This window comes from Diadema antillarum, unplaced genomic scaffold (genome assembly GCF_040938485.1).
Source record: "Diadema antillarum isolate AM-2024a unplaced genomic scaffold, OU_Dant_1.0 seq00000798_RagTag, whole genome shotgun sequence".
Lineage (NCBI taxonomy): Eukaryota > Metazoa > Echinodermata > Echinoidea > Diadematoida > Diadematidae > Diadema > Diadema antillarum.
The window spans coordinates 2,039,632-2,093,041 of NW_027271682.1; the positions used below are offsets into that span (position 1 = coordinate 2,039,632).

Here is a 53,410-nt window from a genome sequence, read left to right on the forward strand (position 1 = left end):
GGTAAAATGTTGAACTAACCCTTTTCACCTCTACCGTAAGATTCATAGTGTAGTTCCGAAACAACACCCTCACTGAGATCTGATCTCACCAAAAGTTGTCTATGCCCCCTTCTTACAATCTGCTTCTCTGCTATCATGGCTATAGCTTCTCTTTTTCCCCCTATCCTAACATTTTGTCGTGATATGAAGTTTTCTAGGTATGAATGGCATGAGCTTTGCGGACTTATTTCTTCAATGACAACTGCGCAGTAATACCGATAGTTCGCGGGGTTCCATAGCTCTTTCCTCTGGTAATCTTCGGTTGCCGAGCGCAGTAAGTACACCAGGGACCAATCGGTGACCAATCGCTATCGGTCTTGCTGACCCTTTGCCAAACCTGCTGCGAGCAGTCGCAGATAAGGGCCTATCATAAGATTTTTGCTGATCGCAAAACATTTGCATGGCTCTTGATAGCCGATGGGCAAATGTTTTTGTAGTTTTCGACAACCGGTCGATAAGTGATCGGAAATTATTGTCGCCGATCAAAATTCTGAAGATGGGGGGGGGGGGGGACTTTGGTGGCCGATTGGTTGTTGATGGTTCCTATCGATTTTTTGTTGCAAGAGATCGGCAACCAGTCTTTGCGCAGGATATTAGACCCTATACTAAACTCTTCTTCGTTTTTAAGATAGGACATGTATGTGCAGTTTCGTTGAAATAGGACGAGGGCAAACTTATAGTGATATTTCCCCCACGTTACCAAACGTGCATGTCATGCTTGATATCAAACATTGAGGAAATGATTACGCCCTATTAGTCAACCTGTCTGTTTATGGCTCACGACTTCTAGCTATACCTTCCAAAAACTTCCATCGCATGCATGTGACTTTGTCCATTGATCTTTGTTGATTACAGGTCGCTATCCAGTAGCCGTGGTCACCCACGTCGACGTCTGCGAAAAGTCTCACGTCGAAAAATTGAAAATGGTCCTCCGGATATCTGGAGTGAGCGACGTCTTCGAGGTGGCCAATGTTACCCATGATAAACCAGAACTAGAAGCAGAATATCAGCTGAATCTCCTGTCATTGCTCGAAAGATGCATGACCGACGCGGATGAGACTCTCATCTTTAAACATTACCAGAAGAAGGACGAAGAAAGAAAAGAGAAGATTCGAGAGATGCGTTTAGCAGAGGAGAAGCGTTTGCAGGAGGAGAAGGAGAGGGAAGAAGAAAGGAAGAGAGAGGCTGAACGTGAGAGGCAGGAAAGAGAGAGGAAGATAGAAGAAGAGAGAGAACGACGCTACCAAGAAGCCATAGAGAAGGTCGAGCGAGATAAGCAGGAAGAGATTCGGCGAATCATGGAAGCCAACAAGGGGGAGCCGAAAAAAAGGATTTGTTTGATAATGTAGACGTGACGTCAATCTGCACCCGAAAAAAAAAAAATGTATAGGCATTTATATATACACGTGTATATATATATATACAGTGAAGGATCCGGAGAACACAATTTATTAGGTTATCTTTCTATTCATCTTTATTTGTTTGTTTTCTGTCTTGTTTTGTTTTTGGGGGTGGTTTTTTTTTTAGGGGGGGGGAGCTTGTCAGCTGATTAAACTCGAAAATAGCACCAGAAATATTTGTTTAGTCCCCCCCCCCCTTTTTTTTTTTAACGGAATTCCTGGATCCACCACTGTATATATTTTGGTAACGCCTTTCGTAAGTGTGAGAGCAAATTTTAACCAATTTCTGATTGTCATTACCATTGTAATATTAACAATTTCTGGCTAACGTCCATTCAGTGATTTACCCCTTTCATACCTTCCTTGGCGGTGTTCACGGAATATCAACCAAAGTACATTGTAGTGCTCATGTACTGTTATCTTGGATAACGTTACAAATAACTTACCCTCTTGCTAGGCTTTCGTTCGTTCTGACTGCCAACGTTCTCAATCTAATTCATTCGTTTCGGTGGTGAGGAAAAGTGAAAAGAATATAAGTTGTTTTTTTTTAACTTTCCCTAATGCTATGTATTGTATATTTATGATGATTGTAGAGCCAGATTGGATATCACAAGTCGGGTGTTTCCAATTCAAATGAACTTGGTTTTAACTTGGTTGACTTGGAACTAAAAGGATAATGAATATACTTATTTTGAATAGTCTAACTGTGTATAAATTTTTATCTTGACAAGAAGGAGACCATGGCAAGTGTGCTCAGCTGGAATCCCGTATGATCAGGAGCGGGGAAAAAAATATCGATCTCTAGGTAGAGGCACAACTAGGTCATAATGCACCTTTTCATGGCAGTTTAAGCGGTAAATCCAGCCAGCTTAAAATCCTTGTTTTTTAGGGGGGGCACGCTTTTGATAATTATTATTTAATACAAATATTTTACAATTAATGTACTATGATACATGTCTTGACTCTTTGAGACGTTACTTTTCTCTTTTTTCTTTTTTTTTTCTTTTTTTTTTTGCTGAAAGTACGTCACTTCGAGTTTTTTTTTTTTGTGATGTTAAACTTTCCTTATATACTTACTGTTTCTTCAGCGTAATAAGTGAATGAAAGTAATGTTTCTTTTACCGGAATAACTTTGCAGATATACAATGTCCAGTTGCAAATCAAAGGCATATTGATACGCCTGGAATTGATTTGAATTGGGTTGACAGAGCATTGTGGCGTTGATAAGAAAGAAAACGTTGATAAATAACAAAGGACGCCCTGAAAAGGACTTCGTACGTCTTCGTAGAGATACATGAACGTCATACTGTGCTAGATTTAAGATCTAATTCAACAAACAGCGACAAATACAGCTGAGAAAACTACAAAATCTCCTCTCAAAAATGCATTTGTAAAGAAAAGCATCACGATACGTTCTGAATAGTGAAAGAAAAAACCAATAATTTTGCCGATCTAAGAAGGGGTCACATTGTTTTCGACCAATACTCAATGAAGATAGATTACCGTTGCCATCAGGGCTCTGTTCAAATTGTTAAGTTAATAGTGCCCAAAACAGCTATTGAAGGACCATGGATTTTTAATTGGTTGATATTCTGAAGAGAGAGACAGAAGCTTTATGAAATTACGGAAAAGAACATCAAGATATGGCATACAAAACGTCCCATTAAAAAATACGAAAATAAGGTAATGTTTTGTTTCTATACCTATTTCTCGTAGTTCTGAGTAGTATTTTCTGAAAATGTCATAGTTTGTAGAACAAGCAATCAATTTCTTGATGTTTAACAAAATAAAGGGAAAAACATATACAATTGTATACGACCGCACTTTAGCCCCATTTTTCTCCTTACGCTTATAATGGGGGAGGGGGAATAGGGGACTTAGAGGTGGTAGCACTTCTGTATTGTTCATTGCATCCAGGGGCGTCTATCTGTTTTCAAGATGGGGGAGGGGGAATAGGGGACTTAGAGGTTATGTTTGACGGAGTGAACGGGCTGGGGATGTGGAAGGAGATATCCCCTGCCCTTCCCCTTACGCAGGAGCTTTTGCATTTGCATAATTGAAATTTAACGATTATCCCCCTCCCCTCCCATATGCGAGTGAGCTTTTGCACATTTGTGAATGAAATTGAATTAGTTTGTGCACGCTTATTGGTGGAATATCTGGAAATTTGTTGATCCCCAAAGTGTGATAATTCTATATTGATGGAGGTGAACTGAGCGGGGAGAGGATGAGGGTATTCCCCTTCCACATCAGGGAGCTCTTACATTTTTTTTTATAGATTCAACGATCAGGGTCCTGTTTCATAAACCTTATTATCAGTAACAACTGCCACATATCTGTAACAAAATTTTGCTCTCGTCCAATCAGATGCAAGGATTTCAGTAACTTTTTCCAACAATTGTAACTTGTTACTGATAACAAGTTTCATGAAACGGGACCCAGGTGTTCACGTTTTATGACATGTGAATTAAGCTGCTTTTATTCTGGATCAAGTGCTACTTATGTGAGTGTGAACAAGCCATAGGCTGTGCTTTCCAACGTAGAAGGCAGAGTAGAACGGTCAGTGTAAACACTCTCCAAGGCGGTCCATTGACCTCACGGCTCTCTTGGGATTGATTGCAAAGTAGCTGATATTATGCTTTTCTGAATGAAAACCCAAACACCTGAAAAAGTATGCAGGTTGTGAATGCATGGATACTTTGTATAATGTTAACAGAATGGCATTGTAGCATTGTACAAGATAGAAACAGTGAGACAGTGAGAAGTAATATAGTGTACATATTAGAGTATAGATATAGAGACGGAGGGCCAATGTGAACACAGTTTGGATGACTTACAGCAACCTCCGCACCTTATCGGCCAGAGCCCTGACCACTAGCTCTCTGGACGGTGTGTTTATAGTTGTGGTAAGTACCTCTCTTTCCCAGCTCCTCAGTTCTTCACATTTGGCCATTTCCTCATTTTTTGGTAAAGAAACTAAAAGGGAATCATTCAGGAATCGTCCGCAAAGTTTGGTCTTCAGAGCGACTGTCATGGCATTCTCGAAATACATATACTGTACTTTCATTTTTGCCTCACTGCAGGGATCGTCTCCAATGTTGTAAAAGTTTGTATTGCAAAAGATTGGACAGAAGTGTTTTGTTTTAGAAGAGAGGAACAAAATACAGAAACGAGCACTAAAGAGAGAGAAAAGCTGACACTTTGAGAAATAAAGGAAAACTAAAGAAGTAGAGTCGTTTTGCAGCATACTAAGAACTACAGTTTTTATGTTGTTTTAAAGTACTTACCACAGAAGTGAATGTTTGTCATATTCATGTTTGATATTAAATCAAAGCCTATTTAATTATGTTTCAGCTTATATAGATACACTCACATATTAATCAAGCCATATGTAGCTGTGTTTTAATTGGCTAGATCATTTCTATTTTCATGAGTGATCGAAGTTAAGTTATCATGATTTCATTAAAAGAGAAACTAATGGTTAATTATGGCAATTATGAGAAATTATTGCAAGTAATACTTAGACTGATTTTGATTAGCAAGTGCTATAATTAACCTTCGACGCTATAGATTTTTTTGAGGTATAAATCAAGTACTTACTTTATACTGAACAAGGTAGATTATTAAGAACACTGATTAAGAATGAGGTGTCATATCAGCAATTAATTTGTGTCATTTACATTGTGTTGATTAATTACTCAATAAGACATGTGTTCAGTAAATGTGACTGTGATTGATCTGATCACTGGAAATCAGTATGATTTATACTCAGAATAAAGACACACTTTCATCCCTGCATCCATCTTGACTGGACGTTTTATCTTTCCCTGTCTACAGATTGAGCAATATACAACCCCATCCCCCTTGTTACTGCGGGATGGGTGTTATATATAAACATTTGTAAAAAAGAAAAAATATGAACAACACGATCTGGTGCACTTTTTCGGTGGTTGTATTTTGAAAACTAAAAATCATTTGATAAGTATTGATAGCTAAATGTAGCGTTTACCTCCAATTTGCCATTTATTTTTAGCAGTCTATCGTATACCTGCATTACAATATTCTTTTTCTGTCGGGGTAGGGCAAAATTATATGTCCACCCCACCCCCCCCCCCCCCCGATATACACCCTGTATATACATATGTGTGTGTGATTTTTATCATATATATATATATATATATATATATATATATATATACAGGGTGGCCCAGAAAGAAAGGAACACCTAAAATCTTTAATTTCAGCAATATTGTTGCAAATATGTCATCAATTTGCTTACTGTTGGAAAGGTCATTCTTTTTCCAATAGAATGACATCAAGTTCCTTAATTATGGTTAATGTGTTATGATTTTAGGATCATATTTTGTCAACCCTTGCAATTTTCAAAATATTTTGCACTCTCAGAGATTCCGAAACCAGCGAGAATTTGGCTTGCCATAGAACCAGTAGCATTCACAACCAATAAATCCAAACAACAAATGGTATGTAGGGTTGGGGGTACCACGTATCGTCACCCTAAGGATCTGTAGCTTGTTTATTCTAAAAATATAACACAAATCCGCCTAATTCTTACCTCAAATATGCCATAAATACTGCAGTTTTGAATGTCGTGACCGTCTCGTTGATTATGAATCTCCGTTTTAAAATAGCGCAATTTTAGTGCGTGCGTTCCGTTTTCTTCGCGCAGCTAAAAAGGGAACCTTGCGATCGGCACCCCCTCTCCTCCATAGGTATACACGTGAATTTCACAGCATAGGTAATACACGTGAATTTCACAGGCCATAGGTAATACACGTGAATTTCACAGCCATGCGTTGTTACAGAGCGAATGTGTAATTTTTAGCTTGGTTTGTTTGAGTTTGATTTTCGTTTCTTCGTTTTTATTGTCTTTATAGCTAATGACACTTAATCCCGCGCGTACCTTTTCGTTCTATACGCAAACAGCCATGATACGCAGGGTGCCGATGGGAAGGTGCCCTGCCGATAGGTGGTGCCCTAACCATACATGTACGCCTATAATGGTAATGCAGGAACCAATACGGTCAAATCTAATCTAATCAAATGGTGCCAAACACTTAAAACCCAGAAGAATTTTCCTTGGTTATTGAATGAAGTAATATGAAACTTACCTTGACTCAAGTCAAGTAATAAAAGTCCTAACATTATTAATTAATAGTGATTAAGATGTCATTTATTGCCTTCATTTATGAAATGAATAGAACATTTGAAAAAATATGTATATATATTTCGAGTATTTTGCATTTCAAATGGGGACAAGAAGGGTACACGGATGTGTCGGATGCGTGAACATTTTACTGATAAATAGAGGAAATGTGTAGGAGAGAATTTCACATTCCAACTGGGGCGAAAAAAAAAATATACACAGATGTGTCGGATGTGTGAATGTTTCACTAATAAATTGAAGAAATGTGTATACAAGGACTAGGGGAGAATTCCACATTCAAACTTGGGACAAAAAGGATACACATGTGTGACGGTCTTGTGAACGTTTTACTAGTAAATTGAGGAAAAGTGTATAAAAAGACTAGGAGAAAATTCTACATTCCAAATGGGGACACAAAGAATACACAGGTATGTCTTTTGTGTGAACGTTTTAGTAACAAATTGAGGAAAGGTGTATACAAGGACTATGGGAGAATTCCACATTCAAAATTGGGACAAGAAAATACAGAGTGAAGAGTATATGTGTATAAGAATGGACCAGGTGAGAATTCCACATTTCAACTCAGGAACAGTAATATCGTATACACATGAGTGCAGTTGGCGTGCTTTTCTAACAAACAGGGAAGATGTGTATAAATGGACTATTCTCTTAGATCGGAAAGGCCGGAATTCGTCCAATACATTATCGAACATCTCACAGACGTATTCCACAGAGGAATTTTAGCTACGAGGATAAACATACACTGTTTCAAATATATAAACTCGAGGAAATGGTAGAAAACTAGAACCAGATGCTAAGTGGATGTCCCTTTCAGAATTAAGGATGGTTTTGGTCTTTGAAGATATATTTTTTATCTAGTGAAATGAGATTTGATCAAATAAACTTTGTTTACTTAAGACTGTACTGATACCGTGCGTTCCATTTTTTTCTCTTATTCAATTCAATTCAATAGTTTTTTTTTATCTCCGTATAAAACATGATTCAAAGCAGTATATGTGTCAATTTGACTTTCATTCAACTGGTAAGGATAGTGCATTGAACCCAATAGAAAATATTATGCACGAATGATATTATAACACCAAAAAAAAGACAACGTATAGTTTGTCATGGTAACAAAAAAGAAGAAGTAATCATAACGATGGAAAAGAGTGTTCCACTAAAAAGTCAAGCCTGTAGGACATGGAACTCTGGAATGAAAACAACCACAGCACCATTATACCAATAGAATATATGCAGGGTTTGTTTGCAAAAACCGATAAGTCCATTTTTAAAGATTTTGAGTTATGGTCTCTGTTATAAAGTAAAAAATAATACCTTTTAAATGATATATTGGTCACTACATATAAATGTATATTTTTGAAGTTATGGTCAAAAGAAGCACACATTTTCTTATTAATCTCCTTATTTTTCTTGACCTTTAATCGCAAATATCTCCATTTGGCAAATATGGACTTATCGGTTTTTGTAAACAAACTCTTCATATTCATATTAAATTCATCTATATACCATTGTGTTTTTAATCACTGATATACAAGCATAGTACCAACAATACTTACAATGATTTTAGAACGCATATGAAATAATATGATATATATCATAACATACAGCAATATTATGGCACAGACACTATTTGGCCATGCATACCAGGAAAGTGTGACTAATAGAGAAGATATTCACGCGGTCACGCAATACAACAACAACAAAACACCAAAATTATAGAAATGAAGAAAAAATGCACATTTACGCAGTCACTGGACAACGAAGAACGAGGAGAGAGGAGCAGCGAAGAATAGAGATAGAAAAAAAGAGGAAAGGAATAGAAGAGGTCTGTGGGAAAAACTGGGGAAGGGGTGAATATTGGCGTGGATTGGGAAGTGTTTGGGAAAGAAGGTATAAAGTCTAGAGGGCGAGGAGGCAGTGGATGGCTTTAGGAGGGGACGGATGGGATGTTGAGGGAGAAGAAACAGTAAATTGGCTGGGGAGGGAGGGAGGGAGGGAAGTAGACTGGCCGGTGGAAATGGGAAGAGAAGGAAGGAGTTTAGGGAGGGGTAAGGAAGGTTTGAAAGGGATAGAAGATGGGAAGGGATAGGAGTTTAGGGGGACGAAGGGGATTAGCAAAGGAAGGGAAGATGAAGAAAAGATAGTACAGGGAGGGACATGGCGATATTCTCTTTTATCGATGCTTCATTGCTGATGTTGATAGCGTAAATATTGAGGCTTCTGGTTTTAAAAAAAAAAGTAATCGGAATAATTTCTAATAATATGGCTTTCAAAACTAAAATTGACCCTCGTTTAATGCCTATGAAAAGCTAGATACGACAAGACACAAACTGTCATGCACATCCACATGTTCAAATCATGTCAAATACTAAGGTAAACACCTTCAGACGAAACACATGTTGTGCTTCTTTTTGCCAATCAGACTTTATTGATTAACCACAGATAATTCTGCTCAAGTTTTGAATTCGGGGACCTCTTCGATGGTTTACCCATTGTTAATGTGTATTCGTTCGAACGGACTTGCTAACTTGTGGTTAATGTAGAGTGTAAAAGGGCTGTCGACGTAACAGACCTAATAAAAACGTTTTGTGGACGTTTATAAAGGACGAAGGCGTAGCAGACATAATAAAAACGTTTTGTAACGTGCGTTGACGTCCGTTCTTCTTCTTCTTCTTCTGATTGACGTTTTTAAAACGTTTTCCAAAAAACCTGTGCTTTGCGGTAAATGCTAAGTCCCAACTTTGACGTTGTAGGCCTATACGTTTAAAAAACGTCCATTTAATACGAAGACGTACGTAACCTAAAAAAGCAAAAAAAAAAACAAAACAAAAAACCGTTTAGGAAACGTTCTGAAAACGTTATGTATTTGCAGGGAAGCTGCTAAATATGAAAGATTTGTTTTTATTCAATTTGGGGCAATTTATGTACATGTACAGCAACAACTCACTACCGTCAATTCTCGATTTTGTATTTCAAGGAAATCAATCATTCCATGAGTATCCCACTCGACGTTCCAACGAGTTTATTTTAAAAACTCGTATTGCCCCCCCCCCCCCCACCCATAAAGATTATATATATAATTATATATGTATATGTATATATATATATATATATATATATATATATATATGTATATATATATACATACCATTTTCAAAAGTGTCGCTTGGAGCAGCTTCCTACATTCCTTCATAATGATGTAATAGGTCGAAATATCATGAAAACCACATAGTTAATGATTTTACAAAATTATGCGACCTTTACTATTATAGCGATCTTTAAAAATACGCCCTCTATCGATCATCCACGGTTCCTGATTTCTGCACTTGCCGTAGCTACGGGAGGTAGGTCCTAAAGTGATATTATTACATTTAAATTTTATTATACATTTCGTGCTGTCGGCCTCCTTGGTATTTCTTCTTTGACAGTGGCAAACACACATTGTCAAAGATTCACATTTGCTGGGTTGTCTCAGTTGTGCGGATAATAAAGAATTTAGTGTAGTTTTGTCATACCACTCTGCGCACCCTACACTACAGTATATACAGTCTAACTAGCTAGTGAGATCTACTCTACGTGTATGGTTGGGGCACCACCTATCGACAGGGCACCTTCCCATAAACTCGACACCCTGCGTATCATGGCTGTTTGCGTATAGAACAAAAAAGTACGCGCGGGATTAAGTGTCATTAGCTATAAAAACAATAAAAACGAAGAAACGAAAATCAAACTCAAACAAACCAAGCTAAAAATTACACATCCGCTCAGTAACGACGCATGGCTGTGAAATTCACGTGTATTACCTATGGCCTGTGAAATTCACGTGTATACCTATGCTGTGAAATTCACGTGTATACCTATGGAGGAGAGGGGGTGTCGATCGCAAGGTTCCCTTTTTAGCTGCGCGAAGAAAACGGAACGCACGCACTAAAATTGCGCTATTTTAAAACGGAGATTCATAATCAACGAGACGGTCACGACATTCAAAACTGCAGTATTTATGGCATATTTGAGGTAAGAATTAGGCGGATTTGTATTATATTTTTAGAATAAACAAGCTACAGATCCTTAGGGTGTCGATACGTGGTACCCCCAACCCTACTGCATTAAAGGGTGTGTACAGTTCTGGTCGAGGTGAAGATTTAGCTTTTAACGTTTTGAGAGATATTCAGAAACCACTCTTTGAGATGTCATATATACAATGTATATATATATTTTTTTTTTTTTGATGGGGGAAGATTCTGAAAGAGCAGACTTAATTCAAATTGACTCTCCACTCCTAATTTAAAGGCATATTAATTTAATGCCATGCCCATGGATCTAGAAAAACCCAGCATTAATTTTGTTAGGGTCTAGATCTAGATCTAACTCGTTAGTGTACTTCAAAATAAAGGGAAAGAGTTCCTTATGTCCCCCCCCCCCCCCCCCACCAGCTTGCTCAAAATAAACAAACCACCATTCCCCCATATACTAATTATAAACTAAATAAAGGTTATGGGAAGTCTTCCAATAAATGGCATAACCTTTATTTAGTCCATTATTAGTAAAAAAAAATAGCAATCTATCCATTTTGCGCGAACTAGTTGTCTAGTGGGGGGACATAAGGAACTCTTTCCAAATAAAGTTACTAGATTTTAGTTTTAAAATGTTTAAGTTAGGAATAGATTCTAGTTAGGATAACAACCAATGTAAAATTTTGAACAAGTATCATCGATATTAAGTATTGTTAAATATAAAATTTAAATACAAAATGTGAACAATAGTAATAATATTTAATAAAAATTTTCCCAGACTGAACCATAAACAGCCTACAATTCATGAGTTATATGGTTTAACTAACCGCACCAGCGACCCTAACCTGTAGCGCCCCTCACCGGGGTTATGGTTTAACATGTTTAATGAGAAAAAATAGCGATACCGGTATCTCCTTAGATCTATATATCACATTCACAAGGCTTTATTTCAATTTTTTATATGTGAGCATGCATCACAAAACGAACAAAAAGTCGCACATACTGATTTTGCGTGAGGACTGAAAATATTGAAATGGGTCAACCGAGCCGATCTTGACTTTTTCATATTTTCTGAAAGAGCAAGTCTTCTTTTTATGCTAAAATTTGGGATCATAAAACGGGCGGGGAAAGTGTGTTTTTTTAGCAGTTTATCTCGAACATTTTTGGTAGAATAGTGTGATTAGCTGTGTCATTAGAGTCCCTTTTTCATTTCTGAAAAACCTTGTACACACTCTTCACTTTCAACTCGAACAACTTTTGAAAGGATAGTGCTACTGCTTTGAAAGTTGGCATTAATTATGGACAGAATGTGTTAATGAGTCATGCTTAATTTCACTCTAATCTGATAATCCCTTCATTGTTGATACTCGGGTGGTTTACTTCCTGGGTTTTTTTGTTTGTTTGTTTTTTTTTTTGTCCCATTCATCGCACAGCCAGCACTGTTTGGTAAAGATTAAGCACTTGAATAGACACTGTACTTCAGAGCCTCTTTTCTCAGTTCACACTTTTCCTGAGTGTGTGCTTTCTTTCCAATATTTAGATAGGTTAGGAGAGTCCATTTGATTTGAGTTATACATCATTTTAAAGCTTAAAGGGGATGACTAGTAACTGATCAGTGGGAATCAGTGGGAATGCTGGGGGATGATTGTTCCAATCTCTTTGGGATTCATTTAAGAGTACATTATATATCTATTGTTGTGTGAAAATTATTTGCTTCAGAATGGTCTCATATTCAAGTAATGTGCAGTTCAATGTTTAACGATGGCCCTGTCACTGTACAGGCATGCTAACCTGGAAACATTAAATGTGCACATTACTTGAATATGAGACCATTCTGAAGCAAATAATTTTCACACAACAATAGATATATAATGTACTCTTAAATGAATCCCACAAGGATTGGAACAATCATCCCCAGCATTCCCACTGATTCCCACTGATCAGTTACTAGCCATCCCCTTTAATGTCTGCTCTTTCAGAATATGGTCTTAACTAAAAATGTATGTCTTGCGACTTTTTGTTTGTTTTGTGGTGCAGGGTCACATATGGTAGGATGTTTTGTAATACAACTAATCTAACGTTACACATATGCATCAAAAGTAATATCTTGAACTTTTTTTAATCACTGCTCCCAAAGCTATAAGGTAAGACCTTTAACCTACAATGTATCTAAATATTGGTAAGAAAGCACACGCTCGGGGAAAAGTGTGAAATGAGTAACGAGGCTGTGAAGTACAGGGTCTATTCAAGTGCTTAATCTTCAATACCAAGCCACGCTAGCTGTGTCGTGAGTGGGACAAAAAACAGGATGTAAACCACTGGAGCAGCAACAATGAAGGGTTTATCAGATTAAGCTGAAATTGAACATGCTGTATCAACACATTCTGTCCATGATTAATGTCAACTTTCATAGCAGTAGCATTATCCTTTCAAATGCTAGATTTGAAAGTGGACAGTGTGCAAAGGATTTTTGAGAAATGAAAAAAGGACATTTATACATACCTGATAACACTACACTACAAAAGAGGGGGTTGTGGAAAAACTGTGGAAAACACACTTTCCCATACATTTTATGATCCCAAACTCAGAAATATTAAAATGTAGAAGAATGATTTTGAAAGTGCTTTCAGAAAGCATAAAAATCCCAAGATTTACTTCGTTGATCCTTTCACCTTTTTTGAATCCTCACATAAAATCAAGGGGTGCAACTTTTTGTTGGTTTTGTGATGCACGGTCACATATAGTGCGACCCGACCAGACGGCAGACACGGTAGGGCCTCCAAAGCATGCACGGCCTGTCGCGACACTACCTGTGTACAGCGACTGGACTGTGTATGACTGAGTTACTACATTGTGGGCCTATACATGTAGTTACTAAACCATAGGTTGCTGTCCTCATCTTGTCATTGGGGATGTGTTCAGCTGAGACTACATCTGGCTGCACCAAATCCTATCCAAAATTTAAAAAAAAAAAAGATTTTTGAAAAGAAAAAAAAAGCTCCTTTGGACAGAGGGACTTTCTTTTGCGACAGCCATCCCATCTGTAGAAAACAAAAGGAATAGGCCTGTCGATGGCCTACTACGGGTGTAAGTACGGTCTAGTATCTAGTAGACCCTCTTTCTCTCTCTCTCTCTCTCTCATCCTATAGGCTGTATGGATTCCATTATGGCAAGAGCTCCATACATATGTGACCGTGCATCTCAAAATGAACTAAAAGTTGCACCCCTTGAGTTCACATGAGAACTCAAAATAGGTGAATTGGGTCAACTGAGTCAGTCTTAAGTTTATCATATTTTCTGAAAGAGCTATCTTTCTTCTACATTATTCCTTAGTTAGGGATCATAAGTAAATGGGAATGTGTTTTTTCAGCAGTTTTTCTACAACTTTTTTTGGCAGGAGAGTAGAATGATCATTGGTAAGTTAACTCCTCCCCACTAAAAAAATAAATAAATAAAAAAAATTGTGATACGTATGGTTGGAACTAGATCTACTAGTACTACTCACTAACTGCTTCTTGATTATGTGTTGAATACCTTGTATCTTAGTTTTTGAGAAAAAAATATTCCTCAGTTTTGCCTTATTTCATTTCATCATCGATTCATAGCAGAAAGTATTGCAGTTGCACAGATTCATATCCCAGACTCAGACCGCGACCGTTGACTAGACCTAGTAGAATCGTTCATGCGGAATTCTCTCTGACAAATGCAAGTGGTATTTTTTTACTGTGTGCCGGTGCAAACTCATCATTTATTAACACATTTGTTGATGCGCCAAATTTTCAAACATGTCATTTATTTTATTTTTTTTTCAAATCACAACTTGTAAAGATTAACTATAGGTTTAGAACGGTAGGATGAACTATGTGATCTGACAGATTCCTACCAATTGCCAAAGAAACATTTCTAGTTTACTTTTTTTTATGCCTCCGCCACGAAGTGGTGCCGGAGGCATTATGTTTTCGGGTTGTCCGTCCGTCCGTCCTTCCGTCCGTCCGTCTTTCCGTCCGTCCGTAATGAATTTTGTGGACAAGGTAACTATCAAAACCTGTTGAGGTATCCTAATGAAACTTGGCATGTATGTGTATTAGGGGGTGAAGTTGTGCCTATCAACTTTTCGGTGCACGTGCTCAAGGTCAAAGGTCAAAAGGTCAAGGTCAAATACATAAAATTTCACTATTTCCGCCATATCTATGCAATGCCTGAAGATATTTTCTTGAAACTTAGTGTATACATGTATTACCCAATTTAGATTCTCTGGTGAAAGTTTGGGTCATGAGGTCAAAGGTCAAAGGTCAAAAGGTCGAGTAAAAGTATTAAAACTTCTTTTTTTTTCCTCTGTAAATTGGAAAATTGTTCAAGGTATCTTCATGGAACATAGTATATACATGTACTGACTGGCAGTGATTATCTAGAGAATGTGGGGTTCATGGGGTCAAAGGTCAGGGGTCAAAGGTCAAGTGCAACACTTCAAAATTTTACTATTTCCCTCATGTTCATGCAATGCCAGCAGGATTATTATTTTTTTTTAACACTTGGTGTATGCATGTGTAACCTAATAGAAATTCTCTGGAGAGTTTTTTTTTTCTTTTTCTTTTTTCTTTTTGCCTCAAAGGTCAAAAGGTCAAAGATCAAGTGAAAGTGCTGAACTAACTTTTTCCTCCATATCTCGGAAGTGGCTCAATTTATTGTGAAACTTACTGCATATTTATGCATGTTCTACCTGAAAGTGATTATCTTATGAATTTTAGGGTCAAAGGCTAGATGAACATGGTAACAATTTACTATTCAGTACAGAAATTGCACTTTTTCTCCATACCGGTACCATGAAAATTACTCCATGCATAAATGTATGAATGGGTCAAAGTCAAGTTAAAGTCCTTAAATCCCCAGATACATGCTCTCCTATTCATCCAATTAAACCAAGGTCAAGGAAGGTGAACATTCAACACATTTGTGACAAACTTGTCACTTCAATATTTTGCCAGTTTTGTGAAAATGTAATCACACATTGTCCACATGTACTATCTAGACCTATTAGGAGAATCATGCATTATGGCGGAGGCATACCAGTCGCCATAGCGAAATTTCTAGTTTAATGTTAACCTTGGTGTTGGGCGTAAGGTACAGCATACAGAACTTATTTGCCTCTTGGCATCCTTTCTAAGGAAAAAATATGCAGGGAGGTAATGTTGAAGTAAATTGTGCACAGAGTGACTTCTTTATTCTATAGGGCCTAATGATTTTCACTCTTTTAGAGTTTTATTTTACATTACAGTACATAAGCTTGTGCATGTACTGTTATAGGATGTGGTACTGACCATAGTTGGCATGAAACAGTTCTGACTCAATTTTATGTACACTAAGTGGTACTGTATATTTCACTTAATGTGAAATATATTTAGAAAAACGGCATCAGTAAAATTATTTGAAATGATGGAAATGCTGTAAATGTAGAAATTTTGCTGTGCATAAATCTCCATGAACTTCACAAGGACCCAAGATTTATGAAGTTAGAATACACACAACAGTTCTTGTGTGTAACGATGCATTGAATGACGGTGGCAATTTGCAAAAATGTTATCCATTGAGAAAGGCTGTCGGCACCAATTCTTGAAAATTTCATGCCACAAATATTTTTGGTTCTACAGTTTGACTTTAATAGATTCTACTACATTGTTAAACATGTGTTCTACCTTCTGTGCTAAAATCAATTTGTCCTGCAGTAAGTTGTGCATCATGTTTCCATCACAACTTGTATTCAACACTGATAGAGTTATATCCTTTTTGCTTTTTTCATCCACATACATGTATATCACATTCTTTTTGAACAGTATATGCTATAATCTTGATATAATCATTTTTTTTTGTTTGTGTGTATGTATGTTTGTATATAGGTTCACTGGAGTAGAAAAGAAGCAGCTTGTGGTGTCCACAGTTAAAGATAACCCCACTCCTCTGCCAACATGAAGAACACACAGTTTGCATTTTATAGTGTGCTTTGTTTCTTTCTTGGTGAGTAAACTAATGATGTGAACATTTTGTCTGCAAGTTGTAAAAAAAAAAATTTCATTCCGTGGATTTGATGTACATATTTAGGGATCAGCAAGTGAAGAGAGATAAGATAATAATATTAATAATGATAATAATAATAATAATAATAATAATAATAATAATAATAATAATCATAATCATAATAATAATAGTAATAATAATAATAATAGTAAAATAAAAATAATACTAATAATAGGTCCACCTTTTAAGATATGGTAATCAGTATTGTTTGGGAACATAATTGATAAGATAGGTACATGTTTTAACCATTTTGTGGCTAACCATTAGTACTTCTGCATTATTATCTTAGATATCTGAGATTCACTACTCTCCATGCAATAAATATGTCTGCAATACAAAGTGAAGTCAGAATTAGAAGTTGATATGGATTGTTACCCAATGCTGCTCACTGGCACTGGTCCAATGGTCCAGACAAGTGAAAAGTGCTGTTGGATCAGCATTTCAGGAATGGACCAGTAGAAAATTTAAAAACTTGGTACCTACTGTACTGGTCCAATAGACAGGTTAGGAATCTTCAAGATTAGTCAAAGTTTAAAACTATTAAAATGTCCTACAGTTGTATGGTGCTGCTCTGTGAGCTAAGGAGGGTCCCCACTTGTATTTCATGTCATGTTGACACGTGTGGATAATCAAAGAACTCAAAAGTTGGCCTGACCTCTCCATGAGCCCCGTTCCCCCTTGGCTCCTGGGTCAACCTCCAGAGCTTAATTGTGTAGTACCCTTGTGCCCGTGCACATGCCCTGCATTAGTACTGGGTCATCACAACACCTTGCCTTCTGTGGTTCAATCATGAAATGAGGCTCTTGCTCAGCAGTTACAGTGTAAATCTTAAAGATTCTAGGTGTCATAGGATATTCGTCATAGTTAAGGGGTAAGCTTTAACATGGATGATTAGCTTTTGTCTCCCCGTGATGCCTCGGGTAAAAGCGGCAGGAAAAAGCAAAAGTAAAGAAAGCCGAACAAAATTAATTTTGTGACTCAGAGGGAAAAACTGCCAAAAACACACTTTCCCATTTTATGATCTCAAACTCAGGAATAATGTAGAAAAAGAATAATTCTTTCAGAAAATATAAAAAACCTAAGATTGACTTGGTTGAGCCATTTCACCTTTTTTGAGTCCTTGCGAAAAATCAAGGGGTGCGACTTTTTGTTGGTTTTGTGATGCAAGGTCACATTTATGCTTGGTTTGACCATGATAATTGGCATTTTGATTATCCTCAAGAGTCAAAGTGAAAGATTTGTTCATCTGTTAAACCCACTGACACCTCAGTATGATGGGAGGATACTACAAACTGTGCATTGTCTATCACTGCTGGGGGCACAAAGGCTTGCATATGACAAAACTGACAAATGTTCAGGAGAGTGCAAAAAGCATTGCAGCCAAAGCACTATAACAAATGGGATTGTCTTTTCTTTTGACACGCTGGTAGCTTTGTTTCGGGGTTAGACACTACGATCTGGACTAGACATCACCTTATTATTAAACATGATATTCTGTAGATTTTAATCTGATTTCAGATTTTTTTTCTGAAGTCTGTACACATATTGCTATTTCCTCATCAAAATCACCTGAAAATTTTGATTTCCTATTTTTTCAACAAACTTCTATATCATCCCCGTATAATCCAACAATTAATCCAAAAACGTTAACTCTAGGTCTTGTCACCCCAGCGACGATATACATGTACGTGTATCTGTATGGATACAGAACGTGTGTATTCCGTATGCATTATTATCAGTACCATGGTGATGTTGACGGTGACTTATCTGATGATAATGCTTCTTAATTTAACCATCCTCCCAGTGGCAGGTGTAGAGGTAGCATGGACAGCTGATGTCATTCAGTGCTACCAGTGCCAACAGCTGGAACAGCCAGTGTGGTCAGACTGCTGGAATGCCTCAGAGTCCTTGCCTACCGTTGAATGCGAAGGTTCCTGTTTTGTAAGTATGATATGGCACATGCTGTCTTGTTTTTGAGGTACAATGGATTCAAATTCAGCTTATTTGTGGATGTTGGTCATATGGAAAGATTTATACCCCTTTCAGTAACTCCCCTGGCTAGCGCCAGGCCCGAGCTAAGTTGTAAAATTTTGAGTTTATGAATGGGTCGGGCCAAAGTGGCCCAAGCCAAGAGCGGGCTATTTTGGCGCTGCTGCAGCTAGCACCAGGCGTGGGCCAGGCACGGGCCTGGCGCTGATCGAAGAGTTTATGAACGATAGCAGCGCCAGGCGCGGACCAAAATTCCTTTCACGGTCAAAGGTCACAGCTTACGCTGCTCAGCTCATAAGCATGCGGCATGCACATCAAATATCGCGCAAAAATGCACTTCCGCTCTGTCCATGACGTGTTCAGTTACCATGGCAGTTATCCCTTACGTGGCCGAGTTCGTGAATGGGTCATCGTAAAAGTAGCGTGGCTCTGCTGTAGTTACTGAACACAATTTTTACTGCTTGGCACGGGCGAAATTAGCTCGGGCCAGGAGCTGGCCAGAAATGCATGGTTACTGAAAGGGGTAACAGACAGTCAAGGGTGCAGATACAGGAACGATACACATTCCAATTTGTCTTCATTTTATAGAAATGTGTGTGATGTCATTGTGTTTTTGTTCTGTCCTGTTTTGTGCCACAGTTTTACATTCTACTTGCCTTCATTTCCCTGTGTCCAGGCTTGTTCAATACAGTACACAGTACAATCTACCTGGGACTGATGACATCATTCATGTTGGCTTAAAATGAATAAATATTTGAAAAATAACATTAGAGTAATTAAAGCAAATCTTCAATTTGGCAAATAAAAAAAAATGATTTTGTTATTTTGTCATATCAGTGTTCCCTGTCTCCAGGGTGCACTGGTCAATACCACAAAATAAAAGAGGGAAGCTACCAGTCCATGAGTGCAAAAACGTTTCTTCTGAAAAGATTTTTGAATATGTTCTCTTATGAATCGTTACATACATGTACACTTGTACATGTTCTTGATCACAAAACAAACATAAATTGCAAGTTTCTTTTTTGTTTGTTTGTTCAGTCCAAATAGATTCGACTAAGGCAAGGTTGATTGTAAATCCCTTGTGCAGATAGAGAGGCTTTAAAAGGTCAATCCTTGGAATTTGGTCAAGAATAGTGAACTTAGTTAAAATGTAAATTATGAAGGGCAGTGTACATGTAATTGATTGCACAGGAAGTGTAGACATCCTAGTCAAATGTGCTGAAGATGAATTGCTCTACTTTGGTTTCAACGAAGTGCATTTAAGAAACCCAGCTTCTGTGTTAATCTTGTTCCTTTTTACTGATATTGGTTTTTACTGGTATTCTGCTCAGACCTCTATGTTCCAGTCAGGCGGTAACAGTCTTGGTAACTACTGGAACGTGAAGCGGGGCTGTATGTCACCTTGTGAACACACAGAGAATTGTCTCAGCCAACACTATGGGGAGTGCAAATACTGCTGCAGCTCAAACATGTGCAACACTTTTGTGAGCTCCATGGCAATTTGTCCCAGGATAAGTATGGTTCTTGCCACGGTGTCTCTTGTATGGGCAAAGCTTGTCTTGGTTTGATACCCCTAAATCCCCCCCCCCCCCCCCCCCCCTTTGCAGGTATAACTGTCATTTAGTAAATGTAATTTCTGCAAGACCACAGAGATGTTTATCATCTAATGTAATACCTCACAAGGCATTGAAACATTTTACAGCAATCAAAGCTCTATTTTCCATCAGTCAGAGTTTATTCATCTAGCAGCAATAGTGAAGTTTTTGTATCTTGCTTGAACTTGTTTGAATGATCATTTCTCTCACCATCTGAAATGAAAAATTCATGTAATGAACCATTAATATGTGTTGCCGTGTACACGTCACAACAGATGATCCATCTTTGTGGAAATAAAGTAATTATTGGGTTTAGTAAGATGCATTGAATTACAGAAAATCACCCAAAGTCTGTCATTCAAACTAATATGATGGAGAAATGGTTGCTGACATTTCAGGCCGTTACTATATTCTTCCATGATTTATTATTTTTTGGTATCAGTGTGCTACTTTTATGTGGTGCAAATTCCCTTTCTCCCAGTAAGTGCAGATTACCAGACTGCTTTCTTTGACCTTGTATGGTGTCTTCCAGGTGCAAATAGCTGAGCAAGTGTTTCTCAGTCTTTGTGTTGAATTCAGGTTGTAATGCTTGACTACAAAATTTACGTTGTTGAAGTAACTCAGCAGTCTGTTAAAGATTTTAAATACCATGCATAATGATTGTTGTACTGTCATGGGAAATTACTTTACCAGCTGCAGTACTGACAGAGAAGGGAAATGGTGAAAGAAATGAAGAGATATGTTACAACACAATACACATACAGGCAGTATTATGCAGACAAATCGGTTGATACATATACTGTATAAGCTGTTATTTTTACGAGGGTTTTATTTTAGCAAAATTTGCAAATCCCTGTTGGACCACAAAATGTAACAACATGCAAAAATGCCACCATGCACTAGGGTAAGTGCACTTTATACCAATAATGAAATTGGTGTCCACTCTCAAAAACAACATCTTCGAAAATGTTCGTGATCCCCTCGTTCGCGAAAATATCTCTACGCAAAAAATAACAGCTTACACAGTATTAGTAATAAAGAACTTGTTAAAAGGCTGTATTTGTGTATTTTATATTCAGGCTGTTACTTAGCTAGGCTGAATAAGTAGGGAAAAATATGTGCGATTTTGTTACCTGCCTATTATTGTAGAAAGATTTTATATTTTCTTTTTCGTTGGGTTAAATTCATAACCATGTATGTGTTTGTGTGTTTTTGCACGCGTGTGTGTGTGTGTGTGTGTGTGTGTGTGTATGTCTGCACATGTGATGTGAAATATGTGTACAGTTCTTACTCAGTTCAGTGGTATGCTGTATGATACTAGCTGTTTCCAAGGAAGTGCAAGAGATGGACGGAGTCACAATAGTCATATGCCCTTTGATCCCATGTTCACTACTGCTATTAACCCGTTCCTTACGGGAACCTGGTTTACCAGGTTCCCGTGGGAGCAACTGATAAACGGGAACCTGGTTTACCAGGTTCCCAAAATGAAGACAAGGGTGCCTGCTTCAGTGGCCTAAATTCATGTTTCTTTGTGCTAAAATGCTCAGAAAAGTGGGTTTGATCAAAAGATCAGAGTTTAAACTATCAGGATTTGTTCTCCTGCTGTTTAAAAAAAAAAAGGATTTTACAGTATTATGTACCTTTTCCTGATTTAGTTTTTTGCTTGTTCTGCTGTAAACTCGTACGAACATGTACATAATGATCAAGGCTGAGATCAGTGAGAAATGCGGGTTCGCTGACCCCAGTCACCTCATTCAGGTACCTGGTTTTGTGTAGAACAAAAGATTCTGAGAGCTCATCAGCGCACGCTCTATTCATACCTCGCACCCGATCGATATTTCCATTGTTCACGGGCACATGTAGTTGACCGTAGAAAGGGGGACACAATGAACCGCTTGACTGCCTTCACACAGCTGGATTACCAACCTGTGTGCCTCTCTGTCGACGGGCGAAAAGAATCTCGTTTGGGGGCATTACAGGCACTCAGAGAATTGCGGAAGGAACGGGTTAAAGGATACACTGTATTTTAAGTCTCTGCCAAAAGTGGCTCTACACTTTCATTTTCGTGCTTGTTTCTGGTTGCACAAAATATTTCAACACCACAGAAATTTCCTCTTTACAGTAGTACTTATTTTACAGCCATCAGAAGGTAAATTTCCAGCAAATGAATTAATTTATTCCCCATATACAACCTGATAAGTGATTTTCATGAGGTGCAATCATTTTGGTTGGAAATCTCCATGGCTACAGGGTCTACAATGGCAACTTCCTCCATGAAAAAAAAAGATCATGTACAATATATATCAGTGAAGAAATTAAGAGTAGATTTCTTGGAATGAAGGTTCTAGTAAGCCTCTTTAATACTGTCTTGATTTAATATAATATGTAATTCAGTGCATTTAAAAACTTTTTTCAATCCTTTTTAATTTTCCAGTCTTTCATATACATATATCAATGCTAAGTTGAAAATTGTTTCACATACATTGAAGATATGTGATTTTTAATTAAACCGTGTGTTTTAGGCAGACATCCAACTTCAGAGTTCCACTGTCTGAACGCAAGAACGCAAGCACCCAAATTTTACACTGTCAGTTGAAGAAGTCAAGTAAATCAAGAAATAGGAATTTCTGTATGAATGGGTACTATTCTTGTTCTTGATGTCTTTGCTATGTATGTATTTGGCCTTTTGAATGTAGGACAATATCAAAACTAAGGGTAACTATTTGTCATATCTTGATAAACTCTCATGCTTGTGGCTTTGGTTTGTCAATGCAAAGAAAAAGAAAGGAAGAAAGAAAGAAAGAAAGAAAGAATGGAATGAACAGTTATAATCGGAGGCTTCTCTGAAGCAAATACCAGTACATGTATGTCAATAAGGCGACCTGGTATTCCTTCACATGTATGTGCCTTCACAAACTTGTATTCAAGTCTAACCTTGATAATACTGGAACTAGACACATAATGTGAATGTACTAAGTAGTTGAATGTCTAACCTTTCCAAATTTTTGGATTCTATTGAGAACAAAATATTTCTTTGATCATCAAAGCTTTCAAAGAAAAATACATAGTGTGTATATTTTTCATTGAAGATGCACAAGTACACAGTAGTGTGGGTTATTTTCAGCATACTTGTTAATGCAGCTATTTGTTCAAGCATAAACATTTGAACAAGTGTGATGTGTATGCTAAAGTTTGTTTCTATTATATTTTTGAATTGTCCTTTTTTTTAAGAGGCTCCATTTTAGATAATAGTGACATGTAATCATAGAGAATCTGTACTTTTCACAGGTAAACATTTTAATTTGTAGTATTATAGAGTGCCATTTCCTTTACTTTGTGTGTGATTCTTTTTTTACCAGAGAAATTATGGTTTCATGTTCTTTCATAGAAAATATCTGAGCAGAATACATTTAGTGACAGGTATTGATTTGTTGAACATGTAGTACGTAGTGTTAAATCAAACTTTAAATAGATAGACAAGGAAATGCATGATATGTACCTTATAGAAATTAGTACCATAGTTGTTTGTTCTCTGCTTTGTACACTGCAACATGTTAGATTGCATTTAGACAGAAGACGTGCGCATAGTCCTGTCACAATATACATCATGTACAAATGGACTGAATTCTAGGAAAAAGGAAGGAGATACTGTACAATTTAGGCAAAGCACTGTACGATTTAAGTGCACTTAAAAACAAAATCAAAGAGAGAGAGAGAGAGAGAAGAAAAACAGCTTTGAAATTTTGCAATGACCAACTAAAATGGGAAAAGACAAATCCCTCTCTTGGTCCTCTCCACTCCTATTAACGTGTGACACGGTAGACAGTGGAGTGAAGATGTATGCTGCTGGGGGCATATTTGGATGCCAGACTGTCATGCATTCAAACATGGAAGTCATCTTGCTCAGGTCAAACAGCTGGTCAGTATCTATGTTTATTGCTTCCCCTGGTTTCAACTAGCTCAAATCTGAAATATTATAATACAGTGTAGTTGTTATATTAGATACTGAACATGTGGTGACTGTCTCCACAACGAGCAAGTATAAAACAAAACAAAAAATAGGTTAGACTATTGAAATTGAATTTCACAAGGTCTATGAAACTACTTGCTTTAGTCAAAATTCGTCAATACTCATTGTTGTCTTTAAAAAGTGAAGAATTAGTGAAGCAACATCATCTCAATGTTTGCTGGATCTGATTGCTTCCGCAGCTGTAATGTTCATGCACATTTAGGAAATTCATTGTTCAAAGTGCAAAACAACCCAAAACTAATGTAATGTACTCTCTTATTACCTTCCCTGTACCTGTAGATATCATGTGCTGGGGAAAGTAAAGTTTCAGAAAGCATAGCATTCTATTGTACACTGAAAAGACAAGTACATGCATTGATTATTTCTTGCTCCAGCTCATATAGTATATTCTATTATTTTTCACACTCTGCTTTGTACGTACTGTAGTTAAACATCACAGCACTAAATCTCTTTGTATGTATGGAAGTTCCGTGTCATGAAGGGTAAACATATGCTGTACAAATTATCCCGCATGTTGATAACTCTTTCAATCAATGCAGCTGACATCTGTTCACACATCAGGAAAACAAACTTACTTTTTTTTTTTCTTTTCTTTTGTACAATGAATATGTTAGACAGCAAAGCGAGTTTACTTTCACCAATTTCTGGATATTGAATGATGTTCTCTTTTGCTCTACCAGCTGTAAATAAATCATACTATAATGGTGTATTAAAAAAAAAAAAACGAATTTAAATTAATATCTGTTGGCAGATAGTGCCAGTTTTCTGCTAATACCAAAGTTCAATCAAACTAAAACTACATACATTGTATGTGTCGTCATTGCCTCCAGAATTTTAATCTGGTGGAGGAGCCGTATTTAAGCCTGTCACTCCAGTACCTCTATATATACAGTACTTTTTTTAATGGGTTTTGTGCTACCCATATTGTATGCTTTGATACTCGCACTCTCTTTCTATTTAAACTTGGGCCATAAGGGGTTGCAGAACTGTGGTTATCATTGCACAAAGGAAATAAAGTTTTGAAAGTTATAGCATCTGACTGCTTCAATCCTTGTCTGTGTGTGTTCAGTTTCAAGCATACAACTTTGTACACACCTAGTATTAAAGTGCATTGTGCCAAACATTTATTACCCTATAGATTCACATAACATACATTCATCATGCTTATAGATGAATGTAACATACATTTAGCATCATTATTACCCCAAATTTATGTAGGCTTACCATGTATTAAATCTCTATGCTCTGTTAAAAGAATATTGTCGCCTGAGAACCAAAAAGGCGCTATGGGGGGTTGTAAGATTTAGGTGTAAATAAAAACGATACAGTCATTTTTTGATGAAATAAAAAAGTTTGATGAATTGAATGCGGGCAGATTTATGAGCATTGTTCCAAATACAATTGGATAAAATAGCACCCTTGTGATTTTATTTTGAACATTTTACTGAAAATGAAAATAATTTGAAAGTGACACTATAATGTAAAGGAGATTGAGCCCTATATGTCATACCAATACAGTATCCCCAAAATTGTGATAACTGCCTTCTGGTTCTCAGCCGACTATATTAAAATCTATGTACAGTGTAATTTAAAAAAAAAAAAAAAAAAAATCTTTAAAAAAAAGGGGAAGGCATGAGGAAATTGTGAATGGTTTGGAGTGGCTATTGTCATGACTTGATATCAAACAAGAACAAAGGGAGAAAGAAAGTGCTGAATAATTGCACAAATATTACTTCAAGAAAAAAATAATTATATATATATTATATATATATATATATATATATATATATATATATATGTATATATATATATATTCATATATATATATCGCTGGGGTGACAAGACCTTTTATCTACAATTTTAGGTGAAAATGACTTTTTTAAATTAATGGTTAAATAATGGGTTAAGTGATGTCCTGGCCAAATCCCAACTGTCTTACTTCAAAAATGAAGCCACCACAGCATGTCGAAGGAAAGGCTATTCCATTCGGTATAGTGCTTTGGCTCTCCTGAACATTTGACATTTTTGTAGATACGAGGTCTTGTCGCCCCAGGGCGATATATCATACATATATATATATATATATACCTGTATGTCTAAAGGAGACACCCAAGGGAGACGTAAAAAGTAACCATTAAAAGGAAAGTGGCCACTATGGCGATTTCACTGTATAATGTATGCATGTACTGTACACAATACATGTACACACACTTGTACTTGTTAACTACAAGCATAACATGAAAACAAAGACCAATAAAGCAAAATATAGATTGTATTATAATGAATTTATTTCAAAAGCATTGGGATGATTGACAAAATTCTTCAGAACAAACACCAAAAATCAAGTATCTATGATATCCAGTTACTTCTACAAAATGTCATCTTTAAATAAAGTTGTGAAGATACGTATGTATGAAAAATATGTATCTTTCACAAGGTGACAATGATAGTGAAAATGCTCTTTGAGAGCCTTTAAATATGACTGTAAATGCAATTTATGTATTTGTACACATAGGCATACCATCCATTGTACTGCACATCAATAAAAATGAACATGCAAAACAGTAACTGCAAATATGACTGCACAGAATTGGTTTGGTTCATTGTTTTGGGTGTTTGTTGTTTTTTTTGCTTGTTTGTTTGGTTTTTATTTTATCTGTTTATTTGTTTGTTCTTTTTCTGTATGTCTTGCTGTGAGTGGGTACATGTAGGTTAGGTACATGAAATTATATTACCCAGAAATGTTGTGTCCTGAATACAGAAAGAATCACACTATTAAAAGTAAAGTTATATTCATGTTTCAAACGCACAGCATAAGACCTGCAAAAACCATATTTTGACACCCTTGGCCTTCCCATTAGCTTCTGAATCTGTTAAACTTCAGTTGAAGAAGCTATGCTTTAAACGATCAGTACTTGTGCAAACAAAAAACACATAAATTTCACTTTAACATAAAACTGGTAATTCTGATAATGATGAGGTCACTCAAAGGATGAATAATTATCACCTTCGAAAACATCATCATTCCAATAACTGTCATCTCCATTATCGATGTCAAGCTAACATTATGCAAAAAGTATCATACAGAAAGAAAACATCACTCATATACGATGAGCACGACCTGTGATGCAGTTATCACAGATAACATGAAGTCTTGCATTAAGATGATATGGCCACTCTGCAGTGTCCCATCAGAACTTCAAGCATTAATGAAACATGTTCAAATTAACGTTAATACCGGAGAAACTGGCCAACTTTCTATTCCGTAACAAAAAACAGAACTTCAACATCACTTGTTCACATCGGAGTGAATAACAAAATTGCAGTCCAATGAAGACCATGTACGCTGCAATTAGCATGGAAATAAATGATAGCGCTTATCAAACACTATAAATACATGTAAAGAGATAAAATTGTCACAGAGCAATTTGTTCCTCTACGACACTTCAACTGCATGCACTCTATGTCTCTATCGTGAGAGAAAATAAACATTATTTTGCAAGTAATTTGTTATCGCAAACACAATGAAATACACATACATTATCATAAGATGAGTTAACTACACAAGTCAATTTTTCATATAAAAATAAAATATTGTACACTTTATAGACCCATGACCTGAGGTTCATTTCATGAAATACATGCAACTACACATCAAAATATAATAAAAAGTATCAAATCTACAAATCTCTTTATTCATTCAGTAAATATAAAGAAAACATGTCATTTCTGTCTAATACATCACATGTCTTTGGAACATGGTAACATTCTCAATAAGTATTTCATATGATATTGCAGGATACACTGAGTTGAACAGGTAAATACTGTTTGTCACATGTTCACTTCAACTCATGGGTGAACATGCCAATACCAACACATAAATACCTACTGTATCTAAGATAATTAATTGTGACATTGACATTTTTCACAATGTGCTTCCATTTCATTTTCTTTTTCTCAAATGCAGAGGAATTCTTCCTTTGTGCAAGCCTAAGACCTCTGCTACATACAAATGGAGGTCTGCGTTGTGGGGAAATACACAACTCTGTTGGTTGAATAGAAAGAAAGTGACTGAATAAGAAATAAAACCATGTGACATAAAACAGATATATAGAGAATGACTGACAGAACCTTTTAACTTTCAAAGAAACTTACCTGGCTGATGCGATTTGCCGGGATGATGAGTCGTTTTAAAGTATTTTGAGAAAAATAATAAAAGTCGGAAAACCGACTTTTATTTCCAGAAGGATCCAGACTAACTCGGTCTCAGGGAAAACTCGACCCTATCACCTCATTTGCTGAGACGCGCTGTCTTTGAAGTTTTTGTTGTTACTTATCAAGCATCTTTGATTGTTTTTAGAGGTGCTTGATAGGCGCACACTAATTTTGCATGCGCGCCAAAGAGGATGCACGCATTTTAACAACTCGGACCATTACTGCGAGTAGCCAGAACATGAAGTGCTAGTTTAAACAGGCCGCTCCCATAGTACAACACTGTACAATTCAGAGGGACAACCAATACAACTCAGCCCGCCGTCAAAGCGAGGCCGAGTTATCCCCGAGTCCGAGTTTAGCCTGACCCCGTTCGGGTAAGTTCTGAGACTGAACCTTTTTGGTTAATATTTTCGTCGTTACCCATCAAATATCTTGTTATTACAGCGTTATTCCGCACATTTCCTAGACATACATTCACATTTGGGAGTGAAATTTGACAACTTTTGCAGGTGTACCAGAACTATGTTTTGGCTTTAATAGCTACTAGTTCACTTCACTAATTTGCATTGTTTGTTTGTTGTTGGTAAGCAGAGCTACAGTATTTCAGTTACATCAATAATCTTGGGACACCAAATTTGATATAATAAAGTTGTTGAAAAAATGCCAATTCTCTGGTAAGAGCATCCTCATGACATTTTTCAACTCTCAAATTTCATTTGACAATATTCATGTCCTTCTGACCCGTGCACAAACAGACACAAAAGCAATCAAAATAGTTATGTTCTTGATCAAGGTGGACCTGCTCAGTGCCATGAACATGATGCAAGTAGAATATTGTATACATTTATCCTCTGCCACACATATGGTGTCATACTTCATTCCCTCTTACACTAACTCATGACACTTTAAAGGGACTGTACAGTACTGGTTGAGGTAAGGATTCATGTTTTGAACATTCTTAAGTGAGATAATGAAAAGCCTCTTATGAAATATGAAAGAGCATGTAATTTTAAAAAGGATTCAACGTTTATTTGATGAAAATTGGTTTTCAAATGGCTGAGATATCCAAAAAAGTGCTAATACATAAAAGGCGACATGCCCCAACTTTATTAGCATCTCTTTGTTTCACCTTGTTTTTGGATATCTCAGCCATTTCAAAACTGATTTTCATCGAATAAACTTTTGATACCCCTTAGAACTGCATGCATTGCTCATTGACATCTCATAGAGTGGTTTCTGAATATCTCACAAAACGTTAAAAGCTAAATCTTCACCTCGACCAGAACTGTACACACCCTTGAACTTGTCTGTAAATCCTCTAGATGCCCAATAATAATAATAATAATAATAATAATAATAATAATAATAATAATAATAATAATAATAATAATAATAATAATAATAATAATGACAATAATAATGGTAATAATAATAACAATAACAAAAATAATGGTAATAATAATAATAATAATCAAAAAATAATAATTATTATTACTATTATTATTATCATTATTATAACAAGGTTCAAAATTTAAGCAGTCTTTGATAGCTACAGAGCCCTGACCCTGGGCATCCATTGTGGCCATTAGTGCAATTTCAACAACTCAGCATCAACCTGCCTTTAAGATTCTTGTCCCTCTCAAGGATTTATGCCTATGATTTTTTTATCATGGCTACAATCAGCACTTATTTACGTGCAACATGCCAATCAGTTGCAAAATAAAAACAACTTGATGCCGGATCTATTAATTTGAATACTAGTAGATACGCAGTACCTGCTGCTATATTAAATGGATAAGAACCATCACTGGCTGTGAGACTGGTGGATATCATGCCTGTCTAGCAATCAGGAGGTCATTGGTTCAAGTCCCACCCAAGTAGGCAAGCCCATGATTTTTAATCATGGCTATTTTACTACCATACAGAATAATTAGTGCTCATTTGCGTGGATGTACACATAGGGCAATTTGTCAATCAGTTGCAGCAAAAACAACTTGATTCACAAATCATCGATTTGAATAAATTCATCAGCTTCAATACAACAGTCAGGGATTTGATCAATTTGTCAGGAGGGAACTTTCTACAAGTTACTTCACAAAATAGACACTATCAAAACAAAACAAGGAAAATTATATCCCATTTTTACTGCTTAAAATAGATAGAAGAAAAATGCAATGAGACAGGAGGTTAGGAACAGTGTTGAACACTGGATAACTGCAGTATAAACACTGCTATAGGCATACATATTTTTTTTTTCTGTGAGTGGAAGACGAAATTAAACTAAAAGTACACTGACAAGATATTAAACGCATGTTCCTATTCATTATCATTAATCTAAAGGCAGTCGGAACTGAACTTACGGTACTTGGAATGATTTCAGTAGTGACCACAAAGAGATGAAATTCTTACAAATCTGAATGAACATTTAACAAGAGACCATACATAATCTCTCATGACAGCAAAATAACAAAAAAAGCAACACTTCGTCAGTTGAATTACAAACTAAATGCTTAATCCTGGCATCTATGTATTTTTTCCTCTTGAATGCTCTCTTAAAGATCAGCCTCCAACTGTCTCAGAGGATACGTAAAGACATTTTGTCCTTTCCTTGACATATTTTGACCAGAGTTGGAAAAGGTTTGGAATGGCAATGAAGGCAGAAGGGCAGAGACAATTTGATGTCAGCAATACTTAAGGTCAAATTGGACTTTGTTTTTTTAGTGGTCACCCATCAATACATAGCTGTCATCTGCCATGTGTGGCCACTAAAAAGATCCCTCGAAGAGAAAAGCTATTTTGGAGATCAAGTGCAGAGCAACCACCACTTTGTATCTCATGATAGATTTCATAATTTCTCATCACTAGTATCAACTTGTCTGACTTCAATGTGATGTGCTCTCTCACTTTTTCTGCAATGTTGACCTTTCTCTCAAAACACATTGCAAGTACTGATGAGTTACTGTAGGTGGCCAGATTTTTTTCTAAAAAACAAGAGCTGTGCAATAGCTTCTGAATACCTGGTGACTATTTTCCTTGGTAGTGAAAGCCCTCTTGATTTTGTTGAAGTTGAATTTCAAACTGTAGTGCTGAAGACATATGATGGGGCTTTTCCCATAGGTCTATCATACTCTGGGTGCATCATTACTCATGGTGTCGTCTGCGTGGGGTCTCGCATCTGCGCACACGTTTAACTCTTGTTTGTTGGTCCCTGCATCTTGTCCCTGAGCGCAACTCAGAAGTTCCCTGTCCAGTTCGTCTGGTCTTTCTCTGTCGGACACTCTACCTCCATCGTGAATCTCTGCATAGGTCTCAATTCCATTAGCAGGGGGATGCACGTTCGTGTGATTAATGCCCTCCCCTTGCTCAGGCGCCGTGTTGCAATCATGGTCTGTACGCAGTTCAGGTTTGGCGTACTCACTGTGTGTGCCATCAGCTTGCACGTAGGGTATATCGTTACATTCTGCCAGAGAGATGAGGTGAATCTTTGTAAGTTTGCTGCATTCCCAAATATATCAAGCTTACAATCATTTAGTTTCAAATTATATTTTGTACCATTTTTATCCTACCCGACAGCATTCTCTGCTGGTCCCTCCCAATCACTTCTGTGTTATGCCATTATCTTGTTTGTTAGCCTAAAACCTGCTTACAAAGTGAGACATGTATGCATACATTCACACTTAAAATATGTTTTGAAAAGGCTCTTTATGGACACACATTGTACTGTGACACTGACAGATTATATTAATACTGATGACATACAAAAAGCTATGTACATTAAAGCTCACAAGCTCATTACAAGCTTAAAAAAGATGACAAACATTGCACTACTAAGTGCATTTTAAATCCCACTTTTTTTTCTTCAAGCAAAAACTACGATGGGTAGGCTTCATTTTTTGTCCTGTATGAGACCCTAATTGACTATAGACACACATGGGATACTATTCAAACATCATTGAACTCCTGAGAAGACATATCTGTGTGATAAAATGTAAAACTCATCAGAGTTGAAGTCAGGACTCACTTTTTCTCCTCTTGCCGATGGTGGACGGGATGAGAGTGGCAAGGACGATGAGGCTTCCAATAGCAGCTCCCCCTGTGACGTATGTCACTATACCCTTGTAGTAGCCAGCGCAGGCAGGGCAGCAGTGCCTACGGGAGAATTACAGCAAAAATAACGCGTAATGTGCTGCAACATCATTGCAGGCTTTTATGACTTCCCTTTCACACCGATTCTTCACTTACGCTAGCATACGATGAGTTTATATTTCATGTTCAGTACTTGTGTTGGCACTAGTGTCGACTCCCGAACAAATGTATTAAATCAAACACTGACAGCTTAACACAAGCCACATCAATCATGACTACCGCTCCACGAGCGAACTTCTAGTTGTCTTCATTCACACCACCACTAACTCCACACTAGCCTCCTACTGGAATGGCAAGATCAAAAAGTGATTGCGTTCAGTTCTGGTCAAATATTAAAAGGTACAGTATTGAACGGTAATAGCCTTTATCGCTTTTGACACATGGTGGGGAAGATGGATAAAAATGCTACAAAGGTCGCATCTTCAAAATACAGTGATCGTAACTTTACTCCTAAGCTCAGATATATGATGTCATATCCAGAGAGTCCATGTACAATGTCCTCTTTACAGGCAACTATTGCATTAGCCTTGGTCAATGCAATAGTTGCCTGTACAATGTACATTGTATATGATGTCATGTCCAGAGAGTCCATGTACTCTTTACAGGCAACTATTGCATTAGCCTTGGCTATGTACATACTTAGTGCGAGTGGGGAAAATGTCTCAAATATACAATAACCCTGGCACAGCACTATTTAACTTGAAATTATAGATGCGATCGTTCCTAGGGGCTGGTGTTTGCCAATGAAGAAGAAGCTTGAGAATCTCCAACACAAAGAGTGAAACTATGAGGTAGCGCCAACACCTGAACTGTCAATTACAATTCTATTACCCTATGACTTTATTATGTATTGCACAGAGATATAACAGAAAAAAAAGGAAACAAAGAGACTACAGAACACATGAATTTGAGATGTACATATCAATGGATATCACTGCACTGATTTCTGAAATTACAAAAATTATCATTTGCAGATGAAACAGAAACCCAGCATTAGTGCTGTAAAATAGTTCTAAAATGCGAGTTTGGGATAGAAATCTGAATCCATATAATCGAAGTTAAGGATTGTTAAATACACAAAATGTAAACAATGGTCATGATAAGCATGATTCCAGACTAAACCGTCTACAGTTATGGTTTATTGAGAAAGATGCTCATATAATAAATGATTATCTCCTTATATTTTAGGCTTCATTGAGAAAATTTTATAAGGTAGGATGTTTTGTGATACAACAGACCCACACATATGCATCAAAAGTGATATCTTACACATTTTTAAAATCACTACTCCCAAAGGTAAGCCGGACCTTTAAGTGACTTTTCTTCCACTCATTATATACAATTTGTACATCTTAATAAAAATAATTGGAAAGTGTAAAAGAAACCGCTATCTTTGCTTATTGGGTAGGGATGCACAAACTTTGCTGTGACCAAATCCGTTCTCTGAGGCTTGTAAGAAAGGAAAAGTAGAATACAAAATGATGCATAAACACAACAGATACTCACAAACAAGGTTGCAGGAGTTGAATGATCTCCACGGCTACGCCATTTGACAATTTGTCTGTGAAACTCATGGCTCCATAGACAAAAGCTCCACTTTCCTATGATTTGTAAATAAAAGAATCAATAGACATTGTATTTAAAGGGATGGTATGGTTGTGGTCCTAATAAAAGGTGGATCCCACCTTTTATTAGGACCACTTTGTTTTGGATGTCTCGGCCATTTCAATGCCAATTTTTGTAAAGGAACCTTAGAATTCCTCCTATGCTCATTCATATTTGAATCCTATGATCATTCATATTTCATAAAGTAGCTTCTCAATATCGCTTTCTCACACACACACACACACACACACACACACACACACACACACACACACACCACACACATATACACAAATTTGAAGCCCCATCTCAACCAAATCAATCAACCATCCCTTTAAGTGTCTATATTTCAATTCCTCATTAAGCTCAAATAATTCTGAAGAAAATCAGCTACCTGAATACCAAAATGTAAAAAGATTCCCACCATCTCTGAAAAGAAAAAGAAATTGAGCTCTGAAACATAATGTCTTCTTTTTAATTCTATTATAGGGCATTAAATCTGGTTTGTACAGTTTGGATGGCTGAACAAAATGGAAAATTAAGAGAGACAGCCACACTTGGCCACTATAAAGAGCCAAGACAAAAAGAATGCTATGATCACAGAAAGCGCACTACAAGTTTACAACTACGACTCAGGAGTTCGAGTCGATATGAAAGTTCTTGTATGGAATTAGGGCATGAAGTTGCACACTTGTGACTATACTCAGTTTTACATAGCAATTCCACTAGCAGATGCAAGCTGCTTGCACACACAAAAAGGGCAACCGAAGGGCAACGGAGGAAACATTACCATTAAGCGTATGATAGAATTATTTACTGTATCAATATTTGAGATGTGGCCAATTTCATGAGCATGCCGGGATCTTACAGCCATGTCATGACTCCTTTGAGGGGATAAAATCTATCATACTTCGCAAGGCTGCTGAACGTTTCTGAATACTGTGAATAAAAGGGCAATCATTGGAGGGATCTATGCCCTTTATACCTGCAAAGCCTTTCCTCTGAATATCTGGGAAAATCCCCTTAAATATGAATAGTTTTATTTGATAAAAAGCAAACACTGAAATGTAATAACATCTTCCAAGAGTGTTTATATATATTTTTTACAATACCTAATGAAGTAGCTTGTGCATTTTTTCTTGTTTGTCTTTTGCATTATTTTAAATTTGTAAATGTTTTTATCATTTATCCATATCTTTATGTTATTATTATCATTATTGATCAGCATAAAGTTGAGGAACAGGCATTCACACTGGCAGAAATAACAACAGAGACTCACCGTATTACGTCCAATCAGGTCAGCAGTCAGAGCTAGGGAGGTAACCAAAACTGTGGAGCCTCCAGCCCCCAGTAAAATGGCTGCTCCATACACCTCCAGCCCTATGTTAGGAACAGCCATCCACACGCAGGCCCCGATGTACAACATAGCGCCCAGAAAGTATGTCAGCTGGTGAGGGAACAACAGAACACAGAAATTTCACATTTACAATGACAGTCCATAATTACCTTATACTTGTAAATGAGGACACAAAACTTGATTCCACTCCATAATTTTCGATTTCAACTCTATGTCTTCCCCCACATCCTTCTTTTCTCACTTCACTATTATGCTGGCATTAGTCCAATCATTCACAGCATAAATTGGTAACAGGTTGGTATTGTTGTTGGACATTCAATAGACATATCTTTAATACTAGCACAGAGTGATCTAACACACTACTCTCCTAATGCCAATAAGTTCCAATTGAAGCAGAATTTGGTAGCCCTATTACTCACAAACATATCAATATGAGATATGCTGACATACAATTTACTGACAATTCAAGCAAAATAGGTAGCAAAGCACTTCAAAGATTTGTCAGTTGAGCCAGATCATTTCCTGAACTTCAAAATGACATTGTGTGTCTGAGGCCATGCATATTAAATGTACGCAGAGCAGTCATATCTCTGTCAGGTAAAACCCTCCCTCCACGAGTAGAATGTAAGACAAACCTTTTTGCCACAATATTTGTTTATCGGCTTGGCAACAAATGTAGACAGAAACCCACTGAAGTATACAACGAGCGGAACGAGAGCCACTGATTCCTGTGGAATAAAGACAAGTCAAATAAAAGAATAAAAATGTCATACTATTTTCTTAGCCAAACAGAATAGACACAATCAAATATTGAGGGTGGTCATTACTTAATATCCTAAAAGATGTACATTTCGGGGCCCTGTGTTATGAAAAGATAAAATCGACTGTAAATTTCCTCACACACAGGCTGCCATAGACTTATCATAGAAATCAACTTTATCAATTTTAACTCTTCATAAAACAGGGCCCTGTACAATCAATCAATTAATCTATAAATGCTTAGGATGGTAGTTAACACAAAACTGAAAACTGTACACAGTAATCAATCATTTCAGGTTTAGACTTACCTTGTCTAACATGAGAGTATCTGTCACATACATGGGAATGTAGATCTGGGCGATGTTGACCATGAGTCTTGTGAACATGTACAGCAGGGCTATCTGTAACAAGACACAAAGGTTCAAGAGAATATGTTACACTGATTGGTTGGTCACAAAATATCTGATAAGCACCCAGTCCTCTATCAAGTGATTTTAGAAACACATTATACAAATAGGTGAAACATCATACAAGAAGGAGACACTTGCACTTTGCAACATATTTATTTTTTACATGTAGGACTTATTACCACTGAAAACAAATCATATGCATCTCTGAATTTGTAAGGCCCTATTGCAATGTCCACACATACACTTGCTCTATGGCATGTGTAACAATACTATGCTCACCTAGTTAAATGTACAAATCAAGTGTAACTGATATTCTGGTGTTTTGTGAAAAAATAAAGTAACTATAACATTCAAAACCTTACCTTGTCTAGTGTGATTTAAATGAAACTTTTACAGTCCAATTTGTTTGATTTGATGATTCATTAGCATCTTTCACTAGGAGCAGAATTTCACTCTAAGTTATTACATAAAGTAGACTGTACCTACATGTAGATCTGTGACCATTTAAAGATTTGTCTCAGATCGGGGGGGGGGGGGGGGGGGGGGGGGGGGGCATTTGTCGGACAAATTTGCTCTCAGCCAATCAGATGCAAGGATTTCAGTAGCTTACAACAGTTTATCAGAAAAAAAATATTTGACAAAATGCTTCATGAAATGCCACCTTGATTTGATGGATATCTTCGTTTTTGTAGCTACAAACTTCATGGCCATTTTTCGATGGTATTTAGACAAGATCTATGGGCAGGGAAATGCTATATTACTGTAATCTTCATACTCCCCTTTATCATTTTGTTGTTGCTGATTTAATATTCATCTTCTTCACTTCATCCCTGCTACTCACTCAACATCCTCACTTTCCTCCTGCTACTCACTCACCTTCATCTCTTTTTCCTGTTCCTCATTTGCCTTTATAACTTTTCTCCTTGTACTAAATCACATTCCTCACTTTCCCCTGCAACTCACTTGCCTTCCCCCTGCTATTTTCTCACCTGATAGAACTGGTGCTCCTTTAGCCAGTCGCTCCACTTCATGCGCAGCTTGGAAGCACCCCCCTGGATGCTGTAACTCGTTGAGTCCTCCATCTCGCTGGAGGAACTCAGTCTCCTCCTCCTGCCTCTCCTGGGCTCTCGAGTGCCGAGGTGGAAGATGGCGGCAAAGATCGAGCCAACCCCGACAACAATCAGCACCAGATACTGCAGAGGAAGAATTGCAAGCATTGAACAACATTCGACTAATAAACACTGCCGATTAAAACTAGAAGACAATGCCATGTGGTTATGACATTTGAGTCAAACTAGCTGGCAAAGCTACATGTAATAGCATCCCCCTATCTTTCAACATTTTTTTCCCCATGTGCATATGCACCATACATTTCAAAAACACATGTTCTCTGTCATACAGGGATACATTTGATGTAAGTAGGCACTAGGCTGTGGTATCATCAGTTAGGAATACACAGATGCCACTCCAAGTTTGTTTGTTTGTTTGCTTGTTTAATGTTTTCCAAAATAACTTTTTAAAAAAGTCAAGATATACAATGAATGCAAATGACAGAATCAAAAGCACCTCCCAGTCCACTATACCATTGTCATGATGTCAACAAAGTAATAATCATGATAATATACAGTAAAATCTGCCTTAAGAGGCCATCTGTCTGTAGTAGCCACTGAAAAATCCCCCAAGAGCCCCCATAGGAGCCATGACCAGCAGTCACAAAGTTTATTTCCCGCAGTAGATATCAAACTGTAAATAGCAATCGCAGACTCGCCGCACCAAGCCACAGCCGAACCAATAATTCAGCAAGCTTTTTTTCTTTTCTTTTCTGCTTCATATCCCTATTCCACAGAGATTTTTCTCATTGGTCACTCATCAGATGCCAGTTTTTTGCTTCCGGCCATGCACCGAAGTGCATCCGATTGCAGTCTGATGAATCCGACTGTATTGGTCGATTATCAGGCCAATGTCAGACATGTCGCATGTGATCCTCATCAGACGCTCTTGCCTCATTGGATCACCGCCCAACATGTCTCACACTGAACTGATAGTCGACAAACACAAGTCGGATTTATCAGACTGCAATCTGACACACCACGGTGGGTGGCCAGATGCAGAAAACTTTGCTTCCGACGAGTGACTGACGAGAAAAAAATCTCTGTGAAATGGGGGTATTACAACCATGCCTGCCATGTGTGGTGACCAGTTCGAAGCACGCTCCAGGGATTACAGCCTGAAGTTGAGAGCCCTCAGGCTGGGCAATACTATCACCAATGCCTTGAAACACAGGGTGCGTTTGAGCATTCTAAAGCAAACCAAAGTAAACTGAACTATGCCAGTTTTGGAGCGTTTGAGCGCTCTGTTGAGAAAGCATACCTCATGAGTTATTTTTAGAGGGGGTCACGCATTTTGTAGCAAGAGGGTCATTCACCTGGCTCGCTTGAACTACTTACAGATATCCCGAACAAAGAGAATAAACTCTTTGCATTGTGATGTATGTGCATGTTACGCGCATTCTCACATGTGAACTTTTGATACGCTTTTGGTACCCTTTTGCAGCCAGACCGCAATGCGGCTGTTAATGAGCTCAAATCAAAAATTTATTGTATGCGCAGGTTTTTGCGCATGTCCTTCTCAGCACCCGAGATTTTGCGAGATATTCAGGGGGGCATCTCATGAAGCATTTTTGTCCGACAACTTGTCGGACAAATTTGCTCTCAACCAATCAGATGCAAGGATTTCAGTAGCTTTTAAAATTTTGTCAGACGAAATATCTGACGAAACGCTTCATGAAATGCCCCCCAGAGACAGAGTACATGGTCGGGGAGATTCACTTATTGACGACATGAAAATCTACTATCCGTGACTAATTGACATGGTTTGTGAATATTTGAAATAAATCAGACCTTTGAATGCTTACATCATATAAAATGACCTTATGATACCATTATTCTTATCTCTGCATTATATCGATAATTTCAAAACGACCCGAAGACAAACTAGAAAAGCACTCTGAGAGCGCAGACTTCCGCCAAGCAGCTACTTTCCACCGATGATCTTGCTCTTCCCAAAGAGATTTTTTTCCTCTCCACCACTGGGGAAAAACTCTTTGGGCTTTTCCATAGAGATCAGTGATTTCCACACCCATAGGTATACATGCTGAAAAATCGCCCGATTTCCCAATATAGAAGCCTCTGTTACGTCATAAACCCCCAGCTGCGCGGCGCGCCTCACCCAGCTGCAGAAACTGGAGCACGCACTTTAGTGCGCGTTTGAAAACCTCAAAAATGCGCAGCTTGAACTCCCAAGTTCATCCTACCTGTCAAAATATCAAAATCCTTCATAAAATCCCCCAAAATTCTCGGACCACTACCAAAATTTAATCGTTTGTTACTTGTGTCATTCTCAACCTTTCTTGTGAATTTCATCCAAATCCGTTAACTACTTTTTGAGTTATTTTGCACAAGGACAAACAAACAAACAAACCAAAGGTAATGAAAACATAACCTCCTCCCTTGACGGAGGTAATTATGACAAGGCTTTCTATCTATTGTTCACCCGACCCGTTCCAAGGTTGAATCATCTCATTACTGATATTAAACATTCTAGAAATACTTGTTATAATAGCACAGTAAGAACTGAATTGGTCCCAACTCAGAAAACTATAAAAATTGAGTCTCGTCGAGTAAAAATCATGGTGTGGCAATTTGAGACACATGAATGATCATGCGCTCCCAGGGTATCATTAGATAAATTACTCAGCGATGTATAGTGGACTAATATGGAATAATTATTGTAATACAAAATAGAGAGCCCCAAAGAACTCATGTGTGCAAAGTAAGTGTTAGATCTTTTATTATTGATTAATATGCTATCCATTGATGCAACAGTTACTGTATCTTGTTGAGTACACAAAATCAAAGCCAAAGTTGAGCTGTCGACCAAGAGTGGACTGTTGTTCTTGTTGTTTACGTGGAGATCGTAATTGCAGTTGCCTGAGCCCGAGCACGTATCATACATCATGCGCGCACACACACACATACGTAGGGTCCTACACTGTCATCTGCACACAGAGTATTACTGTCCTTCCGAGAAAGTTCGTTCAACTCTCCACTCAGAGGGAATTAACTAATCAGGTACACGTATACGCGGCAAACTGAAATTTCGTCAAAAATTAATTGTACAATGCAATGATTTATTCGACAACCTGACCCGTTCAAAGAATCAGTCCACATGAAGTCATTATGTTTTCATAGAATGATATTTCCTCTTTCATTTTATACCTCTTCCATTTTGGTCCACGTTTATTTCACTGGTCTAGTGTACCCCCAGGGAAAAATGAAAAATATGCAAATTTGATGTTTTACAATGTCCTTGTTCAGTATATTTTATATGTCACAACCTTTCAAGTGGTCAAATTTCATCAAAGTACAACTCTTCAGCTTTTTATCAATGTATAAATCATGTACTAGATTGCTAATGTCATTTAGATTTATATTACATGACACACGGTTATAGAGCTCTTCAGAGGAAGAATATCCATAGATTGGAATGCACTTGTAAACTAGCGCATTTAGCAACAGGTAGCAATTAAAGCTAAGACTGAGTTGCTCCTTTGCCCTGATGGCATATCATGTTCCTTTTTCTTTTTCTTCCTTCTTTCTTTCCTTTCAGGACTAGCTTTTAGAGCAAGGAAAAGTCAAACTTTGGGCTTTAAAAATGAAACCAAAAGAATCCATCAACAACAACAACAAAAATAATGACAAAAAGAAAAAATATATATAAAACAATTTTTTTAAAAGAAGATATATCACAGTTGCATCACAGATCCTCTAACAACATCAAGAAGGCTTCATACCCTAAACTGAGGGATGTCATCCGAATCTAGAGACGTTGAGACTTGATCCGAGTCCTTCTCATCTTCTTGCATGTGCAGCAAGAGGAACGTCACAAGGTAGACAAATATGCTGGACATCACAGTAAAGGCATACCTAAATGAAATAAAAGCAAATGAAAATAAAAAGTGATTCATCTTGTGTGCTCTTACATCACAGGAAGATTAACACTGACATTTTAAAGGTATACTTTACCATTTTCAGATGAAAGAAAAATCCAGCTTTAGTGTTTCAAAATAGTTCTAAAATGTGAGTTAGGGATAGAAACAACCAAAAAGTCAGCATAATTGATGTTCAAAGTATTGTTAAATATACAAAATGTGAACAACTGTTACACTTAAAAAGTTTCCCGACTAGACGGTCCACAGTTATGGTTTATTGAGAAAAATAGTGATATCTCCTCATATTTTAGGCTTTACTGCAAAATATTTACATGGTAGGATGTTTTGTGATACAACTGATTGACACATATGCATCAAATGTGATATCTCAAAAAAAATTTAAAATCACTGCTCCCAGTGGTAAACTGTACCTTTAATAAGCTGTTACTCTGCCTTAGTACAATGTACTTATACTGCAACCCTTCTTGTGCCTATGCATTTACTTTCACTTGCTGAGCTTTGGTACCATTAAGTAAATCTTTCCAAACTTCACCTTATTGTAAGTTAACAAGCCGACTTAGGTGTAGCAATATACATTAGTCCAATAGGAAGGCCATGCTGACACAAAAGGATTTGAATGATTAGGTATTCTTATCACTGACAATTAGTTTAGCGACATCTGTGACAATCAGCAATACTCCAGGACATGTGCAAATAAGTAAACAAAGCACAGTTTTCCATGGGTTAATTGAGTATCACAGTAGAATTCTTATTCAGTGACATCATAGAAGCATCTAATATGCAAGGGAAAAAAAAACACCTGAGTGAGAAAAAAAAGCCCCTGCCCCCCCCCCCCCCCCCCCCCCCCCCCCAATGATTAAGAAACAAACAAAAAACAAATGGTCTGATTCTATGAAGAAAAAGGAAGAAAACTTCCATCTTTTTTTTCATACAAAATCATTTCTCATCAGTAAATGTTTATGCTAAAGATCCAGGGTGGGTTTGATGACAGAAAAAGCATTCAGCCCAGCAGGACATTGTGCTACATGAATTTCTAGTACATGACTACATGCAATCTCAGCACATAGCACAGATGAGCTCACTTCTGCTAAACATACATGCCGGACGAGCAAACCCATTTCTGACTTGCCTTATTGCATTCAGCTCAACCCTCTCTCCATCCATTTGGGTTAGCTCAGGGATGAGGGAGAGGTGCGAGATCTGGGTCGCTGCCCAGCCAAACTGGAAGATGACGATGAAGGGGGCGTAGTAGATGAGCCTCGCCCAGTCCTCCGAGTTCTCACCCCCAAACACTGGCTGGAAGATGAACGTGAACGCCGCCAGCACACAGATGGTGCCTGAATTGGTTACATGAGGGAAAGAAAGAGATATATTACAGCTTGAGCGCCTTCCGTAAATTAATTTCAACAACTCATAGGAAACAGAAATAGATGAGAAACAGTACGAATTTCACAGTGATTGTGTACACCTTCTGCATAGAGCCTATCTTTATCGACATGTACAAATATTGTACTATGTGTCCTGTCTGCACTAAAGCTTGATATGAAGTCAATGACCATCAATTACTTGTTTTTCACTTCACAGGCTTTCCGTTATATGGAATGATACAATTTTCCCTACTTTATTTCAAACAGTATGTGGGGGCACTGAGGCATAGAGGATAAGGCTCTTGATTTTCAATTAGAGGTCCCGCATTCAAATCTCCTCAAGTGCCTACATCCTTGAACAACCTGCTTTTACCCACCATGTCCCTCTCAACCCAGGTGTACATCATGTATGGGTACCTAATTATTATTAATAATATTATTATCATCATCATCATCATCATTATCATAACCATTATCAGTATCACTGTTATCATTATTATTACTAATATCATAATATCATTATTACCATCTTAAAAATGGCAAAGAAAGATGACCACCCCTCCCCCCCCCCAAAAAAAAAAGATAGAGTTATGACAATTCACTCTGAAGTTAAGACGCATTCAAGCACAACAGATATCTGCCACTCAAGCACAACTGCTTGTTTCAAAGCACCATGGCATGTACCTCAGAATAAGAAAATGGCAAAAGTTCTCTTTTAAAAAATATTTACTGACTTTGAACTTTAGACTACAGTAATAGTTAGAACATCAAACTTTTATATAGTTGTACAAATATCAAATCAATTCTTTCAGACTTTTATGCAGCAACCTCCCATAAACATAATAAAGAAGAAAATTACAGAAGAAAATTGACTTTGCACCCAAGTGTATGGGCTATTAGCCATTCAGGCACAGTTCGTCAATTTAAAATATCTGGGCAAAATTTCTTTGACCTTTATTTCAAAACAATTTTAGACTTTGACATTTGGACAGCACGTGGTTAAAGCAGGAACATTTTAGTATTAACAAACAGGATATTGATTGTTTATGCCACAGCACCTCATTTGTTCTTTTTTTCTGGCTTTAATGCATAAACAGAAAGTTGGGCAACACTCAAAATGCATCAAATGGTACACAGAGAAGGTTGTCATGCAATACATTTGAAAATGTAAGTAGACATGCTACATACGTACAATACAGCTAAACCTAGGCACAAGCATTAAATGCACAAATGCAGACCTTGTGACAAACACCAAACTACCCTTAGCAAGGTCCCTATGATCACCATGAACCCCTCCCCCTCCTTACCGAGCAAGTGCCAGGATTTCCGGCGACCATAGTTGCAGCAGCCAGTCTTTGTCCTATCCGACTCGTAGCCAATGAGGGGAGTGCAGATTCCATCGCTGACTTGGCCAAGGAGCAGCAAGCCTCCTGCCATGGAGTTTCTGGTGAAACAAAAGATTTAATTGTCATTGTCATCGTCAGAACTGTTTTGCTTTCGTGACATAATTTCTGCCATATGAACTTTGTAAAAGTTCAGTTCTTATAAATCGTGGATCTGGCTTGAAAAAAAAAAAAAAAAAAATCCCCCTCCTTTTATTTTGGTGAAGAAGATGATGAGGGAGTAATGTCATCCATGTTAGTCATACATTTTGGTATGATTCTGAATTTAGTGTAAAAGATTAAGACCTGTGTCTTGTCACTCAGTACATATAAACGTGTACATATCTTTGTCATACAACCTTTTTTTTTAAAAGTAATTGTGAACAGTTCAGGTAAAAATGGCTAAATAACATATGATTTTTTTTTTCCAAAATATACGCAGAATTTTTAAACATCATCCAGGGCATAACTGTGAGTAGTGTGACTTACATGTAGGCTACCTGGTTACGGCATAGTGGTCACATACGGTAGCAATGAAACCATAATTCGGCCAACTTTGTTTATAACATTATCATACACTGTATTGTCAATACAATGTAAGGAAATTAAATGTACTCACATTCACATGCTTGTTATCATAAAGGCACCAGGAACAATGAAATGAAACTTCTACATTAACAAAGATGAGCACACCAAATGAGAGGAGATGCCTTAGTCTTTTCAGCTGAAGTCTTTTATTGACCAATATATCCAATTGCCTCCAACCTTTGGACTGACTAACGTGATTGAATCAAAGTTATAAACCCCAACTTACATGTGTACGAAACGTTCCTGTATTGGAGCAGGACAAACACAGTTGGCACCAAAGTTCACATTTCACTGTCTATACGGAAAATTAAGACACCATCACTTTTGTTTTTAACCCGTTGAGGACGAGCCCCGAGTATACTCGGGGCAAGTGTCTATGGGAAATGCGCGTTGTAGGAAAATCAGCCTGTCCGCAACGGGTTCATGTGCAGGTGCCACGTTCCTGGGTCTATAATACCTGCGTTGTGAACACAGCCAGCATGCTTGACAGTATAATAGCGTCAAACTAATAATGGAAGTATAATGGTCCTAGTTTAAAGCCAACTACACACACAGATCTTAGACAAACAAATCAATGTGTGTTCAGCATTCAGCTAGTCATAAATGAAATCCTGAGACAAGATATCACACATCACATGCTTCACACCTGATTCATGCTGATAGAGCTCAACATTTTTATCAGCTTGTAAGCTGCCTCTGGTGATGATTTCAACAGCAGATCACCCTCTGCTTTTCAGTGGTGCTATATCACTGAAAGTTTGGGCTCTGATATCACACATATACACAGCTAAAATAAACCTACACCTGTACGCTCTGTCAAATTGTAAGCCAAAACTAAGAAGAGGCTTTTTGAGATTATTTTTCAAAATTATATCTAATTCTGTTTGGAAAAAACTCCTGTCCTTTTCCTGGAAAAAGATGTTGGATATGTTATTACAAATGTACACAAGCTGTGTCAGATTTGGTGATCCCTATTCAAAACAAGACCTCTCTACTCCCCATAGATCAATCCATATTTGCTGGAGGGAAAAAAAATATGCACTGTAAGTAAATAAAATGACATCAAAATGCAGCAAAGCCGCTCTGCAAAATACCTACAGAGAAATGTACGTCAGCATGACATGCATGAATACTTACGAAAATGCCAGCACTTTGTGGAAATATAGGAGGAGGTAGCTGAACCACATTGATGCACACAGGTCGTTCAGTACGTGTCCAACACCGTATGAGAGGCGTTGCGTCAAGGGGAGCCTTTTGGCTGGCTTCCTAGCCGTTTCAACCAGGGGTTCATCTCCAGCCATATCTCTTCCTTTAATGCGTCACGCTTTTCCTATAAATGAAAACAATGAAGAAAAGCTCAACATGCAACTTCATGGAACTTTAATTCTTGTTGTTCAGATCAATGGTTATCTTTTCTCAAACATGGAAACCACCATCAAACAGAATGTTGTTCTGTCAAGACACTCTCGTTGAGTATTAGAATTTTCACACTGGAGCCTTGCATACTTATACCCATCAGAAAACTGCTTGACACAGCATGATACATTACAAGCATACACTGTAGGTGGGCAATGACAGACCAACACGTGCCATTATTATGATGGCTCTTGACAAAACAAGTCCCACGTGACATACAAACATATGATTTTTGCCGGCATGCAGTGACAAGTACCACTGCCGGTTTCACCACTACCTTAGATTAAGTTCCTGAGTACTGCACAGTCTCTATCACTCTCAGGAAATTATTTACACCCGACCAACTTGCAATCGGATATGACTGGTTTTTCTTTTTCACATTTCCTGATCAATCTAACCTCTCTTGGGCAGGGGAGGGGTGGTAGGGACATAAAGTTATCATACTTTAAAGGGAGATTTTTATCTAAACAGGGAAAGTCGTGGGCTCAATAATAATTTCACTTGTCATTCAGGAAATAGGTTAACCACCACTGGCTGATACAGATTGAAAAAGCAAATTCACTGATCAAATGATTACCACATTGTGGGACATACAGTAAATGTTGTCATTGACAACTTACCCCATGTATCCTGACATACAGTGTACTTTCTCAGTCATCAAAAATATGAGATACTGCTTCGTAATTGCTTCATGTCATATTTTCATATCTCTCCTGGAAAGTAACAACAATCATTCCCCACCTTGCTCATTTTTAACATTACATTGTAGGTTGAGAATTTTATTTACCGGTACATAAAATAGATTTTTATGTACTTGTAGCCGCTCTCAAGGTTGCTCCCCCCCCCCCCCCCCCCACAAAAAAAAAGTACACAATACTCCTCTGACACCATTATCATTAAATATATAAATATGGTTTGAAGGGATCCACTTGGGACCATAATACTCGTTAAATATGAAATACCATACAAGCAATATGAGAAACATACAATGCACACATACATTGTAAGAAAACACATTTGTTTTTAGAGAGTGTGAAAAACTTTTCACTTTAATTGTGTACATCATCTGCACTGCATCCTTGGAGCTGCACCATATGCAGCAAAAAGACACACATTCAATACAGTTCGTACAGAGACTCCAACTCTCCCGCTTTCAATGGGAGATCTCCCGGCGAAAGCCCACTTTTGCAAAATCTCCCGTTCTCCCGCTTGACATTTGATTTCTCCCGCCCTGGCTCTATGTCTCCCGCTTGAAATGATTTCTTAGTTAGTGTCATCGTATGTTGAAAAATAAGCCTGAGATAGCACAAGAAAGCATCTAGAAACCTTAAAGCTTCCAGGGCCCTTAAGCGGGCCCTGGACCCTAGCTGCAAGGAACTTCGCGCTCTCCAAGTTGGAGTCTCCCGTTTGCTAGGGCTTTCAGGCGGGAGAATCTCCAGATCAGAAGGTGCTTGGGGTTGGAGTCTCTGTTCGTACAGGCTGTACAACTTGACACTGCAGTTCCTGTTCACAGAGTATGTCATTGGCATTCAGCCAGTGGCGGATGTACAGTGTAGGCGGGGGTGAGGGTGGGGTACATGTACATTGGGTTTATAAACCCCCCCCCCCCCCCCCGAGCTTTTTTTTCCCTCTTTTTTCCTTTTTTTTTTTCTTTTGCTTGTAAGCGGAGACGTAGCAGCATTTAAAAAAAAAATGAAACTTTTTTTTTGGTTGTCTTGTCCCAAACTTATCCCGCCCCCTCAGCAAAAAGCTAGATCCGCCACTGCAGCCCATTCAAGTGACCAAATCTCATCACTGCAATTGACACTTGCTCTAGCTGAGGAGGTGTGGCAGGGAAACTAAAAGTCACATGGTCATTTATTTTTTTTTTAAAGCGGTAAGCAGTGAAATAGTGTAATAAATGTGCATTAGCAGTCCTATGTGACAAGAGGAATGAAACATTACTTGTTAATCATTTTCTTTGACTATTGTGCGTATATCTGTTTCTTTGTTTATTTTGTTTTGTTTTGTTTTGTTTTTTGGTGTTTTTTTTTTGTTTCTTTGGTGTTGGGATTTAAACCCCCTCCACCTCCCTTGAGCTTTTCCTTGCTTTGCTTATGTTTGTTTTTTGTTTATTTTTTTTTCTCTTGTTAGCAGAGTAGTGGCAGCAAAAAATGCAAAGACCTTTTTTGCTTCTCAGCCGATATTAGGAGAGAATTGGCACCAGAAAAATGTGAAGACCCTTCTTTTTTCTTCTTCTTCTTTTTTTTTCTTCTGCTTGACATTAGGCCTACTCCCTAGCAAAAAGCTAGATCTGATCCTGTAGCCCATTCAAGTGACCAAATCTAGTCACTGCAACTGACACTTGCTCTGGCTGAGGAGGTGTGGCAGGTATTAACTAAAAGCCACATGGTCATTTGTTCAAGCAGTGAAAGTGCCATAACTGTGCATACGTAAGTCCTATGAGACAAGAGGAGTGACATTTCACTTTTTAGATTTCGCATGAAGGTTGAGTGCCACTCCCATTAAATTTGCAGAAAGCAAGTTGTTTTGTTGAGAACACTCAAGTACTTTTGTGTTCTAAATTTCATATTCATAAATCATTCCGTGGAAAAGTTTTCAAACATCAATTGCTGCACAAAATTATGTCACTACATGTACTTAGGCAATATTTGCCTGTCATCATCAAAAGCCTTCCTTTAAAACTACCTGTAGATCTTGTGTTTATAGTGTACACTTGTACACAAACTGTACAATCTGACGAGGAGAGCTGTGATTCATGTGGTAAGGCAAGATAGGGATTCTGGGGGTACTATATTCTATATGTACAGAGACTCCAACTCTCCCGCTTTGACGAGAGATCTCCTGCCGAAAGACCATTTTTGCAAAATCTCCCGTTCTCCCGCTTAAGATTTAATTTCTCCCCCCCCCTGGCTCTGTGTCTCCCGGTGGAAAGGATTTCTTACTTATTGTCATCGTATGTTGAAAAATAAGCCTTAGATAGCCCCCGGCCGCTAGGAACTTTGCACTTCGCACACATCAACTTTAAGTCTCCCGTTTCCTAGGGGTTTCAGGCGGGAGAATCTCCAGATGAGAAGGTGCTTGGGGTTGGAGTCTCTGTATACATGTACAGGACCTGTGCTTGCATCCTCGACGTTCCACCTTCATCTACACACTTGGAATGAAGCAATGCTGTACTACTATTAAACAGCTTGTAGTTGAAGGTACATGAAGGCTAATCACCCGTAATCCTCAATGTGAACACAATATGTGATAAGGTGGTCAGTAGTCACTGAATCTTTAACCCATCGAGGACGAGTCCCGAGTATACTCGGGCAATTCTCTATGGCCATGGGGAACGCGAGTTGTAGCAAAATCAATCCGTCCTCGACGGGTCAACAGTCCAAAATATCAGGTAATTTCTTTGTTATTGGTGGTGATGTTTTCTGTCTGTTGTTGCTGTTGTTGGTGGTCTTTTTGTCTGTCTAACTTTCTCAATTGCTGCAGTACAAATTTCTGAATCTTGGAAACTATAGGACCCAATATTTTTGCCCACCATGGGAAGGGTCAAAGTAGCTTGGGCTATATAAAGTGAAAGAAATGATACATGTATATTGTGTATGTATGATTGTGTACCTGTAATAGATTTGTAGGGTGCTGTTTTATGTTCATTGTACCTTTCATTGGTAATTGTGACGTAAGATGTGGAGTGTTTCTATTGTCATGATTATTTTGGTACAATGTAATGTTCATGAAAACAAAATTTCTATGTCCGTCATAGACCAATTCAAAAGATGAATGAACGAATGAACGAATGAACGAATGAACGAACGAACGAACAAACGAATCAATCAATCAATCAATCTCAGGCTCCTTAAAATGATAAACATGACCACTCGTGTTTCTGCTCGATGCCTGATTGGGAAATCACAACTTAAAAACACAACTTGTATAACGTCACTGGGGCGACAAGACCTCGAGTCCTCGTACAAGTTGTATAGATCTACAAAATGTCAAATGTTAAGGAGAGCAAAAAAAAAAAAAAAAAAAAAAAAAACATGGCGGCCAAAGCACTACGGTATAGCGAATGGGATAGCATTTCCTTTGACATGCTGCTTTGCTTTGGCTTCATTTTTGGAGTAAGACAGTTAGGATTTGGACAGGACATCACATAGGGCCTAACCAATTATTTGACCGTAGCCTGCATAGCCCCCCCCCCCCCCCCCCCCTCCCCCAACATTTTATACACAAGTTAGGCCTACCGGTAAATAAAATTTAAAACAGTCATTTTCACCAAAATTTGAGATACAAGGTCTTGTCACCCCAGCGACGATAAATCAAGTGCACCTAGGTACTTAAAAGCACTTTGAGAAAAGCATTGAAAAAAGATGAAATAACAAACAAAACAAGGGAGGAAAAAGAGGAGCCTTACAATGTTGTCAGTGGTTCCACAAAGCCGGTAAGGCAATCAGCTCTGCACAGCACAGCACGCACGCACCAGTCCACAGCACCGCGTGTGAGCAGGAACCGGAGCGCTAGACCAGGCCGGTCTCTCGGCAGGGGAGTCGCTGCGACGGCGGTGATGGTACCGGTGCACAGGCGACGCGGCCTTGGACTGGATACTACGATCACCTGACACCGATATACTACATAACTCAAACGTCTAAAACAAGAATGCGATAGCGGCAGATAAACATTCCTACGTTAACTCATTTTTCTGTGATGAACAGGTTTACAAATCAGCATGACAGTGTTTATTTTTCGCAGAAGGCAGTCTTGTACGGAGCAACATCGCGTAACACCGTCCGTGTGTACACGACCGATTTGGCCATTCATCCGTAGTAGAGTTAGTGATGAATACATGCATCACTCGGCCTATGGACTTTTCGATGCTCTATCTTATAGTCCTCTTACAGCTCGAACGCAGTGTTTGGTCAAGCCAAACCAGCTTAAATTTCTCCTTGATTCCCCTTCGACGTTGATACAGTTGAAGCATGCATGATGTCATAATACCTTTGATTAGGCAGGGCCAGGAAATACATGCTTGGTACAGGCCTGAGATGGATTTCCTGCTTTTGATTTTCGGATTCTCGATTCAATGAACTGAAAGGGCCTACTCACAGGGCTTTCAGTCATTCACGGTCTTTGAGCGTCGTTTGCCATCAAGGCTTCAGATGTAGTAGATTTTTTTTTTTAATGTATGAGATGAATTTAGCTCAGTGTCCTATCTTCACAAAGATATACCTCACAAGTAACTTTTTTTTTAATAGATCCCAGTGCAAATGGTTGCAAGATTGTAAGATTGTATTGACTCTAGCGACCCACTCTCGGGGTATATGAGAATACAAATATATGTGAATACAAAAATGTAAGTGATAATATACAATGGACATGTGACAATAAGAGATATAAATAAACATGTTTACAAATCAAGGCGTAACGAACGTTTAACTACTCTACCACTACGTGGACACACATTCACATCTATACTTTACTTTCTACAAAACTACTGTCTTTCTTCTTTGGTTTTGAAGAAAACTGAAACATAATTATTCTCACAAATTTGGCTACTTTTTTCAAATGGCAAGCATTAGCTGAATTGAATAGATTGGCCATATGTAATGCACTTGGTCTATACTGGCCGTCAAGCTACTAGGTAAATACAATAGTCTCTCTTTGCAGAAAAAGGGACAAAAAAAAATATAATGAAATTCATCCCCTATCTGCAGATGAACATAGTACAATGTAATTCATCTGTCAGGCTTGCATCAAACCTGCCCTTATTAACATGCAGGTAATCCATTAGATCGACATCTGAATTTACTTAAAGTAAAACAATCTTTCTTACACAGGACCTGTAAATACTTCTCAAACATCAAATAATCCTAATAAACATTCTATAATTTGTACAAATTTTATTTGACCATAATTATATGGCGGCTGCTCTCCACTCTGAATAAACATATCAAAAAGTCTAACTTTTGAAGTGTGTGAAATCCATGGAGCACTTTGTGCTAACCACACATTTCCTAATTTCAAAATTATACAGAATGTTCGGTTTCTTTTCCCTTAACTACTCTCAACCAAAATCAAATCATTCGACATTCAATAAAGTTCAAACTTTGATACGGTTAATGCTTGCCATATAGAATGTTGTTGTTGTTTTTTTGCCAGAGAACTTGAAGAGCCTGGTTCCAGTGTGATGTAAAAGTAGGCTAGGCCTACGCCAAGTTGTGATGCATAACGTCCCAGTGGCCTGGGCCCGCATTGCTTGTCTTTATTCTGATGTTTCTCAGGCACGCATATCTTTACCAGTGGCGGATCCAGAGGGGGGCGCAACCGGCGCACGCCCCCTTTATTTTTCGTAAAAAACAAAAGAAATAAAAAGAAAAACAATGAAATGAAACCCGGAAGTGGCACCAGAAATATTAGTCACGCCCCCCCCCCCCCCTTTACAGAATTCCTGGATCCGCCCCTGTTTACCTAAAATCTTGAGAAAAAAATCTATTATAAACAAGAATGAAGTTGTCCATCTTGATGGTGATGCACTGACACAGGTAGCAACAATATCATAAATTATTTGCGTCTGATTTCTGGTGACATCCACCAGACAGATAAATCCTGTAAGGGCACGTGAGTCTAGTGATGACGATGATGATGATGATGATGATGATGATGATGATGATGATGATGATGATGATGATGATGAGATGATGCGGGTGATGATGCCAATGAAACAGCAATTGTATCGCGACTTTATATATAGTTAGACAGGAAGTGCTTCCAATTCTTTCCAATGCCAAACTAACGTGAATGAAAAAGAAAAAGAAAAGAAAAAGAGAATACGTCGAG

At 37.8% G+C, this 53,410-nt stretch overlaps 2 protein-coding genes across 2 annotated transcripts in view; one reads left to right on the top strand and one right to left on the bottom strand.

The window, feature by feature from the left end:
* LOC139739416 (uncharacterized) overlaps positions 1 to 1,388 on the top strand; it is a 19,190-nt gene extending 17,802 nt beyond the window's left edge. The window contains exons 3-4 of the mRNA XM_071650031.1: position 1; positions 895 to 1,388. The exon at position 1 is cut by the window's left edge and continues 70 nt beyond it. Coding sequence (XP_071506132.1) covers position 1; positions 895 to 1,388 — 495 coding nt within the window. The remainder of the gene's footprint in view (positions 2 to 894) is intronic.
* A 30,055-nt stretch (positions 1,389 to 31,443) lies between these two features.
* Positions 31,444 to 51,125, bottom strand: LOC139739417 (major facilitator superfamily domain-containing protein 12-like). Its single transcript, XM_071650032.1, has 12 exons — positions 50,991 to 51,125; positions 46,301 to 46,493; positions 44,501 to 44,637; positions 42,956 to 43,163; positions 41,668 to 41,800; positions 37,805 to 38,008; positions 36,714 to 36,806; positions 36,282 to 36,374; positions 35,569 to 35,736; positions 34,191 to 34,285; positions 32,560 to 32,687; positions 31,444 to 31,998 (listed from the first exon to the last, which is right to left on the bottom strand). Exons 2-12 carry the CDS (start codon positions 46,462 to 46,464, stop codon positions 31,661 to 31,663), a joined length of 1,761 nt encoding a protein of 586 aa, XP_071506133.1. The 5' UTR covers positions 46,465 to 46,493; positions 50,991 to 51,125; the 3' UTR covers positions 31,444 to 31,660.
* Between the last annotated feature and the right edge of the window lie 2,285 nt (positions 51,126 to 53,410).

Coding starts and splice junctions, on each gene's coding strand:
- LOC139739417 (XM_071650032.1), bottom strand. CDS start 46,464: ATGGCTGGAGATGAACCCCTGGTTGAAACGGCTAGGAAGCCAGCCAAA. Junction 35,737..36,281: donor ACAAATATTGTGGCAAAAAG/GTTTGTCTTACA, acceptor TTCCCTCACCAG/CTGACATACTTTCTGGGCGC. Junction 32,688..34,190: donor CAACTCCTGCAACCTTGTTT/GTGAGTATCTGT, acceptor ATTCTCCCGTAG/GCACTGCTGCCCTGCCTGCG.